This window comes from Macrotis lagotis, chromosome 2 (genome assembly GCF_037893015.1).
Source record: "Macrotis lagotis isolate mMagLag1 chromosome 2, bilby.v1.9.chrom.fasta, whole genome shotgun sequence".
Lineage (NCBI taxonomy): Eukaryota > Metazoa > Chordata > Mammalia > Peramelemorphia > Peramelidae > Macrotis > Macrotis lagotis.
Window position 1 is genome coordinate 273914201 of NC_133659.1, and position 62162 is coordinate 273976362.

Here is a 62162-nt window from a genome sequence, read left to right on the forward strand (position 1 = left end):
AGTAAAAATAATAATGAAATTTTATATACAACTTACTATATACTTTGTAATCATAATAGCTTTTGATTCTCACAAGAATCCTGGGAAGGAGATGCTATTATTATCTCCATTTTAGTTGAGGAAACTGAGGTAAACAATAGGTTAGGGTTAAATGGCTTACCCAAGGTAACACAATTAACAAATGCATGAGGCTGAATTTGAACTCAAGTTTCCTAGGGCTCTCTCCACTGAGCCACAGTAGCTACTGGCATTTATCACTATGACTGGCTACATTTTCTAGATATCAAATGGGTACAAAGATGACCATTCTTCTCATCTAGAAAATGGCAGTCAAATGGAAACATTCTTGGTACAAGGAACTCTCCTATTATTATTTTTTAAATATTTATTGTTCTGTAGACTAAGGCAAGGGTAAATAAAAGAACTACTTTTGAGGATTAAGTATTGAGACATAATCCCATCTTCAGTAGACTCACTGAAAGCATCTTTAGGTTGTGTGTTACATTTATATTATTTGCCTGTAGCTTTCACCCCTTAAATTTATAGACAGAGATGAATGTGTGTGTTAGAGAATGAATTTCCCAAGGGGAGGGACAGAATCTCTGTGTGAGTTCTGCATAACTTTCTGTATTACATTCAACAATATGCCTATTTATAGATTGACTGCATAAAGTAAATATATATGTGGATACAAATGCATATATGTGTATATATGAATATGTGCATATATACTTTGTGCACATAAGCTGTATTACATATTTATATATAGACAAGTACATATTTATATATTTCTACATATTTATTATATATGTATATGCATATGCATATACAGTATATATACATATATATATGTGTATATATATATATATATATATATAAAGAGAGACAAGCTCTAAGTAATAGAGATCCACAATTGCATGGTTATTCCTTTTCTGTCCTATTCTGTATATGGAAATGCCCTTTTTTGTATTTTTTCATTAAGATTTAAAATTTTTTAAAATGCATCCTTGGAACAACTCCCCTATCAGATAAGATGACAGATCTGATATAGACCTGATGTTATTCCTATATTGTTTTTGTTTGTTCTGTTGGTGTCTATATTTTAAAAGATTTTCTGAAATTCTAAATCATTTAGAAATTATAAGTACTTGATCTAGCAAAAGCTATTTAAAATGTTCATAAATGCTAAGGGTCGATGTGTAGGCACCATTTCCTCTGTGGCAACATTCCAATTTCTATACAATTTATTTGTTGAGATCTCAAAGATATTTTGAGTTTAATCGGTCAAACATTTATGATGCTAAGATTTCTATTTGCAATATGGAGATTTATCCTCTGTTAGTTTATGCAAGAGAGTTCTTGTTATATAATTCTAGTCACTAGGTCATTTGGTGGAGGTATTTAGTGGAGGCTAAATTTTTGCAGATACAATAATGATGATGATGATGGTAATGCTTTGCTCTTGAAGAAGACCATGACATCAGTGAGGTGATGCAAGTGAGTTGGATTTGAGTGAGGGGGTGCTGCACAAAGCTGCAGCTTCACTTTCTTCTCAAGAGTCAAATGGGTCTAGTGTCCAGATATGGGTCTGGACAACTGAAGATGGTGCTTTTAAAAACTAGCTCTTGGGGCGGCTAGGTGGCACAGTGGATAGAGCACCCACCCTGGAGTCAGGAGTACCTGGGTTCAAATCCGGTCTCAGACACTTAATAATTACCTAGCCGTGTGGCCTTGGGCAAGCCACTTAACCCCATTGCCTTGCAAAAACCTAAAAAAAAAACCTAGCTCTTTCCCAGGTCCCACAGTTAATATAATTTCTTTGTATCATTTGGATTAACCAAGTCTGTGCTCCAATAAATAATTCTCGTAGCAATGATCCTCAATTGACATAATAATGAGCCCCTCCATTTCTATAACCAAATCCATATGATTCAATAATTTATTTGATGATTTTGGTTGATTTATGATTGACAAAGATCTTTTGAAACTTACCCTCGGTGAGCCATTTGATGCTCCTCTTGTGTCTTAGTCATTTCATATGTTGGAGTTAAAGTACTTTTGATTACATTCAATAAAATTCATTAGGGGGTCAATCAATTATGTTGTATCAGTGTTGTGTGATGTGAGATCAGCTTCTTTCAAAAGGATTTCAATGAGTGTCTAATCTATTTATCACAGGTTCAGAGAATATATGCAAACATCCTCTTCCTTTTTTTTTTTAGGATTTTTTGCAAGGCAATGGGTTTAAGTGGCTTGCCCAAGGCCACACGGCTAGGTAATTATTAAGTTTTTGAGGCCGGATTTGAACTCAGGTATTCCTGAATCCAGGGCCGGTGCTCTAACCACTGTGCCACCTAGCCGCCCTTCTCTTCCTTCTTTTTGATAAAACATTTCATTATTTTTTTAAAACTATCTTAGAGTGATGGATCTTATATTTCCTAAGATTTTTAAGTCCTTATTTTGTTCCTTAGATTTTATTTGGGTATTTTTGGAATAGGTCATGGTTCATCTTCATGTTCTAAAAATATATTGACTGCTATTGAGTAGGTATATATCTATATCTATCTATCTATGTGGGGGGGATGTATGTAAGTGTGTATTCTTCCCACTTAGATCTGATCTCAGGATGCCAGTCATTCTTTTGATATGTGCTGCCACAGTTTTCTCCTTGGTAACTTGATGCTTGATAGCTCCTACCTAAAAAAGACTAACCTCTGGAATCAGACAAAGGCCTTCAGTCTCTATGTTTCCCTTGGAAATTTTACATTTCTTAAATACAAATGATATTTTTATATTCTTGGAGAATAATTCCATGAGATGGAAAAGTTGTTTGATTTAAATAAACATAAATCTATTTTCTCTCTTTCTTATACTCCATCCCCCTAGAGAGAAAAAAAAACCAAATCCTGTGTTTTTTTCAATGGAATCAAAGAATTGAATGTCATCTCTCTCTCTCTCTCTCTCTCTCTCTCTATATATATATATATATATATACATACATATATATATATACATATATATATATATATACATATATATACACATACATACACATACAACAAGTAATCAGCAATATGCTTTCATCAGATTCCCTGTATAATTTGGAATCAACATTTCAGTTCTCCTTAAGAGAGGTGAAATTGTAGAGCACCAGCTCTGGAGTCAGACCTGAGTTCAAATCTGACCTCAGACAATTGAATAATTTCCAAACTGTGTGACCTTAGCAAGTCACTTAACCCCATTACCTTGCAAAAAAAAAAAAATAGAAAGTTGACATTGGCTATGCAGAACTATAAGGGACTTAAATTCATCTCACAGGAAGATGTCATATTTTATATATTTTTTATAATTCTGTTAGTGGTATATTTAAATAAACTTTTTAATGTAGATATCAAATTCTTGATATTTTTACTATATATGGATCTATACTAAATGTTTGCAATACATAACTAAACTGTGAGTGTAGAAATGAGTCAAAAGGTTTGTGAAAATCAATAAAAACAGTATAATTGTTAAGATTACTTTAGATGACCTTCTTAATAATTATTGAGTAATAATAATAAGTACCTCTGAAGTGCTTAAGATTTCAAAATGATTATCCTCACCTTTTATTCCCACTACAATCCCAGGAGGTAGGGTATTATTAATACTTCCAGTTTAAAATATCAATCCAATAGAAAAAAATGCTCCCATTTTACAGTTGAGGAAACTAAGGTCAAGAGAGGTGACTTGTGACTTGTGACTTGTCTAGGGTCACACAACTAGTTAAATATCTGAGGCTAGATTTGAATTCAAATCTCACTGATCCAGATCCATAACTCTATTAATTACTTAACTAAATTGTTCTTTACAATCAAGAGACTTGTGGATAAACTCAGGGTGTATTGGAACTGGCTCAAACCAATCCAGGAGAGTGAATTCACTGTGAGCGTTTACACCCAGAAAACTTGTATTTGGTGAATACTACAAAACTAAGGAGTTTATACATGAGTCAACAGACCATGAGGAGTCACTGAAGTTTGATTTGGTTTGCTTTTATCAAGACAGAATAATGATGAAACAGGTTTCCTTAAGAACCAAAGCCAAGACTTTATAAGGAATTATTTCTTTGCCAAAAATTGTTACAGGTTGGGATCCTTCTCATATTATTAGTCACCAGCTGGAATGACTTTACGCTAGACATGAGTCACCCTGTTCCTGTGTTTACTTGGGAAAGCATGAATCTTGCCTTAGAATTTACTATCCAAAGTTCAGATTATTTAGAGTAGGCAGGCTTGAATTCTTTACTTGAGGTGGGGTTTGGGGGTTGGGCTTTGGGCTTTGGGATACAAAGAAAAGTCCAATGTGCCCATTTCCTGCCAGTAGCTGTTCTAATAGTGAAGGATCCCTCAATTCTGCAATGATTGTGGGGCAGTTAGGTGGCACAGCACCAGCCCTGGAGTCAGGAGGACCTGAGTTCAAATTTGACCTCAGACACTTAATGATTACCTAGCTGTGTGACCTTGAGCAAGTCACTTAACTCCATTGCCTTAAATAAATAAAATTTTAAAAAAATAATAAGTTAACTGTGAATGGCTATCATAAATGGCTGTAGCAGGATCAAATTTGATTACTAGAGTCCAACAAGATACTCAAGGTATCTGACTAACAAACCTGCACTATACCCACTCTGCTTTAGAGTTCATTTCAGTTCTAATATGGCATGGGTGTGTATAACCCACCCCCCCCCCGCCCCGGCTGTGACAATCTACCAAGATGAAGGTAATACCAAGAGAATCAGAGAATCCTAGAATTTTGAGTCCCACCTCATTTTAGAAATTAGGAAACCAAGACCCAGAGTAATGAGAAATTTGTCCAAGTTCATCAAGGTAGTAGAAATAATTAAAAGGTTTGCAGAGAACTTCACTGACAATGAGTCTTCACAACAGCTTTGTGAGGAATATAAGTAACATAATAATAAATATAGTTAATAATATAGGATAGAGACTCATCTTCCTGAGTTCAAATCTGACCTCAGACACTCACTAGCTATGTGACCCCAGATAAGTCATTTCACCCTGTTTGCCTCAGTTTCCTCATCTGTAAAATGAGCTGGAGAAAGAAGTGACAAGCTAATCCAGTATCTTTACTAATGAAATCCCAAATGTGGATATGACTGAAAAATGACTGAAGTGGATTTCATGATCTCCATACTGTGAATGAAGGAACTGAAACTTGCCCAAGGTGACACAGCTAATATGTAAGCCTGGAGGTTCCTGATCAAATGTTCTAGTTATTATACCATACTTCTTTGGCTAGTAGATAAAAGGTCTAGAGATCTGAAGCTTGGCTTCCCTGCCAAGCTCAATACTCTTCCCATGGACCCAATGGAAGGGAATAGGAACATGGCCTGTGATCATAGGTAAAGAAAGAATTCTCAGATGAGAACATTCCCACTACCAGTACAGGTTGGCACCTTCCCTCAGAACTGAGAATCTTAGAGAGTTAGGTATACAGAGAATTCAATTGACTCTCCCCAGGTCACATAGTCAGTATGTGACAGTCAAGACTTAAACCTTACTGGCCTTGAGGCCTTTCCATCATGTCCTGCTGCCCACTTAAACAACTAAAAGTGACCTGGAGGTTTGTGACCCCAGATTCAACAAGGATGTCTGAAAACAGATCTACTTAAAAAAAGAAGATCTGAAATCAAGTCAGTGTTCAATGGCCCTCTGGAGTTTTCCCCATATGGGAGTGCCATCTTTGGTAACTAATAGACCTTTGGTTGGCACCCAAGTGCTCTTGGGCACTGACTCCATTGGAGCCTATCTCGATGTATGTTTCCTGTAGGACAAGTTTCCCTAATAAGACCTCATGAGGAAGAAGGGTTTAAGAGTTGTATATGGCCCAATTAGTTTCCTGCCTGGGATTTCCTTTTTCAAACGATTTGACTGATAATGAATCTGTCACCAGTCCTTCCAAAGCAACATAAAACAGAGTTTGGTCAAAAATATGAGCAGCTGACTAAGGCAGTTCTACACAAGCTCAAGGGTTGCCTCATATTGCTTCTGGTTGAGACAACATGCCCCAGTGAAATGGAAAATTGGAATGACCATCATCTAAATCTCACATACCACAATGCCAATGCATCTGGCAATCTCTTTTTTTTAAGTCAAAACATCCTTAACTTCCCATGTTGATTTAACCGAGTCAGTATCTGGAAGTTGAAAGAAGATTTACACTGTGGTTTTCTATGTGTTTACCAATAACAATGGCATCAATACTCACCATGGTAAGTTCTTGAGACTCATAATCTCTTTTATAGCTTGTAATGAAAGGAAAGAGTCAATAAGGTGGAGGGGGGGAAGACTATGAAGGCCTTGAGTTGTTTGCCTTTTTTTGTGGGGGAATGCTGAGGTACTTAGGGGTTCCCAGTATGACCTTGTACAAATCATGGAAATTTAGACTATGAAAGCTGGAAGGTTTCCTAGGGATTCAATTTGAGGTGACAATTTTATAAATGAAGAAATTATAAATAGGATCATAGATCATAGACCTAGACATGGAGGAGAGATAGAACAGTAGACACTGAAATATTTGTTGAATGAAATTAGTATGAATCCAATCCAATTACCTTATTTTTACAATGAAGGAAAGTGAAGCCTAGGTGGCACAGGCCTGGAGTCAGGAAAATCTAAGTTCAAATTTGACCCCAGATATTTGCTAGCTGCATGACCATGGACAAGTCACTGAACCCTGTTTGCCTCAGTTTCCTTATCTGTAAAATGAGATAGAGGAGGAAATTGCAAGCTACACCAATATATATCTTTGTCAAGAAAACTCTAAATGGGGTCATGAAGATTTGAACAACTGAAAATAACAAAATGATAAAAAAAATTACTCAGAGGGGTTAAGTGATTTATCCAAGACCACAGAGGGAGCAAGAGCTAGAGGTAGGATTTGATCCACCGTTATACTTTGCTCCTTTTTCCTCTCACCATTCATTTCTTTTCATTTTGAAAACTTAGATTAGCAGTTATTGGAACACAGTCTTAATGTTTTCACATATTGCTGTCTTTTGATGATGAGTAAGAGGAAAGTCTGATGTGTCAGTAAGACAGGGACTTTACTCTGTTTTCCTTTAAACACAGCACTCCCCTCCCTCAAATCCAATTCACTTGCTTGTTGTGGCATCACCTCCCCTGATCTTCTTCAAGAATGAAGGACAAACATCATCATCATCATCATCACCCCCATCCCCACCATCTTTGGCCCAATCTTCCTCCTTCCTTGGTCATGAAACTCTGGAATGTCTCAAGACAGCCAATTCTCCATTCCCATTCTATGCCTTTTCAAGGCAAACTGAACCCCCAAGGAATCAGTATTATGAAATCTAACTCAAATTCCCATGGGGAATTTCCCATGTTGGAAAATCCCAAGGAATATCAATGATGTGAATAGAAATAAAGAACAAAAAACAAAAGTCTAGTTCTTCAAAAGGAATGTGCTTTTCCCCTCTGTTAAGACAGGTTAAGGACCACCCTTTTTTTTGTGAAGTGCCTAATTATTTTCGAGAGCCCCGGACCCATATGACACATCTCCACCTAGTACCTGTGGCAATATAACACACACATTGGTATAAGAAGTCTTTCCAGAAGCCAACAGGTCATTTCAATAGATAGCTCTTTATTGGAAATGGAATGTATTTTGAAAAAATATGAAAAATAAATCATATCTCTCAAAAATCTCTCAGAAATGTCTTATTTACACTAAATTATGATACTAGTCAGTTCACAAGAATGATAAGCTAGAAAACTTCTGGAACATTCTGCTTTTCAGAAACCGGCAGTTACATGTTATGAACCTTAAAGAAAAGGGACTTGCTGAAGAATGCAACAGGCAAAGAATTTGTAGACCATCTTGCCTCTGGAAAATAAGTAGTAAGAAACTCAGGAGGCCTCTGCGCTTCTTTTCCTACATTGCTTCATCACAGCTTTCAGTTTGACACTCTTCTCCATCTTTTATCAACTGCTATAAAGATGCAAATGGAGATACTCAGCAACCTTTTTTGTTCTTTTCCAGGAAAAACTATTGACTTCTGGGTTATGTATTCTTTCCCAACAAATGAGTAGATCATTTCACTACATTCTATAGGTTTGAATCAGTTGCTACCACTAAGGAAAAATTAACTCTGAACATTATTGTTCAAAGGAAACTATCTGATGGGGAAACAAAAAAATCCCTCTCAAAAAAATATTAGTCATTTTCAGCCATTGTGACATCATGGTACACTGTTTGGAATTAGCAGAATGGATTTATTCCCCCTAGAAAATACCTTAAAATCAAGTCACAAAATTCTCAAGATTGGAAAGTCATGCAACTAATTGATATTACACTTCAGATTATTTTTATTGGTTAAGAGACTAAAGTTTTAGTGTGACCACAATAACACTACAACAACAAATGGAATGCTCCTGAAATAAGTTTAAGTGATAACAGAGCAGAGGCCAGTTTCTGATACTAGCTGCATGAGCAGACCTCTTCTAAAGGGCTGGGTCACACTCCAGATTGATTTAAGTCTTTACCTCTCTTCCACATTGCTTATAAAAAAAATAGAAATTATGTGCACAGCTAAATCATCAGGAGGGAAAGGAGAAGCCAAATAATGCTTTTGATCAGAGTGAACTCACAGCAATCTATTGAGTTGCCCAAGTATAAAGTCTGAACCTTGCAAATCTTTTAAGTAAAATGAGGGGTGTTTGGTATAAGCTATGAATTCCAAGTGTGGAATCAACCAGTAGTTTTTAAGAGAATATTATATGGGCCATGCATCATGCTAAGGGCTTGGAACAGTATTTCAAATGGCAATCAATTCTGTTCTGAATTTATTAGTCTATCAAGTTGGAGTCCAGGCAAATGGAGAGGCTAAATTAGGCAGCACTCTGATTTGTTTCATAGTCTTCCTGGAATTTTTTTAAGAGCTGTTTGTCATTAAAAAATAAGAATAATTTTTTAAAAAAGAATATTTATACGAAAGCCAAGCATCAGGCCCAGCTAGGAATAATAGGATGACAGCAAGCATGGCCTGTCAAGCAATCACATATTTTGCTAAGGTTCCTTATGACTATAGGCAGGATGATACCAGATCTGTGATGCAAGTGTCTCTGTTAGGAGAGCAACATTTAGGGGTGACATGTTGTTTGTCCATTATTGCCTTCGACATTAGCTTGGCCAAAAGGGTTGGGGAGTGAAGGATAGTGACAAAGTCAGGCAGGACAACATGTTCAAATATTTCTGGGGGTGCAGCATAGCAGCTTGTGTTTGTTTAACAAATATTTGAACACCTACCACTCAGCATATAAAAGTCAAGATCCTTCACTTTCCAAATGGGCACATTTCTCATTGGTCTGAGTAGATTTTTTCAAGTCACATTCTCCTTCCTTTATTACCCTAGATTATAAGAAAAATTTTATTTTTCTTCTTAAGACTATTTTTTTGGTCCTCAAAAGACCTTGAGAGACTACTAAGGGAGTAGCAATATTATCTTCATTTTATAAATAAGAATATGGAGCTAGAGAAAAATGATTTTTGGAAGAAAACTGTTGCATTGTGCTTTAGCAGATTCTTCACTTTGCCCATCTGACAAATATATTAAAGTAAGACAATGAAAATAATTTTTAAAGCAATCCATCTCCTTATAAAAATAAAAGGAAACTTTTCTCTTAAATAAGATTTCTAGTCAAAAGATAGATTTGGAAGGAACAATGAGAGGTCACTTAGTTTACCCTCATCTTATAGATGCAGAAACTGCCCTCAGTGGCACCTGGTAGAGTCAAAATGAAATTCATATCTCCTGGCTCCAAACCCAGGTGACATGATACACCTGGATAGTCACTAGCTTAAGAAGCAATTCATTTTAAGTCAAGGGATTCTCCTGGGCTAGAAACACTTTGGCAAATGACCACCTCTCAAAAATCAGAATCTGTTTCCTTGGCTGTAAAATGGGAAAAACAAAAGACTATTTATGGGGGCTCAAATGAGATAATGAATATGAAATATTTTGTCAAGTTGAAAAGACCTATGCCAATATAGTCTATTATCTCATTTTCCATGGACTAGAGTAGATGATCTCTAAAAGCTCAACTCTAAAACTATGAATCTTTGAATTTTAACCAGGGAATCAGACCTGGATGACCCTCAAAACTTATCACTCACTGCCAATGTCAAAATAGATAGCCAGGCTTACAAAAAGGGTTGATGGGCTAAGTACTAATCAAATCCTCTGGACTCCTATGTTCCATCAAAGAGCAACCCAGATATAGGAATTTGATAGGAATAAATTAGCATAGTGGATAAGTGTTAGGTTAGTAGTCCAGAAGATATGGGGTTCAAATCCTGCCTGACACTAGCTCTATGACTTGGACAGGTTTCTCAAGTGTGAACTGAAAGGGCTGAACACAATGACCTCTCTAAGGTCCATTCTGATTCTAAATCTAGGATCAGAAGTGGTGTTTCTCTCCCTCCATTCCCCCCCCCCCCCCCCCCCCCCGCTTTTGTAAGGGATTTGTGTGCATTTTTAAAAAAAAGTACATTCATCTTAGATACCTGGAGTACACATCTTACCGATAAACATGAATTAGCCCTACAAGATTTAAGTGGGCTGCTTGGCTAACTAAGGACTTCTCCCATCATTGTGAGTGTTCAAGTAGTAGAGAGGAAATCTCCTTTCAAGAACACTATTGAGTAGGGAAGGAGGCTAGACTAAACCACCTTAATGATCCCTTCCAAAGTCATATAATTCTGAAAAGACAAATCAATTTACTTGAAAAAAGGTGGTTTTAACAGAGATGTTATGATATGATGATTCTAGGGAAGTTGCTTATCTTTCTCCTTCCACAAGGATTAACAGTGGACTGATTCTAAAGCAGTTTTTAAAATTGACTTGGCTAAATCTGGAATAAGGCATAAATCTTTCAGCTATGAGTCAAGCAACAATCTAGCTAAGAACAGCAAGGCCTTTTTTTTTTTGACAGATCAGCAATCTATGGCCATAATCTGAGAGAAGCAGGTTAATTAGTCCTGATAATAGTTTTAAGATTGATTTTAGGGTTATTGGTATTTTCTTTTTTTTCAATTGAAGAAGAGATTTCCAAACTTCAGGACTTTTTAACAGTTTAAGTTTTATCCCTCAAAAGTGATAGGGCCTTGAAATTACCACAAGGGTTAGAGAAAATGGAATTAGTTTTCTTCTTCACAAATTAGGCAAAGTCCTACCAGTCTTCATAGAGTCAGGAAAAGAACTGAAAGTTCTGTAGGTAAGGAAGTGTTTAACATTGAGTTTTTAAAAAAAAAGTCTCTGCCCTTTAAGTAAATTCTAACCATCCTTTTCTTCTAACAGAGTATTTCTTCTATCTTTTAAGAAAGGTCTGTAAAATTTCAGAACTGTCTTTGTCTGTCTTTCTCATTCATCCCTCCCCACATCTTTTTTTCTAATTTCGGAGTTTTGTTAATAGAATACTATGGAAACCCTATCCTAAAACCTTTTGGCAAATGGTAGATCTATAAGACAAAGCAATACATTTTCGCTACAAAAATTAAATTGATGAATGTTCAAATCCTTTCAAAAATTTACAATCTGGACTTTAGACAGAGGAATTCTTGAAACATCAATTTAAAAAGGTCAAAAATTAAATGTAAGTCCAACAAAAGACAGCTGGAGAAAGCTTAAAATCAGAGAGGGTCAAAAACTGGACCAAAGTGTAAAAGTTCTCTTAACTGCTTCCTTTTTTGAAATAATTTAACTAAGTATATATTTTTAAGTTAAAATACAAACAAACCACAATTTATAAGGCATCTCCTTCTTAGATCTGTCATCCAAAGCTTTTCACCTATGGACAGTTTGTTTCTGGTCCACTCTCAGCCCCACAGGGTTAAAAGGGAAATCTGTTCATTCTTTGAAACAGCTGGGTATTTTTTTTATAAATATTTTGAAACCAAGTTTCAGTATCCTTTTGTTCTCTTTTCAGAGAAGCTGTATCCAGAATATCAGATTCTCATAACACAGTTCTTAACATTTAATTGCTTTTAATGAATTTCTACCGAAAATATAGCTCTAGGGGAAAATCAAATAAAAAATTTAAACATCATAGTATTTTATCCATTCAGTTTGCTCTGTCAAACCATGGGTCACAAAACAGCATCCTTATTATAGTCTCCTTGAAATAAATAAATGAATTCTCAATGTCTCTTCCTGTCCCTTTTCCCTCTCCCTCCCTCTCCTTTCCCACATCTCCAAGGATCAGGACTTATTATTTTTAGCGAAGGTTGACAAATTGTTTCATTTCTGGAAAAACGGCCTACATTCAGAAATGTCTGAGAACAAGCATTAAAAAAAACTAATAAATAATTGCAAATTAAAATACATTAAAATAAAATTACAGTACATCTTCTCTCCTAGAAGTCGTAACATTCTAGAAAAGCCTTTCCAAGGTTCATAAATAACAAAGTCTTCATGACTCGAAATTCTTCCCTGCATCATGAGGAGGCCTGTGCAGAAAATTAATTTGGGGGGGGGGGCGGCGGGCGGGCGGGCGGGGGGTGGCGAGTCACAGGTTACCGCAAAGGTGAGGTCCGAGATACTTAAGTCTGGTTGGGGTCCCGGGGGTTGTTTCTTTAGTTTTCTGAACAACTGAAGACAACAGCCAGTGTGCTCTTCCCAACTTTGCCGACAGTTCTTTAGTTCGACCTGGAAAGTAATGAAGGAGACCGGATGATGCGGATGCGCTGCCGTCCTCCGACGGCTCCAGTCCGGCCCCGGCGGCTCCCCCCACCCACCCGCGCGACTCTCCGCAACAAAGTAGCCACCTAGAGTCCTCCGTCGGCCCGGCCCGGGCAGATCTTCGCCCTCCCCCCGTCCGACTCTGCAACAAAGTAGCCACAAAGTAGCCACAAAGTAGCGGTCCTGGGCCGGCCGGGCCCGAGCGGCTCTTCCCCCTCCCCCCCCAGCCTCTAGTGCCGCAGACGCTCTGCTCTCCGGTCCCATCCCACCTGGGAGTGACTCGGGCACCCCATTATCTCCAGCTGTCCCCCTTACCTGGTGTGGCTTGGGTGCGGGGTGGGGGGACCTCTACCCTTTCAGGCGGAGTTGGAGGTGCTGCGGAGCAAGCGGTGGTGGCCCTGCTGCGGCTGCGGTAGCTGCTGCGGGTGCGGGTGCGGGTGCGGATGCGGGTGCGGGTCCCGGGGAAGTAGCAGCGGCTGCTGTTGCGGCGGCGGCGGCGGCTGCTGCTGCTGCTGCGGCGGCGGAGGCGGCGGCTGCTGCTGCACGAGGTGCTGCTGCTTCTGCCGGGTGGACTTGACGGCCAGGATGGCCTGGCGGTTCTTGTACTGCACCATCTGCAGCGTGATCTCCGCGTTCCAGCCCTGGTCCTGGGGGCACCGAAAGTCGATCTCCTTGCCCTCGGCCATGACCACGGTGAAGTACATGTACTTGCCCTTGCGCTCCACGCAGTCCACCGTCTTCATGTTGGAGAAATGCAGCTCCTTGAGCTTGGCGGGCGGCTCCAGGCCGGCGGCGGCGGCGACGGCGGCGGGGGCCGGGGGGCTGGGCTGGGGCTGCTCGGCCGCGGCCGCCTGCTGCTGCTGCTGCTGCTGCTGCTGCTGCTGCTGCTGCTGCAGCTGCTTGGGCGGGATGAGCAGCAGCCCCTCCTCGGTGAGGATGCAGCATTTCTTCTTCCACAGCTGCAGCAGCCCGTCGCTGCGCTTCTCCAGCACGCCCTCCTTCAGCGCCTTGCAGCCGCCGCTCTCCAGCATCCTCTCGGCATAGGGGTGGCCGCCGCCTCCGCCGCCCCTGCTCCTGCGGGCCGCCGCCTCCGCCGCTCCTCGCCGTCCTCGCCTCGTAGGCGCCGGCGCCGGGGGCAGCAGCAGCAGGCGGCCGCCGTCCTCCCCCCAGCGGCTCTCGCGGCCGCCCAAGCGGAGAGAGTAGAGGAGGCTGAGCAGGAGCACGCAGGGCAGGGCGGCGCGGGCGGCGCGGAGCCGCGGGCAGGGGGCCCGGGGCCCGGGTCCTGGGGTCCTGCTTCCTCCTCCTCCTCCTCCTCCGCCGCCGATCGGGCTGCCCTGGCTGCCTCCCGCGCCGGCCGCTCACTGGAGACGAGCGCCGCTGCCCCCTCCGCCGGCTTTTGAATGAGCCGTCCCTCCCGCCCCAGAGTGACACCCAGCGGAAAAGGCGGCTCCGCGCGCACCCCCGCCCCCGGCCTGCCAGCCCGCCCGGCCCGCGGCCCCGCCGGCTCTCCGGAGCGCGGGGCTCGCGCCCTGAACTTGGCTCCGTGTCCGCCCCGCCCCCGCCCTCCCTCGCCTCCCCGCTCGCTCACCCACTCACTGTCTCCTTCCCTGGGCGGGGGGCCGGAGCCTGGGAGGCGGTCCCGGCCGGAGCGCCCCTGGACTGGAGGGTGGGACGAGCAAGACTAGCTCCTCCCTGACCGCCCCCAGACCCCTGCCCGGCTACCCCACCCTGCCAAAAAGCGTGACAAAGGAAAACGTGAGGATCTTGTCATTAAGGTCGCACTCCATAACTTCGGTCCTTCTCCCCCAAAAAGAAAAGGAAGAAAAATACTCATTCCCCCAAAAGAAAAGGGAAAAAAGTTCTCCCACTCACCTCTCCAAAAGGAAGGGGGGGGGGGAGTTCCCTCATTCATCCCCAAAATGGAAAGCAGAGTTAGTATAAAGTTTCCTCATTCACTCCCAAAATGTAAAGAAAGGGAAAAGGGCATCTTCCCCAAAAGGAAAGGAGGGGGGGGGGGGACTCGGGCTAGGGTCGTGGGGGATTCTGTCACTGAGGTCGCTTTCTGTCGCACCTCCACTTTCTGAAACAGGTCCTCCTCCTACAATCTCCCCCCCCCCCAAAAAAAAGCTAGGGGGAAAAAAGTGTGCGTGGGGAACTTGTTTCGGAGACTGACCTCTTCAAGCCTCGGGAAAGTAGCCCTTCTTCTAGCAAGCTCTCCCCCCAAAAAAAGTCTGGAGGTGGGGGATTCCACCCCCTGTTATCTAAATTGAGATAAAAAAGAGAAAGCGAAAAGATGGGCGAGAAGAGAGGGAGAGAAGAAAAGGAGGAGGAAGGGAGAATGAAAGAGACAGATTGCAGAAGGCTGGGAATTCCCCACCAGCCTGAACTTTTGGGGGGTTCAGGCTCCTGGACGGCTGAGAACAAAGCGAGGCTACGGTCATGCTTACACACACATACACACACACACACACACACACAGACGAGGGTTGTACCGCCATTGCACACAACACCAACACGATATGTTAACGTCTAGCCACACACGCTTCGCGTATGAAGTCTCTAAGCCCATTTGAATGGTGGAGAATCGGTTATTTGCGGCACAAAATGCAGTTTCCAGATTAGCTCGGGTCTGCAAATTTGGGGAGAAGGGGGTGGATTGGGGGCGGGATTTCCTTACACTCCTTCAACTTCATTAATGCTGAGGCGCTCCCTGCTAGGCTCGGAGAGCGAGAGAAAGATATATAGATGGAGTGTAAAGATTGATATAAAGAAAACATTACCAATTTTGTACCTTGACCAAATAGACCAAAACTCCATTACTTGTTTTAAGAAATCCCAGAGATGACTTTTTTCTTTTTTCATCTGAATTTGGATATTAAGGGTAGAAACGTTATGTTGTTTGGAAATACCAGTTTTTTCCAGTACTGTTAGACGGCCTTTCTGGGGCTAGGCCATCAACTCCGGCTTTTCATTTCTTCCCTGGACAATGGTTCTCCCTTCTCCAATCTCCTAATAGCAACTTCTACAGAAACTATTCTAGAGAAAAGATCAGGAGTATCAACCACCACTTTTCCCCTGAGATGTCAGACCACTTGAGGAAAGGGGCACTTAGGTCTTCTACTAGCCCTGACCTTGGGCCAAGTCTCTGAGGTTCAGTTTCTTCCTCTCTAACAAGGAGATACCACTTCAATCATCTACCCTAGGCCTTTGCAGTTAGGAGAGCCAATTCCAACTCTGACATGGGTATACAAACACTATGTTCTAAATATGGATCTCACCCAGTTAGTGTGTACCCTAGATGCAAAGTGAACTCCAAGTTGGGGTTTTGAATGCAGCTGTCTTCTTGAAATGCTATGACATGAGCGGAACTATACCCAAAGAGGGAATTTCTCCTTGTTTAAAAAACAAACCCAAGGATGTCAATTAGTCAACATAATATGGCAAATGATTCATGTCTCAAGACAAGAAGTTTGTTTTAAAGAAATCAACTAATGGTTCCACCATCCTTTTGATAGTTTTTCTAAGCTAATTGGTTAGAGTCAATAAGCATTTATTGTACCTACTATGTCCCAGACCCTGAGAAGCAATTTGATTTATTCTGATATGCACATTAGCCTTTACTTTTTACAAAGTCTTCTCTCAGATCTTACATTACACTGACTCATAATTCTAACGCAATTATCTAGGATATCATGTGTTAGAACCACTCTGTATTATGGCCAAGGAATATGACTGTACTGTTGTTCAGTCATTAAGTCATGTCCTACTCTTCATGACCCCAGGGTCCATAGCTTCTGCCTTCCACCAAAGTGCTATCTTTCCATTTCATCCTCTGCCATCTGCTTTTCCTTTTTGCCTTCTTTCCCAACATCAGATTCTTTCCCAAATGAGACAAATATGACTATAATACAAGTTCTACAATAGGATCACATTGAAATTAGGATTGGGGCTTTGACTACCCTATTCTTTCCATTTCTCTATTTACAGAATACTGAGCCCACATAAATCCCAGTTTCAAATGCTCTTTAAACATTTATTTTTTTATAAAGATTTTATTTGAGTTTTACAATTTTTCCCCTGCTCTTACTTCCCTCCCCCCACCCCCCCCCACAGAAGGCAATTTGCCAGCCTTTACATTATTTCCATGGTATACATTGATGCAAATTGAATGCGATGAGAAATCATGTCATTAAGGAAGAAACAAAGTATAAGAGATATCAAGATCAGACAATATCAGTTTTTCCCCCCACTAAATTAAATAGCCCTTGGTCTTTTTTCAAACTCCATTTCTTTCTCTGAATACAGATGGTATTCTGCATCACAGACAGCCCCAAATTGTGCCTGATTGTTGCACTGATGGAATGAGTGAGTCCATCAAGGTTGATCATTGCCCCCATGTTGCTATTAGGGTGTACAGTGTTTTTCTGGTTCTGCTCATCTCACTCAGCATCAGTTCATGCAAATCCCTCCAGGCTTCCCCGAATTCCCATCCCACCTGGTTTCTAATAGAACAATGGTTTTCCATGACATACATATACCACAGTTTGCTAAGCCATTTCCCAATTGAAGGACATTTACTTGATTTCCAATTCTTTGCCACCACAGACAGGGCTGCTATGAATATTTTTGTACAAGTGATGTTTTTACCCTTTTTCATCATCTCTTCAGGGTATAGACCCAGTAGTGGTATTGCTGGATCAAAGGATATGCACATCTTTGTTGCTCTTTGGGCATAGTTTCAAATTTCTCTCCAGAAAGGTTGGAGTAGTTCACAGCTCCACCAATAAACATTAATTTTTATAGTAAAGTATTAAGTTAGATGTAATGTTAGGCCATCTAAAGAGTTTTTATCCACATTTTGTTAAGAAATAGCACTTTTCATTTATTAAATAATCTAGTTCTAGGAGTGCAGGGTTTTTACTTTTGTTACTCTCTCCGTTTCCTTTCTCTCCATTTTGATGTTTCATGTTTTTACTCAACACTTATGAAAAAATTCAGGATTTCAGTTAGTAATTGGTGGATAACTCAGTACTTTTCTTCTCAGTAGTGTTTGTCAAATAAGAGGCACTCAGGAAATACTTATTTAAAAAAGTACAGCTTTAGGAGTTTAGTATTCTTGTGGATAAGTCAGCTCTTTACTTCAAATTGAGAAGAGTCCCTTCATTACCATATTAATTACTTTAAATAAAGCTTCAGTTGCATTTTCAAAATATATAGATAAAAGGTGAAATTACAAGTACATAAAGAAGCAATACTGCTTACAGTCAGTTCTCACAGCTTTAAAAGACTTAATGAAAATGCTTTGTCACTTCAATCCATTAATTTCTACTATATCTGCAATCTTTCTTTAAATGGCACCAAAAATCACTTATTCAGACAGTTGCATTACACAATGGTAGACATTCTAATTTCCAACCCTACATTAAATTCCAAATAACCCAACTAGAGAAGTAAACTATCCTGTCAGGAGTGAAGGCTTTATTAATGCAAGTGGAAAGAAAATTCAATTAATTTGTGAAATGTCATTTATATTTCCAATAATTCCTACAGTCTAAGTTAATAAAAGTTTAAAAACTATACTCAAAATTTTAGGAAGCCTTCATTTGATTATTACAAAAATCTTGTCCTTAGTTAAGAAATCTATCTTAATGCTATGTTTGAAGCATAATCAATTTTAAAACATCTTTTGAGGCTAATTGACCCCAAAATGAATTTTATTATCTTCTATATTCCATATTCCCTTTAAAGTAAATCTGTTTTCCTTCTGAGTAATGTATAACTTAAAATTGTGAGAAGTACTCAATTTTATAAATAAGTTGGCTATTTTTATTAAAGATTAGTCTGATAAATAATACATTCCTATTAAAATGAAATGGAAAAAGATTTACAGAGAATGCAGGTTTAAAAAAATGCAAAAGAACCCACCTCAATCTTGCTTAAATTCCTGGTTTAAAAGATTGTGAAAGACAATAGAGGAATAAAAAATATTGCCTATTTTCTCCCACTCATCCCATTTTTTGTAGTTGCCCAATTATATCCTACTCTTTTGTGACCCTATTTGAGGTTTTTCTTGGCAAAGATACTGGAATAGTTTACAATCCCTTCTGCAGTACATTTTACAGATTTCAAAACTGAGTCACACAAGGTTAAGTGACTTGCCCAGGGTCACACAACAAGTATCTGAGGCTGGATTTAAACTCGAGATGAACCTTTCTGACACCAGGTCCAGAGCACTATCCACTGCGCCACCTGACTGCCTACTTTAATGTCATTTAAATCAAGTTTGATTGACAAATTGGTCAGAAAAATATTCTAGAATGTCATTATAACATTCACTGGTATTGAAGTAGATATACAAGAAGTTGGATCATAACTTTTAAAATGACCATATTATGTAGCTCTATTTCCAACATCATGGAAAAGGATTGACTACATAATGCAATATTTACAGTAGGACTCTCCTGTTCTTTCCAGGTTTCCATTTACAAAATGCTGAGGCTTCAGATTCCAATTTCAAAACAGCCTAATGAGAGTAAGGTATTAAGTTAGGATGCACTAAAATGATCTAAAAAAATTTCAAGGATTAGCTCATAGCAGATTTAGTTTCTAATATAACTAAAGTAATGGTGCCTCCTAGTGGCCAACTTGAATGACACAGTGAAGTATGAAAAAGACTTCAACAATTATTTTTCTTCTACTGTCATTGAACACTTCTGTGTTCTAGAGAGAAAACTGAAATGACCACATAATTTATTCATGGTTTTGGAGAGAAAGTATCTTTAAAAAGGGCAGTCAGGTGTAGAGTAGAAAAAGGGTCATCCAGGAGTCAGGAAGACATCTCCCAGAGTTAAAATCCAGCCTCAGAACTTCCTAGCTGAGCAAGTCCTTCACCTTGTTTGCCTCAGTTGCTTCAAATGCAAAATAAGCCGGGAAAGGAAATGGCAAACCACCCCAGTATCTTTGTCAAGAAAACCCCAAATGAGGTCATGAAGAGTTAAATACAACAGCCATGGAGTGGAATATTAAATGTTTTACTAAAGAATTTATGTAAGTCAGTATTTCTTTGGCTATTTTAGGTAGATAACTGATGGGACTATATGCTTAATATCATGGCTTTGAGGGAAGATATCCTTAAAGCATAATTAGAATGGAATATTAAGTGTTGTTACTTAAGAGATTTAGAACAGACCATATCCCAACAAACTATAATAGATCACTGGCTTTAGTGAGGCAATTTGAGTATGAATTCCTGACTTGCCAATTAACTATCTGTGTGACTTTTAAAGTCACTTTTTGTTCTTGCTCTCTGGACCTTAATTTCTCCTATTTTAAAATACAGAGATTGGACTATATGACTTTTTAACTTCAATTTGTGAAGCTAGGGTTTCAGAACTTCAGTGTTCAAAGGAATGTAATCTTTTCAAGTCTGAAATAGCTTTAAACTCACAAAAATGCTTCCAGTACTCTAGATGACAAAAAGCTGATACCATATTTTAAAATTTGCTTTCAGTTTGTTCATGAACTATGGGGAGAATCAATCACCTTAGTTTAATATTTTTCCCCCTTTAAACAGGCAGTATGACAGTGGCTAAGGAGCTGCCAGAATTAAAAAAAAAAAAAAAAAAGAGCAAGGAAGAGTTTGTTTCAAGTCCTAAATCTTGTCCTGGCTGTGTGATCCTAGGCAAACCACTTAAAAAGTGCTCTAGACAAGTCTCAAATTCTAACCTGCACTACTGGAGGGAGATCCCTATTTCAATGAAATCACTTCCAGTCCATATCCATACATTTCTCTCATTTCTTTTCCTTCCTTTTTTTTTGTCAATTAACTTTTTCCTCCTACCTCAATCCTCAATACCGACTGGGGGGGGGGGGGGAGAAGAAAAACAAATATAAATATTTTTATGTAAGTAAACACATCCCCATATTGGTCACCTTATTCCTAAGATTTTGACCAATGATTATGATTATCTGGTCCAAATTCTATCTTTCTTTTTTAGGAAAAGGAATACAGATTAAGTAATGCAGAGCCATCCATAAATGAGCTTATGGGAAAAGAAACTTAGCGATGTTGTGTGGTTCTACCTCATTTTCCTAGGGGGCAGCTAGGAGTCAGAACAGGAGTTTGAATCTGGTCTCACATGCTTGCTGCCTTTAGATCTGTGACCTCGGCCAAGTCACTTAACCCTGACTGCCTCACATCCAGGACCATCTCCCAGTCTTCCTGATTCCTATCTGACCACTGGACTCAGATGATTCTGAAGGAGAAAGTGAGGCTGGTGACTTAGCACAACTACCCCTTCACTCAAATCCAATTCATGTGCTCGCCATGGCATCACCTCCTTGATGTCATTGGTCTTTATGATTTGCTCAGAATCACATACCTAAAGATTTAGGATTAGAACCTGCAATTAATTAGTATAGTGTAAAGACCCTTAGGCAGTCAGGTTCTAGTATCAGTTTTGCTGTTAATTTAATCATTACACTAGATGGGAGTCTAAAGACCTAATTCCACTAATACCAGAATCAAAATGGAAGAAATTTGGGGGGGTTATTTAATCCAATTCTTATCGAAATTGAAGTATTCACCTAGACCTACATAAGGGCCTCTAGCTTTGGGAAGCTAGGTGGTGCAGTGGAGAGCACAGATGGTTCTGGAAGAGAAAGCAAGGCTACTGACTGAGCAAAGCATCCCCACCCCAATTCATGTGCATGTCATAGCATCATCTCCCTGATGTCATTTTCTTCTTTTGAGAAAAGACAAACATCAACAGCTTTGCAAACCCACCATTTCCTGAGGCAGGACTTTAAACTGATGGAAAGGTTTTAGACTTTTTTTCTGAAACCTGAATTTGCCTCTATACAGCTTCCCCTCAATTGATTTATGCTGCCCTTCAAGGACATAACTAATCATTATCACTTTTTTTTGGTCTTTGCAAGGCAATGGGATTAAATGACTTGCCCAAAGTCACACAGCTAGTCTTGAGGTCGTATTTGAGCTCATGTCCTTCTGACTTTAGGGCTAGTGCTCTATTCACTGCACAACCCAGTTGCCCCTATTATAATTTTTTAAAATACATGTAACTACCCTTTAAATACTTGGGAAAACTCAACTCTATCTATACAAATGAGTCTACTCAGAAGCAAAAGAAACATAATTTGCCTTCTCTTAAACCTTGGATGGAAATTATCAGTAAACAGCACAAGTCTGAAGTTCAATATTCATTAGTATTAAATCAAGAAGCAAGGGCTATCTATATAAACTACATAACCAAACCAAATAAGGGAGATTAACTAATGACTATTAGCCATTATACAAAAGTAGAAAGAATCCCTCTGATGTAATTGGCATGACAAGAGTCATCTTCCTAAAATATAACTTTTTTCCTTTCTGATTTTTAAATTAAGTAATGGACAGTACATTGGACTTTCACTAGGAAAACTTGGGTTAGGCTTATGCATTTAATATGGGATCATGAGTGAGTCACTCAACAATCCCCAAATGTTTGCTTATTTGGAAAAGGGAAATGATCTATCATTTACTGGGTTGTCATGAGGCTCAAAAATGACAAATCTTACAATAATTCACAATCCACAAGGCTCCCAAATTAGTAGCTCCATATTCCTCTAACAATGTTGGCACTCCATGCTCAAAATTATAGACAATTTCTATCTCCTTACTGAATTTCCTTATCCTTTTGTGACTTTCTCTGCTTTCCCCTAAGGACAAAAGGTTCTTTTGTCAATTACATTAATTTGGTTATTTCCATTTAATAAACATACATCTAATACTGGCTAGGCGAGAGGAAATGGTTTGGGTAAATGGTTCCTTGCCTCCAGGACCTTACAGTCCAACTACTAGCAGACTGGTAGCACTATGTGTATTCACTCTCCTGGGAAAACCCTATGTTCAGTTGTCTCAACTCCTAGAAAACTATATTCACTGCACTAATTTTTTTTTTTTTTTTTTTTTAGGTTTTTGCAAGGCAAATGGGGTTGTGTCTGAGACCACATTTGAAACCAGGTACTCCTGACTCCAGGGCTTTATCCACTACGCCACCTAGCTGCCCCTCACTGCACTAATTTTTACAAATGAACTGTCCAAAAAACATTTTCTAAACCTACACATTTCCCAATGTATCATTTGATGAGTCATATTCATTAGTTTAATCTCATTACAAAACAGTACCCCTTTGCCTTTTTTTGACACATGCATGCCCTTTTGCTTATAGTCCAGATTGTCTACTCCACTAAAAAAATGTATAAATTTACAACACTACTCCACAATTCATAAATTGCTTTATTAGCAGAATTGCTGTTGTTCAGCCAATATCTGTGACCCAATTTGAGATTTTCTTGGGAAAGATTTTAGTGCTGTGCTATTTCCTTCTCCATTTCATTTTACAGATGAGGAAAACGAGACAAAACAGGGTTATGACTTGACCAGGACCATTCAGCCTCTAAGTGCCCCAGACCAGATTAGAAGTCAGATCTGACTCCAGAGCTAGTGCTCCAATTCATCATCCAAATGCCCTAATTACAACTGCAGTCATAATCTTATAACTCAAAATATATTTAGCAATTGAAATACCTTCAAATGAAGCTCTCAACTGATGAATTCAACGCTGACTGAAGTATACCTTTTTCATTTTTTTTAAAATGACTAATAAGCAAATGCTTTGTATGACTTCACATATATAATTTATTGTTTGTCTTTTCAATGGGTGAATGAAAGGCTGGAGGAAAAAATTTGGAACTCAATTTTCAAGAATTTGTTAAAAATAAAGGGGCAGCTAGGTGGCACAGTGGAAAAAGCACCAGCCCTGGAGTCAGGAGTACCTGGGTTCAAATCCTGTCTCAAACACTTAATAATTACCTAGCTGTGCGGCCTTGAGCAAGCCACTTAACCCCATTGCCTTGCAAAAAAACCTAAAAACAAAAAACACAAAAAAAAATTAACATATAGGAAAAAAGTTGTTTAGGATAAATTGATCATTGGTGTGGTTAAAAGGCAATTCAGGTATTTCAGGTGCTTTATTTATTTGGGGTTGAAATAACAAATTAGTTTCACCTTGTAAATGTAAAACAGCTACAAGTCATGTCATTTTTCTTAGCTCCATTACTCTTGAAGACCATGGCTTAGGAAAGATGTAGCAAAATTGTACCTAGCCCAAATTAAAATGTAATTGGGCAATGCTTAACAAATAAAAACATAGCAAAGTTAATTGTTAGTGTGTGGTTTTCTAATAAGTTGGCTAGGTAACATAATGGGCTGGAGGAAGACTCATCCTGCCAAGTTTAAATCTACTCTCAGACCTTGACTAGCTGTATGATTCTGAGCAAGTTATGCAAATCCTATTTGCCTCAGTTTTCTCCACTATAAAATGAACTGAAAAAGGAAATAACCATTCCAGTCTCTTTGCCAAGAAAAGCTCAAAATAGGATCAGATACAACTGAAATAGGTTAATTAATATATTGCCAGCAGAGAATTGTTTCTTTTTTGAATTTGTCAAACTTAAGAGGCATGGATCTATGACACTTTTGTCATGGATTACCTCGGGTAGTGTGGTGAAACACATTTTACTTATATTTGGCATGGATGTGATTTTAGTCAAGTCGGGTTACCACAAAGGATGAGGCAAGATGCTTCTAGGATTAGTGTAAATTTTCTTAGAATGTTTTTATATGCATAAAATATATAGGAAAACAGGAAAAATATTTTTAAATAAAGATGCAATTTTTTCCCTTAAGTTCTCATGGAGTCCTTACTTCGAAGTTTAGCCCCTAGTACATGGGGGGATTTTACACAAGATTGCATAAATGTAGTTGTAACTGAAGCAATCATTGAATAAAAAAGATCTCAGGATCATAAACATAGAAGCCAGAAGGGACAGTCATTTTTGTCAGATCCAATTCTTCGTGACCCCCACATTTGAAGTTTTGACAGATTCTAGCATGTTTTGCCATTTCCTTCTTCAGCACACTTTACAGACAAGGAACTGAGGCACAGTTGAAGTGACATGCCCAGGGTTACACCAGGAGTGTCTGAGAGCAGGACTGCTATTTAGAAGTCGAAGCTTCCCATTTTCAGACCCAGAACTCTATCTACTCTATCCACTTGGCCTAACTGCCTCATCTTAAAAGGTTGGCCTTGTTCAAGGTCATAGACACTGAGGCTTAGCAGGGTAGTGATTTGCCTAAGGTCACATAGAATAGTCTGAGGATTCAGATCCTTCTGATTTCAGGGTTGGTGCTCTATCCACTGTACCACATAGCAACCCTGATATAATACCCTGCATTAGAATTCTTGTAAGCATCCTTCCTTTCTCCCCTCCCAATTTCAAATAACAAATTACAAGTTTTGTTCAAATTTAATTCAAGACTATTTTCCTTAGCAATGGAAAGTCAACCTCTTCAGGGCACATTTTTTAATTTCAATTTTCTGCCTTGACTCCTAAACTGCCAGGGCATAAAGGAAGTCATTCTTTGTAGTGCCCTAGTTCCTGTGGCTCATAAGTTCTCCATTCCATAACAGATCAGACATGCACACCTGAAACTTTGACATCCCAATTCAGTTATCAGAAAACTGACCCATCAAGATATAGCAGAGTTTTTCTATAAACAAAAGGAAAAAAAATCTGTGGGCTTTTTTTGGTGCCAATGCTACATCTGGAGTATACCACTCTTCCCAAGAACTGGTGAACCATCAAATACATAACTATCTGTGTAATGTCATCCCCACCCCAACCTCTTTTGCCCTCAAGTCAATCTGAAACAGTAGATCAACAGTTCAACCCAGGTTAAGACACATGATAAAAACCCAACTATTGAAGAGGAATACCTGCCTAAGACACATCTTCTGTCTCATTTCCTGGTGAGGTCTCCACTAGTCACAAGAAATTTTATTTGGAAAGGATCAAGATTTGTGTACGGTATTTTTTAATTTCTCCTGAATATGGTGGAGAGTTTAATCACAAAATCACTCATTTAGAAAGCAACTTCTATTAACTATTATTAACACCAAATGCATGCATTTAGATATATCTTAACAGCCTATATTATAGTCAAAAAGAAACATTGAACAGGAACGAAGATTACTAGTATGGACTATTCTCAATTTATGACTGACTTTTCCCTAGAGAAGAAATTAACTTTTTTGGCCATGGATCCTTGTGGAAATCTCATGAAGTGTCTGGTCTTCTGAAAATTTTTTCTAAATGCACAAAATACATAACATAAAGGAAATCAATTACACTGAAATAATTATCAACTATCAAAATAAGTTCATACAGACTCCTTGTTAATTTAAGAATACCTACCCTATAAAAAAAGTGGATAGGGGTTGAACCAAGGTTTCGTCTACATCCATTTTCCATTAATTTTATCTTAAAAAAATAATACAAACAATACAATCCAAAGCAAAAAAAAAAAAAAAATTAAAAGGTATTATCCCTATCTGCAATAATGCATTTGGAACAGCTTAACAAAAAAAAAATTAGCTGTAAATCAATGGAAAAACTTAACTGTTAGGATCTGCTTCCTTGGAGGGTCCATCTAGCCTTGGGGTTTAGCTATGGGTGTGAAGTACCATCTGATAAAGCAACTACAGAACTGATCTATTATCACCAAAGTTGGCATGCACATGTAACACCAGCATTACACTTAAGATTTATAGCTACATATGCAGGAGAGATGAAAATTTCAAGACTGTCTATCAAGTGAAGTCTGGGAATACAAGCCACAGTAAGAATACTATGGTATAGGAATGTGATTTTAAAGGCTCTAGAAATTTAACTTACAGAATGACTCAAGAAACTTTTCAATAACATTTGGTGCTGCAACTTAGAATTCTAGATTCTTAGATTAATAAGCAAAGTTGGCAATATATCACTCAAAGTTTTTTCCTTTCATTAATTCTACATTTCATGCAAAAAAAAGGTTTACTTGAATGCTTAGTAATATAGTACTAAGGAAAATTTCAACAAAACTGAGTTTATAATTATTTCAGCTTTATCAGTAGAGATGAAGATCAAAAAAATTCTGGTTTATTTCTTCTGAAATTAATGGGTAGTTTTTTCCTAAAATTATTGCAAGAGTGCCATGCTATTCTATAATCAGCCTGTTCTACTCCTACAGAATAACATTTAAGTCTGAGCAAAGAACTAATGTAACTTCAAAACAAAGAATGCTAAATTTTATAATACAAACCAAATTGTATAACAAAAACCAAATCCTGATTCCAAAGAATTAAAAAAGGCATCATATCAAATACTTGCATATTAAACGGTTTAATATATCTGTATATATTAAAGGGAAAGAAATAGAAATGTTTCAGCCAACCACAGTTCCAGTTTTACTTACAAGAATGGGAGTAGTATCTAATTTAAAATCAAGAGCACCAAATTTACTCTCCTATTAAGTAGTATGTAAACACTGAAAGTTCAGTTATCTTTAGTGCCGGGTATTGTAATCAACCACTTTGCTTTTTATACTATTCATAGTGCAATGAAAATATTTCTACAAAATAGAAACCCTTTACGAGGAAATAGTCACTTTTTTTTAGGACTTAAAAGTAAACAAGAGACAGGTAGAATCCCATTTAGGAAATATAGTGAGGTACAACTCTACTAAATACCAAAGTTATTGAAATGCATAGAATACTGCTTTGTTGACCTGGATACTAATTTTGTTCAAAGAGAATCCACATAGCAAACATTTCACAAGTCTATGAAGTTGGCAGTCAATTAGAAAGTGTTATTTATATTAAAAAAATTATAAATACCAGTATATAACAATAAGCATGCAAAATGTTATGTTGGTTGTTTAAAGTTCTTAAAAGAATAAAAGTGAATTGTTTCCTGGCTCCCAGTGGCTCGGCTGGTGGGGACTATAAAATGAGACATCACACACTAGGAGAATTCTCAGGACAACAATCTTTCTTAAATACCCCTGAAGTGCTGTGAATTACCTTTTGAACCATAGCAGTTCACAAAGCAATTTGGAAGACCTAATAGCATTTTGTAGGCCCTCCCAGCCCAAAGTAGGTTAACAAGAAGTCAGGAAACAGTATTTCTCCCACATTCCTCTCCCTTAACATGGAAAAGCCCAAATCATTACCAACACAACATTCTGAAAAACACGTCAAAATTTATTAATATTCTTTGAATACATTCAAATATAATTTCAGCAGAATGGAATACTATTATTTGCCCTCTCAGGGTTCCAGTGAGCTTAGGAATGTTTCTTTCAGTACATCTACCCCTGCATTATTTGGTCAATAAACAAACGTGGCATATGCTTCATGTAACTAAACTGCTGACAACTGCATCATGTAACTAAAAGTAAATAATCATTTACTACTCCATTTTTTAGCAATTTTTTTTTCTCAAAAAGGATTGTATAAAACAGCAATTTTGATATTCCCTTAAGTTCACTCAAATGGGATTCTACCTGTTGGAAGAAAAATAGAAAGGCAGGAAAAAAGTGATCAAAAGATAGGGTACAGAGGGAAAAAAAGCAAGATTAAATTTAGGTTACTAAAATTAACCTGACAATAAAAATAACAAGGGACAAATAAGAGATTTAATGCAAAGATCTTTCCATAGCAAATTTTTCAAACAGTAATTCAATGTGTTCAGTTAAGGATTTCCAGAAGTTATAATTAAATGTTCTAAACTGAAAAATGGATGGCACAATTGTTTTCTGCATATTACCCCAAACTATGCTGGAGGCAGGGGGAAGCAAAAGAAGTTATATCCCAAGAATGAAACAAATTATCTTAAATTCTTGGCCTTTCCTTTTTTTTGGAATTCACTAATGGACAAGATAAGCTTTCCCCATCAAATCAAGGCTTGATTCCCCCAAATAACAGTAATTAGCCTGAGGTATTTTAGTATGGCTCTTACTTTCCCAACTTTCCTGAAGCTTTCTTGGAAAAGGAATGCATTACTGCCATTAAATCCAGAATCCCCAGATACTTTCACATAGCCCAGAGTCCTAATTCTAGCAGGAGCCAGCCACAAAGATCTGCCACAAGAATGTTTCTTGTACAAATCTAGAGGTACTAGCCATTGGTTTCCAGTCTGAAGGTGCTAAATATATAACACATACACAATAAAGGTTAAAATTTCTGACCTTTTAATGACCAAGAACAATTTTATATAATGTAACTTAATAAGCCTCAACACTCTCGTGAGGTAGGTTAAGTAAACAATGCTACCCATTTAAATATATGGATAGATTATAGAGGTATGAGTAAATAATATACTCACATATTAAGCAATGAGGATTGGAATAGAACTCTCTCCCTAGCTTCAACCCCAAGACCATAAAAAATTCAACTTTAACAACAATGATCTTTAAAGGGTTATTATGATTTAAAAAATTTTGTCCACTGGTTCTTTGTTTACACTTGCATATTGGTAGATGCAGGACTGTTTTTTAAAGTCAAGTCTTTTCTCCCAAATTATGTCCATTAATTACAATTATCAGAGGTCGACTTCCAAATGTGTCAAATTCAGGCATTTTCCTGTGAGGATTAACATTCTGCTTGGTAATTTATTCTTAAATTGCAACAAAAGAACTTGCAATGGGTTTCTAAGCAGGTGGTATAAGGGATCATTTTCAGTGACGGTACACAATACCACTAAGAAAAGGAAAGATGTTTTCAGTTTGAATGGACACAGTTACACAAGTAGAAGATGACGCTAACTTCTGAAAATACTAGGTTTTATTCACACCCCAGTGGTAAACAATAACCTTAATAGGATGACTAAGTTTTTGTAGATAGATCACTATATCACATTAAAATACAAAAATCCATAAACAAGCAGTTAACGAACATTAGATGTGGTCTTACTGGAAATTCTTAACCGTATACTAGTCTCTTCTCAAATTTCAAAATGCTTTGTCTCCTAGTTAGTACAAGTCACTGCATTTCTCTAACAAAGTAATGAAGGCACAGCTAGTGCAAGCAGACTTAAACCCATTCAACTACTGGGCTGAAAAAATACTTTGGTTGGTTCTTCAGAAGGATTTCTTTTTTTCTAAACCAAAATTGGTCTCAAATAAGAGTTTGGATAATGTTTGCAGCTGCAGTCTAATAGCTACATGACAAAAGACTTCACAAGAACCAAACTATGTAGCAATGGACATGCGTTAGGGGATTCACTGCATTCTACATATCCGGCAGAAATTATAACTACTAAAATGCTAGGTAGAATGAACCTATAGTTTGAACTGGTTCTTAAACGTTCATTTTTTCTTTTTTTCCTTTTTTAACAAAAATTGTTTACTTGATTCTACCAAGAAAATACAAAACATAAGGCTGTAAGTAACTACTAGTTGTGTTTAGGCTGGGACAGTGCAGTAATCCTCAAGGCCACAGCACACACTGCTCACTGCTGCTTGCACTCAGCTGGGTTTGGATCTTTCTGTTGAAAAGAAGACAAAAAAACAGCAATCAAGGCCACTTTTAGCACAAACTCTCAGATAATTTCTCTAGTTTTGGTCAAATACAACTTCTAAGATACTAAAATCCATGAAATCATTCAGTTGTATGCTCAATAAAAACACAGACATGGAGGATGGAGGTGATGGGAATCAGGAGCATAATAATCAGAAGCCCTTATATAAAGCTCTGGTATGTATTTGCTCACTCGATATTTAGTTGACTTATTAGGACAGTAGAGAGGGAAGGGTTTTTTTTACTCACAGTAACAGACCAAAAAATCAAAGTAGTAAGAATAGAAAGATGATAAAGATTTTAAATAATAACAAAACTTTAAAAACATTTTTATACAGATATTAACTTTAGATCTTAGATCTCAAATCATAAAGAATTGAGGGAGTCAAATAATTCAAATTAATTTGTAGAAAGTACTTTTCAAAGGAAATATCATAGAAAATTCTAGAATTTATTATCTAGAAATCAGTGCCATAAATGTCTACCTTTAAAAATCTCATCTCATAGCTAAATTCAACCTTTAATGACAGAAAAGTATTCAAAATGAATCAAAAATATCCAAAAACCACATGATTAGCTACATAAGCATTTTTAAAATAAAATTTTCTCTCACCTTCGGATCATATTCTGGATCATTTTCCTCATCAGCTTCTTCTTCCCCTTCCTATATTAAAGTTCAAAATGCATCCATGAAGTAGGTACAGTAGAAGAAATTTCAGGCAGGTTAATCTAAATTATAGTATAGGTCAACAAGTTTCATCATTACAAGACTTTGATGAAAAATGCAATTTAATCTGAAAGCTTCTAATATGAAAATTTCCCAACACAACGAGACACATCCAGTCTGCTTTTATTGAAAAGATTTACTGCAGCCAACGTTGAAAAAATTTACTGCAGCTTTTGACTTCTTCAAAGAGCTGATAACCCTGCAGCAGAACAAAATTTTTATATAAAACATTGTTGCTGATAAGTTTTGCAACTTATCTACTACTATATACATATATACGTATACTTTTACCTGTAGAATTATAATATATATTTTGATTTAACTATTCCTTTTTTGTTACAGTAAATGCTATTGCCAAAACCTTAATTCTAATTTGATATATATTCAACAAAGCAAATCATGAATCAATTAGCTGTCTCATCTTGTAAATATTACCTCATCATCTGCTTCTTCACCTTCTTCATCATACTAAAAAATAAAAATAAATTTTTTTTTAATTTGAATATGGTGGAGTTTAAAACTACCAGAAACCAAGTATTAGAAGGAACCTCCCAGGTCACCTAACACCATAGCTATGTCAGATTACTCACATACAGCACACCATTTTTACTTCTAACACTCATATGAAACCAAACCATTCCCCCTCTCCAACCCATCTCCCATTCATTGGATGTAGGTATAATAAATTGCTTGAGTCATCAAAAACGATGATAGGATCCTATTAGTATAATTTTCCTTCATTAAAAAAAACTGTAGATTAGAAAAAGGAAAACAACCCAAGGTTAACCAAATTCAGAGCTGCCAGTGAGTCAATTAATTTTAGAAGCACTCAAGTTTTTAAGAGCATGAGCACAAAAAATTTCTCTGATAATTATCAGCCATCAAGTAGCCAAAAAGATTACTGCCAATTAAAAAAAATTATAATATATTTATATAAATACAATTCTAAAGAGTGTAATGTCACTGGTCATTGATGTCAAGATGATTATCATCTAAGGGACCCAATAAGTATCATCATGTGCCCTCTAGAATGGTCAACAGCTCAAGCACTAACTACAATTTTAAAATTCACAAGAGCTTTGCTAACCCAAAGGGTTGGTAAGCAAATTTCATAAATATATCCAAGTCACCTTAGGCATGACATGCAATTCACTGGATCATTCAGACTTCAAAAAAGATCTAAAAGAGGTTGCTACTGTGCTTTTGATATCCATCTTCACTTACATCATCATCATCATCTTCAATAGCTTCTCCTGTGAAGTATAATACTGATCTTGGGACTATACGCTCACGTAAAAAGTGACCAATTTCAAAGTCTGCTGCAAGGATAGCTTCTGCATCATCATCCTGTACAAGATAACAGTACTTTATAAGTAATATTAGACACAAACATAAAAATATAATTTCATTATTAAGCTGATTACATAAGTAATCTTTCTACAACTGGGATGGTAGTCATGCTACTGTATGAGAAACTACACATTCTACACCATTTTCTAGTTTTCTTTCCCCAGTCAAACTATATAGAAAAATCAAAAACAAGTAAAAAATGGTGAATTAAATGACATCTTTAATTCAAATAATTTAAATCAATGTTTTTAGCCAATATAAAAGGGCGCTTTTTATATTGTGTTGTTTAAAGATCCAATCTAGATACAGTTTTGTTCTTTAGAGACCTCTTGCACTGAAGAAAACCTTGCCCTTGCCTTCCAGGAATTTTAAAATTAGTTTACTTGCATGGCTATGTAGAAAACAGCATGATCTAGGCATATAATTCTTTAATGAAATAAGTACTGGAGGTAGGGTAGGAAGAGGGGGGAGAAGTTAAATTCGCATAGCATTTAAAATATATGGGGGTAAGGAGCAGAAATAGGACACTCTAACAAGGTAGTAACTAGGCTCCATCTTAAACTTCACCCCCAAAATATAACAAAAGAGAACAAGAGCTACTGATCTTTCCCTATTTCACCTACCATTCATCTAAATCATGAATTTTCTTTTTAAAGACTATATATTTTAGAATAGGAAAACAATGAGTATTAGACCTGTGAAAAATGCATAATCTTTTTTTTATCTGCTAGGGCATTAAGTTCTATATAACCAAGAAGCTGAAGAATACAAACGACTATTACACATCATTTAATAGGAAGATAAGATGATTACAGCAAAGTATCCTAAAAAAAAAAAAGTTCAGGTAGATAGACACAGTTGAGCAGTATGCAAATGTGGTTTTAAAAACAGTGAAGTTCAATTAACAAGTTAAAGATTTTATCTTTAATTAGGAAAAAACTTACCATAGGAAATGGCAAAAGCAGGTGCATAATCAAATTTAGAATGATTTTCATACAATCTCACCCCTTACTAAGCAAAAACATTTTCTAAATAATGCTAAAGCATTATTAAAGTATAAAGTAAATAAGTATAAAGTAAATAAAGCATAAAGAAATGCAATTACCACATAAAGAAAATAATTGTATTTCACCATAGAAGAGAAAACCTAATCAACTAATGCCTGTCACTAAACTTTGAACATGGTGGTAACTTATTTATTTTTTGCAATCTTTTTTTTTTAAAGATTTTTGCAAGGCAATGGGGTTAAGTGGCTTGCCCAAGGCCACACAGCTACGTAATTATTAAGTGTCTGAGGCCAGATTTGAACTCAGGTACTCCTGAATCCAGGGCTGGTGCTCTATCACTGCACCACCTCGCCACCCCAGTAACTTATTTTAAATGGTCAAATTAACGAACACATGCCATTTTGTAACGCTGTCATGTAAGCAAATTATTTTAGGACTGCATTCTGCCTAAAAATATCAAAGATGATGACTACAACAAAGAGGCATTTTTGTCACTAAAAATTTAACACTTCATAATCTTTCTATCAAGCTCATCCATTCCATATTACAAGTTACACACCCATGCTAACAAAACTCAGTACAACTTTCTCTGGAGCCAGCAGGGGTCACCAGAACATTCAACAATAACAACAGCTCAGGACTGAAACAGTCCAGTGGAAGCACACTGAAAAGCAACATCCAATCCTTCACATTCAGGACATAAGCAACTTTTGCTAGACTAAGTCCCAATTAGTAATGAAGCACAAACTCATTCTGTTTCAATGAAGAAACAAACTTCATTTCAGTAAACTCGAGTATAGAAGTTGAGGGCACAAAATTGGCACTAACAATTCTTCAGAAGTCTCTCGATTGATGGTTTTTCATTATTTTACTAATGAAAATAATCGGACTCACCAGGTCTCCACTCTCAGGAACTACAGATAAATGGCAAAAGGAGAGAAAGAAACAAAGAGAAAGGTAAGATTATCACTGTAATAATAACAAATATCTGAGCAGTCACCCAATCCCAAATGAATATACTGTTTACCATCAGGAGGAGAGAAGAAATTGAAGAAAGAATCATTGGAAACTGTTTTTGTCACAGTTCGAACAGTCCCACGACCCTTGTGTTTCTGTTTCTTCTTAATAGTTTTCAAAGTGACATTTTTCCCTTTTTTCCAATCTACCTGACACCTTTGAAAAACAGGAAAAGTTGATGACAATTATAACACTAGTTGAAAAAAAATCTCTCAAAGAAAACTATAAACTAGAGGATAAATATGTTTCTTCTAAGAGCAGGTACTTTAGTAAAAACAAATTTTGTTTTAAGATTTGATCAATTCATTTAATAATTCTAATTCATCTGTTTGGAAGGACTATACCATGTTAGGTGAAATACAAATCAACCAACCAGTAAACATTGTTAAGCACCTACTGGGAACACAAAGACAAAAAAATTCAAAAGCCCCCACATTTGCCCTCAAGGAGCTTACATGTCCTATTTAGGAAAAAAAAATATATACAGTCATATATACAAAATAATCCATGTCAAGGAGTTAGGGGGATAAAATAAGGTTTCATGTAGAAAAGTATGGGCAAAAGTATGGAGACTACATGCAGAGTATTAAGGAGGATGTTACAATTTACGTTCTAGCAGTTTCAAATCTGCAAGTCACGATTAAAAAATAGGTCCTGCTCTGAAAACCTATGATTCAATTACGGAATAATAATTTCCTTATAAATACATGAAAAACAATTATGTTTTGAAATATCAAAATCTCACCCTGTGCAACTCATAATTTCTGGTCCATCAAAGGAGAAGGGATCAGAATCATCTGGCTCTGATCGCATGCGATATGTCTTCATCAATACCTCATTTGTGAAATATTCATTAGGTTCAAAGTGGAACTCTAATGTAAAACTCTAAAGACAGTTGCAGAGATTAAAATATTATTGGTTAGAACTTTTGTTTCCATCCCACTAAATAAAAGCCTGCTTGACAAAACATTAAATAATATAAACTCAAAGCCCTGTTTTTTTTTGGGGGGGGGGGATGGGGAGACAATTAAGAGTTAAGTGACTTGCTCAGAATTACACAACTACTAAGTATCTGAGAGGTCATCTTTGAACTTTGAAAGTTCTCCTAAATCCAGACCTGGCCCTCTATCTACTGTACTATCTATCATTATTTGAGTTCTATAGTAAAGTTAGTTCTATTTTAATTCCTTTTCTTATTTATAACTATATGAAAAAAATTATTTCAGTTCAGCAGTGTACCATAAATGATAAAAGACCACTCCTATCCTTTCTAGGTGAACATTTTTATTTTGCTTGAAACTTCAAAACCAGTCAAATATTAGGAAAATACAGGTGATATACTAGATTTATTAAAGTTCACAAGAAATTTTCATACATTCTGATTGTGACTTCAAAAATAAGTGCACCTCCTACCCTCCAAAATCCTATATAGAAGTCATACTCTAAATTAAGAGCAGTAATAGTATTAAATTGTTTACCATAGGTTGGCCAACATCTGAAAACTTCACTTTAATATCTTTCAAGTGCTTCAGAATAGGTTCATCATGTTCCTGCAAATAAAAAAACAAAAAAAAAATTTCAAAATGGGTTATTTGATCATAAGAGCTACCTTTTTTTCAGGGCAACAATTTTGACAACAAATTCAATCAATACACAATTAGTCTTATTCTTTTACTATTTTCTTCATGCTTCACTAGTCATATAGGTATGCGATCCTCAGGTCAAAACAGACTTTTGCTAAAGAAGACCGTAATATAGGCAATTCTAAGAGACCCATTATGGAAGATGTTAACCACATTTAAAGGAAAAACTATGGAGTCTAAATGTAGAAAAAAGCATACTATGTTCCCTTTTAAAAAACTTGGTTTTTTTCTTTCTTTCTCGTAGCCCCCCCCCTTCTAATTCCTCTTTCACAACATGACTAATATGGAAATATGTTAAACACAATTGCACATGTACAGCCTTTACCAGATTGTTTGCTGCTGTGGGAGGGAGGAAAGAAGGGGATGGTGGTGGAAAAAATGTCAATAATAAACTTGCAAATGGATGAATGTTGAAAACTACCTTTGTATACAATTGGGGGAAAAAAACAAAATATTTATCACTGGCAGAGCAGAAATAATTTGGGCATGAGAAAACTCTTAACTAGCCATTCAACCTAAACAGAGGCTACATGTTATGATACTCAGAAGATTAGTTGTTGGTCACTGAGAACACTGAGTTACATGAAAACAAAATCTACAACAACTGTTATACAGAGTTAAATCTATGGGCTTTTTTAAAACTAAGCATCAAATTATGTATAAAAAACACAATTTTGCCTTTAGTCAAAAACAGAACACTATTGTCTATATCAATGTGACAAATGAATGATGCTATGCTAAGCAAAGATACTAAATTTCAGTGACATGAGCTGAAATTCCATGGAATTTTCATTACAGACTTAAGTTACCTGAACCATATCACTGAGCAAGTCGACATTTTTAAAAACAGTCAGCCAAAATTCAGGAATTCCCTTAGGGTCTTCTTTTTCTTCATCTTTTTTCTCCTCTTCAAGCTTAGCCTTCTCTTTCATTTCCTCCTTGAAAAAAATATAATTGTTACTTAGTAAGCTTGGGAGGTAGAGACTTACTCTTTCTGGTTTATTTTTATTTTCAGTTTAATTTCTTTTCAATCACCAAAAAATAAGTGCAATAATATAGTTCTGCTACAGAATTTTTGTCCCACTACCAATTATGTGAAATCATTTGTCATATTAATTCCGCTAACCAATTCAACATGTGGCAGGTAACTTTGGTACAATTAGTCAGGATGGAGTAAAACTTAACAGGATCAAAAATAAACCCTTCATCAAAAATAAACCCTTCATAATTCCTATTTAACTTTGTTTAAAGTCTGTTTAAATATGCTACTATAACAATTGAAAGTTGTACAATTCTAACAAAAAAAGTACTCACTGAAATTTCTTCATCAGAATCTGGCTTCCATTCACATTCTTCCTCTGTAGGTTCATAAATTGCATTGATGATTTCACTTCTCTGAAATGATTAAACCATTACATCTTTCAATCCATAATTTCCATTCTTAATTAATTAGTAAATCAATAAAAGTAGTTTCCTCACCAAGTCCTATATTTTTGTCATGCAACAATCCCACAAATTTAGAGATTCTTCTTCCCCTCTGAGATCACTACAACCTCAAGATACACTGGAATCTTGTCTCCTTACCAATGATAAATAATTCCCGGCATACTAGGTAATTTCCACTTCTTAAAATGGTATACTTTGGGTGTAAATATAGTAGGGTACTTTACCTTATCAAAAAGTGGCTGGTAAAGAACCGCATACTTTCTTTCAAGAGCATGAACTTCCTCATAGAACTTGGCTTCTATCTGTGCACATTTCACCTGAAGATTTTTGAGGGCATTCACACGCCGCTTAACTACTTTTGGCAAGCTAAAAGATTTAAAGAGAACTCATTATTTGAGTTCCATAGTGAGGTTAGTTCTATTTTAATTCCTTTTCTTATTCATAATATATGAAAAAAAATTCAGTTCAGCAGTCAGTGTACCATGAATAATAAAAGACAACTCCTTCCTATCCCTCCCAAAAGAATTCTTACTCATTAAAAAGCTACATAAGCTTTCTAACTGATTTAAACAATTTAACACCAAACAATTCCTACTAAACTTTGATTTTTTTCCAGAAATGAAGTTATAGACAATTAAAGATAAGAAAACTGTCAATTAACAATAGATCAGTAATGAAAAGGTTACACCAATAATCAACTAAGCCTAAGAATATTTGATTTATGAAATGTTCCAAAATGTCCTAAAGAGATCTTCACACCTTACAAAATAGTTATTTTCATAGACAAATTTTCTCATCGACATAAAACTTGAGACATCTAGCCAATCACACATGAAGTTTTCAAATTAACAAACTGATGATCAGTAAAACTGCTAAGTACCTAAGAACCAAGGTTTCTTTTCTGGTTCTTTCCATAGTCACCCTTAGAAGTTTCCCCCTTTCAATTAATTGGGGGGGGGGGGGTTGTCTTACAGCCTTCTAGGAGATAAAAAGTCCCCCACCATTTCCATCTTCAAGTCAGTCTCCAAACAAATCTCATTAACAAAGGGGACCAAGACAGAGCTATATAAATGGGGGGGGGGGGGGGGGGGGGGGGGGAGATCAGGTCTTGAAACATAATCAAGGTAAGTTTTGTTTCAACTCTGCCACAAAATAGTTAGGAGTCCTTGAAGAAATCACTAACTTCATTAGTCTCAGCTTGTTTGCAAAATGAAGAACTAGATCACTTCAAATCTTTTTACATTCTTACATTTCTTGATCTCAGGCTATGACCATACACTAATACTAAATATAAGCTTCAAAAGATCACTGACAGCTATGCTGTTATTTAAAGTAACAACATTAAAAGTCTTTGACCTCATATTAGGTGTCATAAAAAATTAACCTTTCAAGATTACTCTTATATAGAGAGAACTCTATAAAGCAGGCACATCTGTACTACACTTAAGAGTGAAAGAAACACTTTTTGTGGAGGATCTCTACCTTTCAATGTATCCAGTTGATGTTCCCACCAAACCATCCAATCTTTCTTGAAGAGCTGCAAGAATTTGAGGATTCTGCATCATCTGAACAGTCAATTGACGAGCTAAATTGAACGAGAAGGAAATTTTGAAAAGACTATTATAATGATCAATAAATAAATTAATAATAAGAAATCTCAGTTTAGCTTAAGAATGATTATTAGACTAAAAAAAGTACAATGGAAAAAAGTTGACCTAAAGTCTGACAATTACCCAAGCCATAGTTCTGAAGAGCAAATAAAACTCAATGTCAATTTAATGCTTGAATTTTATTGGTAACTGTCTACATGAATTTAAAAACTAAAGCATCAAACTGACTTTATGAGTATGCATTCTTATCTTTTATGTAAAATAAATCAAGACAGCAGGCTGGCTAAAACAAATTTCAGTTTTTTTAAAACTCATCTTTTTGGAGTATTTGCTTTCAAAGGGAAGGGGATTCCCTTGAAAAAGTGGTGATGTCTTCTCTTAGTTCCCCATCTAACCTTCTCAGTCTCTCACTACAAAGCTGCAGAGTCAAGTTGCACTGGTAGGTACAATTCAAAACAGGAAAAAAGAACACACACACACACACACACACACACACACATATCCTTGGTTTAATATTATGATCAGGAACATGAAATTGAATCCTTACACTTTACCCCAACCCTTAAAAATGAGGTCAATAAATCCAAATGGGGTTGAGGGCAAAGAGAAAATGTTGAGCTAAATCAGAGGCATCTCTAACTCACTGATGACACAGGTCTCAAAAATGATGGATTCCATCAAGGCATTACCTTTGCTGTTTGCATCTTCACCAGTTTCTTCTTCTTCTACTTCTTCTACATCTTCCATATCTTGTTGGTCAAGTTCAGCTTCTTTGCTATAATTCACAATTTGTTGATTAGAATTTACATGTAATCAGAAAGAAAACTCAAAAATTCAATTCCCTACACTAAAAATCATTCTTTTTAAAAAGGATATACAATAAGATGATGCAAGTTCCTCCTGGTCTTTTGTGCTAAAGACAAAATCAATTTGCTACTTCCTGGCTTAGACTATGATAGATAAGGAGAAATTGGTCTTTAAGCAGAAGAGTCCTGCCTCCTCCTTAGTGGGCAAATGCTACAAGGGGAATCTGTTACATGGAAAGGCTGACAAGAGGCTTCCCTGATATCCTCTAGAGCAGGGTTCCTTAACCTGGGATTCATGGATAGATTCATGTGAACTTGGACAGTAAAGAAATTTATAAAATTAATTTCCTTTATATTCCTATAGATTTTGTGCAATTAAAAAAAAACCTCTGCCCTATTATTAAAACTTAAATACTGAAGTTGTAAGGTATGATAAAATCAATAGATATAAGGTCCTTGAGAGTTGAGATTTTCATTTTTTTAATTTAAATTTCACACTTCTGATTTAACACTAGCAAAACTTATAGTATAGGCATTATTTAATGAATGCCTAATTAATTTAAGCCAATCTTCAATGTTTAGACTTCACTTTCATAAACAATCAACTTTGCTGTCAAGCAACACGTAGAAAACTAGCTAGTGCTGAAGATAATAGACATGTAAATGGGGAATCTTTCCAACTTTGTCTTGGGGAATACTAATAACACACCAATCAAAACCCTAAGAAATGGGAAAATAAAGCAATCTATTATTACAGATTGGCATTTTAAATATCAGGCTTTATTCAGAAAGCACTCTAGAAAATAACTAATTTGACAAATATTCACTAAGTTCCTACTAGATAACCCAGCACTATGCTAATTATAAGCATTAGTCAATAACTTAGTACTAAAATAATCAGTTAACTTTATCCACAATATATGTGAACAGATACTAAAAATGGTATCCACACACTACTAAAATTTTAAAGAGCAAGGTAGAAGATCAATTGTTTGATAGCACAAAAAAACCAAATTACTTACTTGTCAATGTCTGCCATGTTGTAAGACCTCTGAATGGTTGAGATCTATAGAAACAAATGACTGTTAAAAAAAAGTTCACCAGTAAGTTGAAAAATCAAAAAATACAATGGACCTAACTTTATATTTATCTTAGGAAGCCAGGAGTCAACATATTTTAGCTATATCTCAGACCCATTATCAACAACCATTGTAGCAATCCCATGTCGTCCAGGAAGCCACTGTAAAATCATTATTACTGACACTTTTGGGGGGGACCCTAAACTGGCAAGAAAAATTTCTTTCCTACTTTATCCAACAAGAGTAAAAGACAATTATGGGAAATTCCAGAAAACAAGAGTAATAAATTGTTGCTCCATCATCCTAGCCTAAATTACTAAATGTACTCTCTATGAAAATCAATAGTCCAATCTCTTCAGGTGTACAGATATCCATAAGAAAGTAAAACCACAAAAGGGGCATCCCAGGGTTTAGTTTTGTACAAGAACTTTTTCTGAAGCACTTCTTTAGGACTGTTCTACTCTGAGAAAAATTAAGTCTCCAAAAGAGAATGCAAGATTTTAATTAATAGGTTCAAGGATCTTTATAAAGGAATTTAAAGTACTGATGAAAAATAAAAGATTGGACAAGGGTTCCTATGAATCTAAACAAAGCATAGAGAAATACTATCATATCAAATTGCTTTTGTCCCACAGAATTTTGAAGAACTGGGATGATTATGATGAAAATGATAAAGTGATATAAACCAGTTCCTAATGCTAGCAGAAAAAGGAGAAAAGATTAACAGTTAAAGCTGATAGATAACATAGGTGACAGAGAGCCTTAAGTCATCATTAAGCTCACTTAGTTACTGGTTCAGATTCTTCAGAGAATGTTTGGCTAGAAACCCTGAGGGGGTCTTCCCTGCCCAGATTTTTATACTAGCCACTGGATCCAGACAGCTCCTTAAAAGTGACTGAAGCTGGTGATTTAGCACAGCTATCCCTCACTCAAATTCAATTTACCTGTATGTCATGGCATCACCTCTCTGATGTCAGTCTTCTTTGAGAACGAAGGACAAACATCAATCAAGCCCCCATTAGAATTTAACTTACAAATTATTACCTTTGTCTTTTTCATCTCATTTATAAATTACTCATTTTAGAAAGCATTGCTTATACATGCTATGGATAGATGTGTAATTGTTCAGTTGTTTTTCAGTCACATCCAACTCTGTGACCCCATTTAGGATTTTGCCATTTCTTTAGTTTATTTTACAGATGAGGAAACCAAGGCAAACAAAATTAAATTACCAGCCCCGGATATCACACAGCTAGTAAATGTCTGAGGTCAGATTTCAAACTCAGGAACTTGAAGCAAAATTCAAAAGGGTATACAGGTGCTCAATCAAGTGTCCCATTTTAGCCATTTAAACAAAGGAAAACAAGCAACTTTGTGAGACACTGGTACTAGGTCTGCCAAAAAACAACACAAATATACACTGAGAGCCCCTTGGGCCAGAGTGAACACAAAGACACCCCCACCCCCGCTATCAGATAAATTGAGGCAATATTACAGTATTAGTATCTTCTCTTATAAAACCAACTAAACAGCTGTGTTATAGATGGAGAAAGCAGGTTAAAAGAATGGTTGGACATTCTCCATGCACTGGCCCTGCCAAGCAAGATTACATTAAACCCCTGAAGTGCTTTGTTGTAGGCCACAGTTCAATAATACTTACAAGTACTAAAAAAATTACTGTGGAGAAACTAATGCACACTCGTGGTCAAACAATGGTTGGGACTGAGGGTTCTGCTTGTTTTATATTACGGAAAAAGTTGGGGAAAAGTGGGGGAAAAGTGGGGAAGAGGAGGGGAAGAGATTCACAAAACAACTACTCTATGACAACAAAAAGTTATCACAGTAACTTTGTGTTTGAATGTCTAAGGGCTTTGAAAGAATTTAAAAGCACTCAAGAGTAGGTTTGGCCATCTTATCTTTCTTAAGAGATTTGAATATAAGACACTAAAACTAGCATGAAGACAATAAGGAAAAATTACCAAAACATTTTCGTAAAAACAGTACAATATTAAAAATGGCAACAAGGGCACTTTAGAAAGAAAACATAATGCCGATTTTTTTAGCTTTTTTTTTTTTATAAATACAAATTTCAAAGGGTAGCTCTAGCGGGTCAGAAGGTATAGATTAAAAGGAGTTGACCTGTATTTAATGAAGTCACTCTAACATTGCAAACAGATGGGGGCAGTAAGAAGAGAAGCAAAGACAAAGTGATGCTCCTACATAAAATCTATAGGATCTAGTAATTTGTCTGGATGAGGAGAGGGTCATATACAAACCAAGATTTCAAAGGGAGTCTAGATAACAAAAATAGAAAGAATCTCAACTTGTAAAGAACTGGTAGAAGCCATGTGGAGTTTTAAGTTATGAGAACTCCAGGGTGTGAAGTCATGTCTCAACAAGAATCATTCTTAATACAAAATTTGAGATTTGTTTTAGTTAAGAACCCACCACTCAAATCTTTTATAGGCCGCTGTTATTTTTGTTTTTTTTTTTTAATAATGCTATAAGCTTCTTGAAGGTTTCCCCAAAGCACAACAGATTACTCCAAGTAGGTTAGATACTTGCTATCTTGCTGTGTATTAGAGGTTAGCACTATGACCTCAGCAAATTACTTCTATACTGTAAGAGGCTTGGTCATGATAAAGCCATATTCAATTCTGAAATTCGGTTGCAAATATTTACTAACATATTTCCTCTGAGCGAAAAATCAGGAATTTCAGAACCTAGGAACAAAGATACTGTATATTCCTAGAACACTACCCCCACTCCAGTTTCCAAACTAAACCTAGTTTTGCTTCCCACATCTCCTCATATTAATGAAGAATGGAAGGGAATGCTTAGAAAACAAAAAACCAATATGGCCATTTTGTACTTACTCAGAAACTGAAAAATGTTGTACTTCCAAGACACTCATTTAAACCAGGCTTGTCTATCTAAATACATAAATACTCCCAATATTTTGCATATCTCTTATTATTCCTGAGGACAAATTATCCCTGTCTACCAGCTCAATCCCCTGAGACACTAAGGTATAAAATACAAAAATTTTCAAAAATTCCAATTATAACAAGTATTTCATAAATGTCTGTATCTACACAAAAGTTTTGCTGTTCCAGACCACCTTCTACAAAATATATAAGCTTTTTGAGAATTTTCTTTTCTGGCCATCATGTTCCCAGGACCATGAAAATAACATCAACCCACCAGCACTCAAGTTAGGGCTTATTGCAAAAAGGCAAATAGTTTATGTAAGGGGAGAGAGCACACATAAGAAAATACATGTTAGTTATGGAAGACAGCAAAGGTTCATATAGAAAGTTGAAGGCAATTAGAGGTTCAGAATAGGTAGTGGGGATTAAGACAGATAAACATTGGGCTTCATGCTTTAACCAGAGCCCAGTAGTAAAACAAATTTGATTCTATAGAATCACACCTGTAACTTCAGCTACCTTCCTTCAGTAGCATGAAGCCCCAGGAGGGGAATCATAGTAGGAATGAACCTTAGCTGGGGTTAGGTAAGGGATTAAGAAGCAACAGGACAAGAGGATTAACTGACCTGAAGGCCCCATAGAGTTGAATCAATTAGAGCTGAGACTAGGAAAAGACAGAAAAAGAGGCTAAAAAAAGTAAAGTGAAGGGATTAGATTATTATGGATGCAAAACCAAGATTTAGAATGGGTGAGACACAGGAAACCAAAGTAAGTTAGGATCAAATAGAGAAATGCTAATTTTAAAATAAGCATTTTGAATGTACTGAAGTTTGAAAGGATGCGAAAGACCCCAAATATGAGGGCAAGAATTGAGGAAAAAGAAGAATAATTTGGGAGCTGACTCCCTAGAGAAAGAAAGACTGGAGAATGACCTATGGTTTGAATAGGGTGGAAATTCTCAACTGAAATGCTAACAGGGAGCAAAGAGTATTCTAACCTGTCCTCCAGGACCTGTGTGTGACAGTTGGAATGAGCAAAAAGTACATCCAAGGAAAAGCGCTGGAATCAAGAATCCTATCTGTCTAGTTCCAGACTCCCCATAACTTAACCTATTTCTCTTTTTGTAGCTGCATTAGTCATCTAATGAATGATCATGTTTGCCATGTCTTTTATACTGCAAAATTCTTAACAGTAGTGGTTCACAATGTACTTGTGACAATGTACTTTAAAAATATGGTACACATTACAACTAACATTTCATAAACACTCATCTGTGATTTAATAGGGACTAAGCTTTCTTTTGTCTTCCCCTCACCCCCATCAGACCTATCAAATTTGTTAAGACTTGTCTCAATGGGTGACATTGGTTTAACTAAGAGCCTCCTATATTTTATCCAACAGATTGCCAGAGATAATTTGTGATTCCCTCACCCAAACTGGTATCTCTTCTCTGCAATCAATTAGTAAGCCAAAATTAGTGCACAAGAGTGTACAAAAATACACAAGTGTGCCACTCACTAAAATTTAAAGATTTTTTCCCCCTATTGTTTTATGACTGGTGATGCTTAGAATTTATCATGTTACGTTTACTTAAAACTATTTAATATTTAATTTATACTGTAGCAGCAAACCATGACAAATAAAATTTGCTTTATGGTTTGCAAAGTACTTCACATGCTATCTTAGTTGATTTTCTTATCAACCCTGAATGCTTAAGTACCATTATTCCTATTTTATGGTTGAGGAAACTGAGGTTGAGAGAAATTAAGTTACTTTGTTCAGGATCATGCCCAGCTAAGTGTCTTGAGGGACTAGCTGAATAAATCTTCCTAATTTCAACTTTAGTGCTCTATCCACTATACATCTCGTGGCATTACAATCTACATAAAGAGTCCAAGTGTTAGAGGCTGAGAGGGCAAATTTTATGTTTGATGTCTTTGGTCTGTATTGAACCTACCAGATATCCTTAATAAATCATGGCTTTTAAAAATGCCTAGTAAAGAAAAAATTGGATATTTTCTAAGCTAGGAGCTACTCTTGACTAATATTTAATAATCCAGATAGGCTTTCCAATATTGATCTACCAGGATTTTTATGGTGTTTACTGAGACACTCCTCCTATGCCCTTTCCATTATCAAATTTGGGATTGGAGTCACTGGGGGTAGAAAGGAGGAAAAATGCATTTCCCTGCTTTTACTGACACAACACCACTTCCACATTATATCTCTCCCTTTATAAATCATTCCCTACAAGAAATACCTGAAGTATAATGTCGCTTCCTTCTGGTTCAACTACTTCCAGGACTCAAACCTCCTTCCTAGGCAGTATGATCATAGAACCTAGTTTTCTAGGCTAGAAAGAAGTTGTTTTTTTTTTTTTAACAGTACCAGCACTGGTTAGTGCAGGAAGTCCAAAAACTGGGCCCTGGGGCTTCCAGAAGGAGAATCCTACACCTGGATCTTCTGCAGCTGGAGAAACAGCAAAAGAAGCAAAACTATGACATCCAGGATAGGCGGAGGGGAAGTTTGCTGGGGTAAGGGAAGAGTTTAGTCTAAACCATAAAATGACAAGTCTGAGAAATAACAACATGGGAACTTTGAGGGTAAGGTCTAGAAGTTTGCCCCCCAAACCACCTCAAATTGAGTTCCCTTCCATGGAGGGCCCACACTTTAGTTTTTTAATCTTTTTTTTTAAGTTCCTCTGAGTCCTGGGCACATCTCTGAACTTTCTATTTGAGTGCAATAAAAGTTTCCTCTACTCTATATGCAACCAGCCTTGAGCACTTACATATTAGACCTGGGTTCAGGTCCTACTGATTAGCTGTGTGACCTCCTCTAAGTCTCAGACTCCTTAGCTATATAAAATAAGGGCCTCTAATGTTCCTTCCAGCTCTATTTCTCTCCACTTACCCAGCTGCCAAACTTAGTTGAGGCATTCAGCACCTTTCTCCTGGGACTACTGTATACAGCAATCTAATTGGGATCCCTGCTTCCAATTAATTCTTTACTAAGCTGCCAAATTCGCCAATCTTTAGACATCAGTCCCTTGCACTCAAAAGATTACCAAGAGGACAAAAGACAACTTATCTGCTACAGAAGGCACCTCACTATCTGGCTCTAACCTAATTTAGTTCAGCTATACTCCTGTGTGTATGTATTGGACACAGTACATCAGTTCTTTGGACTTTTGAGGGTCTACCTAGAGCAGTGCAGGAGGTAGAGTTTTTTAAATTTCCAGTTTTATAAGCACTTTCTGGTCAAACTGCACTACTGGCTAGTCTCCAATCTCAGGGGAGCACTGTTGCTAGCTGCCTGTGGGTGAGAAGCAGCCCATTCCTGGAAAGCATTCCCTCTTACAAGTCTTCTTTTCCTTCCCAGAACAACTAAAGGAACTCCTTTCTTCTGTGACCCCTCTCCCGACCCCTAACCCCCAGCTCAAAGACCTCTTTCCCTCTTCCAATTTTCAGAGAACACTTGTCTAGAGTTTACATAATCTTGCTCTTTGTGTTCAAGTTTTATTCTTCATCCTTCCCACTAGAAGTTTTTCCCTTGGTGGGAATGACTGCAGAAAGTGAATTTTAGCCTCAATTCTTCAAAACATTTTACTGACAATGTTAACTGGTATGTATTGCTTCTATGCTTGTTTCCTACATGCAAATTTGAAGGAAATGCTACATTTTAATTAGAGGTTAATGAAAACGGGATATATCTCCCTACCCACCCACCTCCAATCCAAGTTCAGTATCTCCCTCTCCTCTAAAATCTACGCTAGATAATGGGCTCTAAACTTTGAGTCTAAAATATCTTTAAAATATTTGGTACCCAATATCTCAGATATTTTATTTTATAGGCTTACTACATCTCTATCAAAATGTCACCCAATCTTGAAGACCCAGATTAAATGCCATCTAGTACTTTTTATCTGCCATTCTTGCATGAGGAACAGCCTATGCACAGAGAAGCAGAAGAGGATTGAGTATCAGGAAATCAGTGGTACTCTTTGTTAAGAGTAGGAGAGAAATGTGAATTAAAACTTAAAAAGATAGGTTGGGGGCAGCCAGGTGGCACAGTGGATAAGAGTACTGGCTCTGGAGTCAGGAGGACCCAAGTTCAAATCTGATCTGACATGTAGCACCTAACAGGTAAGTTATTTCACTGTGCCAAGCACTTACAAATATTATCTCATCTGATCTCACCACAACCTGGTAAGGTTTTTATCACTGGGTCAGGTCACCAAAAACACATGAGGCAGAATCTGAACTCGAGTCCTCTTGGCACCAAGCCCAACACTAATTCACCACCTAAGCTGGCTGGAATCAAATGGGGAGAACTAGGACAGAGGGGATTCAATTCAGCATTATTAGCCATCATACTTTTGATATTAAATCAAATTTGCTAAATTAACCACTAATAGGACAGAGGCCTTCTCAATTTTGTATTTATCTCCAGTACCTAGCACAATGTCTGATACCTACTAGGTTATTTAATAAATATGGGGGGGGGGGGTGGGTGTACCTAACAAAAGGTGAAATAATCAACTCTGGGTTGAAGTAATGATATTCAGGTGATTGGCTAACAATAAATTCAATAAACCTTTCAACATGAATTCTACAGTCTAAAAAGTGTGTTGGTGACATAAGACTAATACCCCTTTAACTGATTCCCACTACTATAAAAATTCCTTGTACAGGCTGCTCCAGCCTGATTTTGGTCAGGCATACTCTGAAGTTTCCCACCGTGTGATGCTCTGCTCTGCAGTCACAACTTGACAATAAACTGATGAAATTTCCAGAGTTAGGCAAAGTGATAATCCAAATGCACTAAAGGGCAAAAAAGTGGAATCAATTAAAAGGTAGTTAAATTGCAAACCCTGCCCTCCAAGTGTGGCACATAAGGAATCAAAGTATTAAGCAATAAAGTATTTGAAAGTGCACTACAAACAATATTCTGTTTAAAGAAAGTACACCAAGACTTCTGCATCTCCCCAGCTATCAGACTTTTTCTAGGTAGCTACCTTAGAAGGCATATACTCATTCCAGCAATTTCCACTGCTCTCTATATTAATTCCTTGGAAATCCTTCAGAGTCCTTCTTTTGAAGGTTGCCTAAACTATTAAAAAAATGAAAATCAAAAGTCATCCAGAGACAAGTGGGTCCGGGTTCCCAGGTTTAGTTCTGCAAAGAATATTGGTGGATATTTAGTGCCACTCTCTCTTTTACAATGAGGAATCTAAGGTGACTTGCCTAAAGTTACCCAAGAAAATACTATTGCTGATCCAAAAAAGTTCAAAAACTGGTTCTCAAAGCCATTACAGAATGGGAGTTTCAGAAATATTGATCAATAAGCCTCCTACATACTTCCTATTTGCCTCTGAAGTTTTACAATTATTTAGGTGTTCATCATCTATATTAAAGATGTCTAGTTCTCATTTGTCACACAACAGTGATCTCTGTTAATTCATTTAGCTCTAGCTGTCTCCATATATGCTTAAACCAAATGTTCTACACTGGCATTTTCTAAGTTACTTTTAGCACAGGTTAAATGGGACCATAGAACCATCTCCAATCCCTTCATTTTATATATGAGGAAAAGATTTCTTGGTTAACTTGGGACAAGGGTTACCAGCAAGGGTCTGAAAGATTAAAAACTGTTCCTCCTCACTCCAAGCAAGAGTGGCCTGGCCTCCTATCCACTTAGCTGCCAAGAAAAAAAAAAAATCAAACCATCAGAAAAAAAACCCCAACAACAACTGCTGGTTTGAGGAAAGTTTAACCAGCAGGTCCAGCAGCAAAGTTATATATTTGTAATGACAAAAAACACCCCTAAACCTTTCCGGGTAACATTTAGCTTTACTCAGATTCCAGTCATACTAGTCTTCTGTAGTACATATCTATTATAGTCTGGGTTCTAGATATGTATGTTTGTGTGTACACACACACACACCCATATGCAAGAGGTATCTTCTCTGATGGATGAAATAAACATTGGGTTTGTTTTCTGACCCCAAACTGAACTTCTGCTACGTATTCTTTTGTATTAAGATTTGCTCTGTCAAATTCAACTGCCGAGAAATCACCCCTTCTCCAATTACATGAGTTTTAGTCGAGTCAAAGAGGCAACCAAGACTGGGTTAAAAAAGGTCTGCATTGACATCTGCTAACAAATTTTTCAGGACTATCAAGTGAATACGACCTAGTAGAGTTGCTTTAGGATTGAGGGAAAAAAACCTAGTTTCAAATTCGAAGTCGAATAAACCATTTAACTTGCCTCAGACAAATCTCTGACCTTTTAAAGTTACTGAAAAGGTATAGAGCTGTACACTGAAGGAAGAAAAAAAAAGGTAACAGGTCATGGTTTCACCCTGTCCTCCCCATAAGGAGCTAGTCGTTCTTATTAAATGTATCGAGAGACTCAACTAAAAAAACAAAATTAAATAAAAACAATTTGAAAAGGAAAAAAAAAGGATTTGAAGTGCCTGCGTGGTCAGTTCCTAACCTGAAAGGGCAAAAAGAGCTATTTAATGAATGAGAGGAAGCCTTAGGGTACCAGCTATCTAAAATCCACAAGTCACAGAACCTGTGGGTGCTCTTAAGGACCCAAACAGGTGCTGACCTTTAGGGGACCCGCCCCCTCCACTGCGTCCCACGTTTGGGAGTGGGCAGGGTTCCGGGACTTATCCAGGGTCTCGCGGCTTGGCAATCAAGGCCCGGGAGCCCCCAGCCTTCCTTCTCGGGGCGCTCTGACTTGGTCCACTCGGACCTCAAATTTCTATTGCAAGTTGCTTTTTTTCCTGCAGTTTTCAGACCCCCCCCCCGGGACCTAAAATCGCGCATCAGCCCGGCTGGGGCTTTTGGGGCCCATTTTTAATCCAAAGGCCCGCGAGGAGGAGGGGGGGGGGTCTCGGGGCCCAGGCCGGCTGCCTCTAGGGTTCCGGGGGGCTGGGGAGGGGGAGGGGCGGGCGCCATGCAGCGGCCACCACGTGTTGCAGGCGCCTCAGCCCCGGCCCCAACTTTGCCGCCGCCCGGACGGGCCCCCCCCCCGGGGGTCGCGCGCACGAGGACGGGCCGGGGCCCCCCCCCAGGCGCGCGCGGAATGCGCCCCCGCGGCCCCCGCCCGCCCTCCGGGGCCACGCCGGCCTAGCGGCGGCGCCTCGGCCCGGGCCCCTCCCCGGCGCCCCCCCACGCTTGCTCAGCCCCCCGGGCCGGGCGGCGCCGGCCAGGCCCCGGCCCCCGGCGGCCGTTGGGCGGCCCGCGCGCTGCCTCCCTCCCGGCCCCGTCCGTTACCGGCTGCAGCAGGGACCGAGCGGCCGGAGCTGCGCAGGCTGAGTCAGGGCGGCGGCGCGGCGGCGGCGGAGGAGGCGGAGGCGGCGGCGGAGGAGGCGGCGCCGGGGCAGATGGCGCTAAAAGAGACCCGCGATCCCGCCGCTCGCGCTCATATACAATTAGCGTCAGCACGTACGGGCCCGTCACCCCTCCCCCCGGCCGTCGCCCGGGGAACGCGAGGGGGCGGGCCCGGCCGGGCGCCTAGCAACGGGGCCTCCCGCCGGAGCGCTGCGAGAGCGCGGGAACGAGAGCGGGGCTCGGGCTCTCCCCGCGGGCACGCGCCCGGCCGGCTCGGGGGGACGCGGGGGGCTCTCTAGCCGCCACCGGCCTCCCTTCTTGTCTCTGTCTCCTTCATGAGCTCCTCCCCCGCCGGCCTGTGTTCAAGCATCCTTTAAAGCTTCCTCTTCTCTCACCCGCCATGAGAGCCAATAGAGACCCGAATCCTGGCCGGAGTCCACCCCGGGCCCTGCCTCTCCAATAGGATGTTGCATCGTGCTGCTTATGCCTTTTGACATCATAAATTTGGCGGATAAGCTCCAAAGCCGGACCAAAACACTCTTTTTTTTTTTTCCCCCCTTTAATTTTATTTATTTATTTTACAGCGATGGAGTTAAGAATGACTCGCCCAAGGTCACCCAGCCACAGGCTGTCTGAGGCCGGATTTGAACTCCAGGGCCCCCCTCAAAACAACAAGTCAAAAAATAAATAAATAAAAGCTTTAACATATCCAGTGGGGCAAAGGATTGCAGACATTCTTAGAGATTTTCTGGAGAAAGAATGACCGCCTAATTAATAGCTTTTCTGCTTTAGCTAGTCATTCTCGCTAACTGTGTGAAGGCGAAAGCCTGCAAACGTTGTCAGCCCCCCCCCAAGGTCAAGGCCCTGGCTGTAGCCCTGGTCATTTCACCAGTCTGAACCTCTCTTTCCTCCCCTGTACCACGGAATGATAAAGCTGGCCCTACCTCACTGAGTTGTGAGGAGAGCGCTTAGGAAACCTTAGCCCTCTAGAGAATGTAAGCCTGCAGTTATCCAAAGTGTGGACTGAGATCCCTTTCAGGAGATCCAAGCTTTAAAATAATTGTAAAACATTTTAATATCTAATCCAGTAAAAATGAATACATAAAATCTACATAAAAGCCCTTTTGGGAGTCTTCAGTAATTTTTAAGTGTAAGTTTGAAAACCACTAACATAAGTTTCCACATATGTATAACTAGATACATGTATCTGACTTAATCCCACACATATATAAATGCATATATTATATAATGCACCTTTTTTTACTTTAACTATTACTACAATAGTCATATTGTAAAAGTAAACATAACCCCTCACACACACACATAAGTAAAAAGAGATACCTCAAGAAAAATAAAAGTGGGGGAGAGGAAAAAAAAGCAAGCTTCAGTCTGTATTCAGATACCTTCAGCTCTGTCTTGGTCCCTGCTGCAGTCTTTCAGAGTTCTCTAGGGATTCCAGCATTGCTGAGAAAAGGGAGGATTTTCACAGCTGATCATCCTTACAAAGTTGCTGTTAATTTGTGTAAACACACCTTAACAAATAAATACTAACTTACAAACATTGATGTCTCAGTATTATGAATTATATTTTACAGAATGAGGAAACTGAGGTTTAAGAAGCTTATATAATTGGTCAAAAACAGCTCTTTACTAAGAAGCAGAAGTAGGACCTGATTCCATAGTGTTCTATATTGGTTCAGCTGGAAGGAAAGTTTGAAATCCTCTCATTCACTCCCTCATTAGGAACTCTTGAGTGTAATGCTTTTTCCACTGTACTTCCCAGACTGCTTTACATATGACAAGGCCCTCAAGGATTTTACAATAATCCAAGCTACCTGCAAAATAAGTTCTCATAAATTCTTGGGACAGAGGAAGAATTTAATCAATGATTCCTGAATGGATTTTAATTGAATCCTTCTCCCCTGCTGCCCCAGTTGATCTTCCCTTGATTCCCTCCTCCCATTTTCTAATCTATACCTCATCATGTCAGCACCAGGCTTCTTTTTTGCTAAGATGATAATTAGAGAACATGATAAACATATTAAGAAGACTGATTGAAAAAAATCTAGAGTGCTCTTTTGGGTTCTCCTTTTAATGCCTAGACCCCAGGTATGGCCTTCTGGAGAAAATATTAATGCTTATTTTCCCTTTTAATCGTCTTTGTTATATTGTAGTATCGTGTACTAAGAGGAAGTTTGAGGTAGAAGATAAGAGTTGACTTTGGAGACAGGATAACCAGGGCCCAAAAGCCATGCTCCCACTGGCTACATAATCTGGGGCAAGGCTCAGTTTCCCTTAGTATTCTTGTGTTGTTTGTCCAGGATATTATGGAAATGATGCCATGACAAGCACACAAACTGGATTTGAGTGGGGGGGGGGGGAGCTGTGCTAAGTCATCAGCTTCACTTTCTCCTCCAGAGCCATCTAGGTCCAGTGGCCAGATATGGATGAGGATGACTAGAGATGGCCCTGCATGAAGAAGGAGACTCTGATCTTGTGAACTTGAGATCTTGAACAGACTCATTTTGGTGTTCTAAGCAGAATTGGCAGAAAAGGGGCTGCCCTCTCCCTTATCTGGGAATTCCCTAAATCAGCAAAAGCCCAGCTCAGACCCCTATCCTATTATATTTTGTTAACTTGTAAAAAAAATAATAGTTAAAGGAATACAAGTGAGATAGGCATAAAAATCCCATATGGGTTACTTGATTTCCTAGTAACCCCATGTTCTTTCTGCATGTTAGAGGGCTTCAAACCCTCCGTGGTGCCATAAATTTGGAAAATTGTATTCATGTTCTTGGGGGAGGTAGAACTTCAGAGGACATAAAATCCAGCTCTACTCTCCTAAGGATTTCTTCCATGGCATGACCCCTCCAACTTCCCTTTTATAACATCTCTAGTGAGAAGAAAATCAACACTTCTTGAATCAACCTATTCCCTTACAAGCATTTTTACTATGTTTCTGACACCAAGCTAATCCATTCCACTTTTGCACAGTTCTAATTGTTGATAAGTATTTCCATTGGCCTCTGAATCTGGAAGGGCTTTTCTTTTGAGTTTCTAGTTTTATAAATTTTGCTTTCCCAGATTTGATGTGTTGGTTTTGTTTGTATTTTGGTATAATCCCAATTTCACATGGTCTAGCCATTTAGAAAAATCAGGAGAATTATAATTGGCAAAGTATCATAAATAAATTTGCATGATACAAAATTTTGCACCCCCTTTGTACCAAAGAAGTTTGAATTATTATATAGTAAAAGACAAAAGATGTTGCTATTATACAATATTATGTATATATTTTATACATGTGAGTTTCTAAACTCTTTCTATGTCATCTACTGGCCTTTGCATGTCATCTGCAGCTTCCATAAAAGCTCCAAAGTAAATCATGATATTCTGTAGAAATAATTTCCTCATTTTCACTTTGTCATTTCAGATGGGTTATCATATGATAGAATGCATGAAGTATATAAATCTCCATCAAGGGGACATTTCAAAACTTTGTTTTGAATTTGCTTCCTTTCTCCACAAAACACGAGCAAATTTCTCCTAAGGAGACACATTTTTATTTGATGATAAGAAAAGGCAAAGAAATTCATGAAACCTTAGAAATATTATGGTGGAAGACAAAAGAAAATTACATGTTATGGAAAAAGGAAATCCCGGAATGTGATCAGACACCTTTTGACACAAATAGACCTTTTTCACAAATAGACTTTCGGCATCTTCCATTTCTCAATTTTTAAAAAAAAAACTGTCTGAGGGATAAGTCGTGACTCTTAACATTCTGAAAAGGCTGATCATAGAAATAGAAGGTAGAAACTCAATGCAATCAAAGAAGAATTGGCACTGGTTACAGTGCTAAGTAAATTTCAGGAATTGAAGGGAATAAGAATAAAATATAGAGATAAAGAAAAAACCCAAATGGCATTGAATAGCCTTAGGGAGGACACGTGGCTCTGGCTTCTCTGTAAATACAGTTATGAAATAGCACATTCAGAGAGACCAAGGTCACTGTGTAGCATTCTTCTGTTCAAAGTAAGCTTTCTTTTGCTAGTTCTCAGTTTTAAATGATTAGTTTCACTTTTCTTGATTCTCAGTTGCTTTAAGCAAACATATTCACATTTCTAAAAATAAGATGTTATTATAATCAAGTAATATAGTACATAATAAATATACCAGTGAAATCAGTTTGAGTCCGTATCCCTCTTTATGTAATATGAAACATGATTGGTTCAATATAGCACTTTTTTTTTAATTATTGCTGTTTTAACATGATTTTTATCCATGTAAGATGTGTCCAGTGTAGAAATTCCCCATAACTGATGGCAGGTAAGCAACTCATCAGCACTACAGATTCTTAACAGAACTGTCTGGGTTTCATGGTTACACAGTTATAGCTATCCTTTCCACATCATGGGCATTAGGGGTACAGTACCTCCTCTCCTAATGTGGAAAATCCATGTGAAATTATTTTGACCCTCTTTGTACCAGAGAAGTAGTCTAAATTATTATATTGAAAAATAAAAGATGTTGATATTATATAATACCATGCATGTATTTCCTGATTTCTGAGTTTCAAATCTTTTTCTGTGTCATCTACTGGCCTTTGCAAGTCATCTGCAGCTTCCACAAAAGTCCCAAAAAATTCCCATGTAATTTCTTCTGTCTACCTGCAATTATATTGAAACTATGATGGGGGGAAAAGTCATAATGTGGAACAGATAACTGTAGTATGTTTCAGAGACAGAACTTGAAGTGATCTTCTTCTGTGTCTAAGACTGCTCCTACATTTACTATGTATCTCACCTTTTGAAGGTCATAATTTTTCAGGGCCTCAATTTCCACATCTATAAAATGAGAGGGTTGGATCAGATAACCTCTAAAGTCCATCTCAACTCTCTGATATTGTGATACTATTTGTGTTTTATTTAAATTGAAGTAATAAAGTGTGGCTTGTTTTTTACATTTCTGTCCCCAAAATCAGTTTTAACCTAGCTTCAAATTTTAGACTATTAGCTTCTCTGGATTAAGGATTTTTTATTCTTTGAATTTGGGTCCTCAGAACCTATCACAATTCCTAGAACATAGTGAGCATTTAATAAATGTTTTGTTTATCGGTTGGTCCAAAAATCTGATTTACATTTTGTTCAGGATGCTACACTATATGCAATAGATAGATGCTCTTTCCAAAACCAATCTCCAAATGACTCTTTAACTGAGACCCTACCAGTTGATTAATTAAGCCTTGTTTTAAAATTAATTCAGATAGCCCCACCACAAGGAAAAAGAAAGGTGGCATGTTTTTCTTTCTGTGCCAACAGCAGAAAGGAAGAAAAGAAAAAAAGATGTTTAAAAACCTATTGTAGTAGAGGAAATATTGGACAGAGAAAAATATTAAGCCAAATATTTGACCTTGCATATCCTGTGGGTGTCTGATTCCTATTCCATTGTTATCTAGATAAATAGCTCTCCTTGTGGGCTACCTGGAGCCCATAACTGAAGGAATGCTATCTTACAAGAAGGGGAGATCGACACTCCCAATTATATTAGTTTGATATTCAGATAAAGATACCTGAACATTGAAAAGGAGGTACTGTGATGTCAAACCCAGCTCCTTCCCCAAACTCACCCCAAAGGCTACTCCACTGAAAGGGGTTGGGGGGCTGAGACAATAGCAATTACCTCAAGGCCTTCTAGTAACTCCTCCCTCATACACCATAGCTGCCTCTCTGTACAAACCCTGCCCCTGCTGGGGCTGCTATTATCAGCCCAGTTGCAATGCCCTTGTCTTATTTTCTTTCTGCTCTTCTTTCCCTATGAAGCTTTCCCCTTGGCTCTGTTGATCAGACTGCAACACTCTTGTAACTGTCCTTACTTTTCTTCTTTACTAATGTCCCCAGCCACTGCTTATAACCTTGCAGAGGGGATCAACCTAGATGCAATAACCTTGCACCTCGTCTTGTATTGGCAGAGGACCCCTTTTGGGCAAGAAAGATTGGTTTGTGGGAACCCAGCTTTTATATCACATTGGTTAAGGGCTCAGGTTCCTCAGGTTCGCTCCCTTAGCCTTTACTGGATTTCCTTAAGAGATCTAGCTCTTTTTACTGTTTAATTTACTAACTTCTTTACTTGTTACTTTTAAGCCACAGTAATATGTAATAACCTTTCATGTCCCTATAAATCTACGTGCTTTTAAGTGTGGAATTCATTCCCGACTTTCCAAAGAACCCAATAGTCTTTCTTGTCTTCGTCGTTTGGTTTCCTGACTACTATTACACTGTGTTTGGAGAGAAACCTGGGGAAGGGGTGATTATTCTCTCAACCAAAATGCTCTTCTTAGTAATAATGCCCAGTAATAATAAATACTTATGCAGCACCTTGAAGTTTGCAAAGTGCTTGACAGTAATATTTTCTCATTTGATTCTTAGAATGACCTATGAGACAGTTGATATCATTATGACTATTTTATAGATGAGGAAATTAAGACTGAGAGAAATTAAATGACTAACCCAGGGTCATATAACTAGGAAATAAGTAACTTTCTCTCACACTATCTTTTCCATCTCATAAAAGTGAGGAAAGAGGAGCTTTGATCTAAAGGGTTCAGATCCCTCGGGAAGTCACTCCAGAAACAGGCCACTAATGAGGAAAGTCACAGAAATGATTTGCACATCTAAAGTCCTGAAGAGCTGGGAGCTGAGGCATTAACTACATAGGTCTGGACCCCAAACTGGCCGAAAATCTCTGAGCTGCAGAGGAGCCCAGGAAAGATTTGACACTAAGAGAATTAAAAGGGGAAGATTTAATTCCTCCCTCCCTGAAAGATGGTATCCAAGAGGAGTCAAACTAAGTTTAAAAGGATCTAGATCATAGAACTGAGAACTAGAAATGACCTTAGAAATCAAGTTCAGCTCACTTATTTTACAGTTGAAGAAAGGCCAGAAAAGTGGAATGATTTGTCCATGGTCACACAAGTTAAATTGCAGAGCCAGCTTTCTAATATATGTCCTCTGACCCCAGAGGTAACACTCTTTCCATTATATCTGACTGTTTTTCAAAATAAAGAGGTAATAAATAGTCTCAGATACTGCAAGGGTCAAGGCTAAGACTTGAGAAAAGACCATTGAATTTGGCATTTGACAGGCTCCTGGTGATTTTTTTTTAGAAAAAAGGAAACTGTGATGTCAAGAGATTTAGGTACAAATTGTTGGTAAGAAGGTGGAGTCACTGAGCATCAATAACTGCTGTGGCCCCAAGTATCATTGTTGTAAATTTGTATTGCTAATCTGTAATTTGTACATTACATAAATATGAATTTGGATTCAAAAAGATTTTTAGAAAATTGAAGAGCTGAATCAAAAGACTTTGGGGGTCTGCATGCCCTCCAGCCTGTAGTATTATTTTCACAATTGCTAACATTTATATAGTATCTATTATGTCCCAGGCACTATGGTCATTGATGTAAAAATATTATCTCATTTGATCCTCCCAAGAACTTTGGGAGGCAGGGGCTCTTATTATCCTTACTTGACAGCTGAGGAAACTGGGGCAAACAGTAGCTAAGTGACTTACACAATAATTATCACATTTGAACTTGGGGCTTCTAATTTCAAACCCAGGACTCTGTCTCCTGGACCACTTAGCTACCTATTCTCCAACCAAAATCATCCTATCCAAAGACCTCATAAAGGTTGAATGGCTTCCATCCAGTTTCAATCATCTGAGTAACTCTTTGTGGATCAAACCATAACTGGTTATCAGAACTCCAATCCCTTATCACTCTTGATATTTAAGAGAAGTCAGAACAATTGGGGGCTGCTACTTGTCTGCCTTAACTGAGCAGCTACAAACGTGGCCAGAATTCAAGGTCTTGTATTGGCAGAGGGTCCATTTTAGTCAAGAAAGATTGGTTTGTGATGGCCTTCAGCTCTGAATCCAGCTGTTATATATATCACATTGGTTAGGGGCTCAGGTTCCTCAGGTTCCTTGGAATTAGACTTCAGAGTAAATCTCAAAATGTAAACCTATTCAAATTTTCATCTTTCAGTGCCACTGACTGGGAATTCTTTCAACTGGAGCAGCTCAAGGTGATTATGTATAAAAGTACAGAGAAGTCACAGTCTTCATGGGTGAATAACCACACAAATAAAAATACCACATTTAAGTATTAGCATTAAAATGTACTAAATTTTAAGCTACTATAATTTATTTTAAAAAAATGAATGTTTGAACGGGCCCACCAAAAACAAGAATCCACAAAATCTGGCCATTAAAAACTCAGATCAAGCTTTATCCATGTCTCTTCCCTGGACCATTCTATCAATCTAAAAAAGGGACTGCTCATAGCATACTTGCTTTTCTTTGCAAAAAAGTATTCACTTTCTTCATTCCCTAGTCATTCTGTTCCTTATACAGTTTGTCTAAGCTGCCTCCTCCTTTCCTTGATTGGGGTCAGGAAGTAAGGAGAAGGAAAAATACCTTTATTGAATTGATCAGATTTTTTTTAAGGTTAACATAGACTGTATTATTTACCAGCTAATAATATTAATATATTGTAAACCTATGTTGTTAATAGATCCTAGTAAACTTTCCTCTACCACATACCCCAGGTTCTATATTGGGAGAGGGGAGTGTTTCTGATTAATGATAATCTATGGCTCAGGCCCTTCAAAAGTCTCTCCTGTGGTCATCAGAATCAGGTTTATGCCTCTCTAAGGCTTCCCTAATCCCATGAAGGCATGAGGTTTCCAAAGCAATAAACACAGAACAGTTTTATTTTCATCCTATAAAAACAGAGGAGAGGTTCTCATCTAAGCTCTTTTAGCAAATCACTAGTTACCCCCCCATCCTCTGAGCTCAGTTTTTATCCACCATCAAAAGTTTAGTCTCAATACCCAAAGCGTCAACAGCAGTACTCTTAGAGAAAACCCAACAACCTGCAAGTAGTTTCCATGCAAATACAGAGTTTTGGATTCCCCACCAACTCCTTCCTGAGAATCAGTTTTCTGTGTACTTTCTCTAGGCTATGTTCAACCTCCTGATATCTATCTGTCCACCAGCATCTCCATCAGTTGTTGTATATATTACATGACTACCATATGCTAGGTCCAGGATTAGGCTCTGTGGATATACATGCAAAATATGGAAAGGTAGCAACTATATAATATGTATAAAATAAATATAAAGAGAATATGTATATATGTGTATATATGCACACACACATGTATGTATACAAACACAAGACTTTTCTCTCTGGTGTTCCAACTTGGAAGATTTTTTTCTACCTTTGACTCTGCTATGCCTCAACCCCATTCTCTAATGCTTGCTTGGAACTTTCCACGTTCCTATGTGCATTGACCCTATCCTAGCCAGTATATTCAGGTGAAAAGAGACAGGTTTAATTATGTTTGCAACTGTCTACATCCTTTTGGCAGGAATCTCCATGCCTGCACATCTAAAATGGAGTTCTGTGTTAGAGCCATCTGGACTCAACTGACTTGTGGATTGTGACCAATTTTAGACTAGTTTTTTCAATGAGGCAGGCGAGTCCTTTCCCTGGATCAACTTCTTGATTGAATAAATCAATAAAATCTAAGAGTTGTATTGATGTTATGCTTTCTGAGATTGTTATTGCCCATGGGAAAGAAATAAACAAATGTTCTTATTTCCACCTAGTGATAATATTAATCTATCCACCATGTTTTACTTTTATCTTCTCATATCTAATATACTCCCAAAAGGTCTCTCCAATGTCCAGTGACAGGAGAGAGTTAAAATGAAAAGAAGACCTGAGAGAAGCAAAAAAGTTAGCTAAAATATTTTAGGTTTTCATAACATTCCTGAGTGGTTCCTGTACCTAGGATGCATTTTGGCTTTGTCATTAAGCCAGGAAATTAGATATGAAACACAAGCATCAGAAATATGACTGAACTTTCCTTGGGCTGATTATCAAGACTTCAGGCCCATAATAGGAGTTCAGAAAATGCTTGAAGACTGATTGATCTGGAAAAGTGCTTGGTAACTTGTCAATCTGACCTTTGTTTGAAAAAAAATGCATTTTCAGGAGTACTAGAGACAAAACTATTTGATAAATAGATGGATTAATTTGAAAGTAGAAACAATAATAATAATAACTGGAAAATGATGACAATTACTAAGTATTTGTTAAGAACAGCATCACTTCCCTGCTGTCATGATCTTGGAGAAGAAGGACAAACATCGACTTTGTTCAAGTTGCCATGCTAATTTTTGAGTAAACAAAGAAAGGCAACCCCTCACCTGGCCAACCCCCCCCCCCAACAAAAACAACAATATCTATACAAGATTAAATAGTGAAAGTAGAAAGTAATCTAGAAAGAAAGGAATTAGGAACTGGTAGGAAAAGCCTCTAAGAAGCTGGGAGGATGAACTGAGTGGGAGCCTGAAAGCCAATGCTTAAGACATGACAAGGATTTATAGACATAATCTCTTTTGTTCCTTTCAACAAGCAGGTCAAGTAAACACCACAGATATTTTCTCCATTTAACAGATGAAGGAAATGAGGCTTCAAGATGTTGCCCAGGGTCCCACAGCTAGTTATTAGAGGTGAGTCTTCTGACTATAATCCCAGCACTCTATTCATTTATTTAATTAAAGAGCTAACTAACCAGATATCTAAGCTAGATGCTAAGGTGATTCCAGAGTTTCAAAAACAGAAGAATTCAAATTCCAATGATCATTCCAAAAGTATACTTATTGTAGATCATATGAAACTTTTCCCTAGCATTAACTCATCAACTGTTGGCAAATTCTCTCTGTCTCTGTCTCTCTCTCTCTCTGTCATTCTTCCTCTCTCCCAACTCTCTTATTCCTTTCTTCTCTCCCTGTTCTCTTTTTCTCTTGCTTTCTTTCCTTATCATTTCAAATTGTTGGCCTGAAAGACTTCCCAAAATACTTCAACTTGGCCTTCTCAAAGAGATGAATTTCTTTAATCATAGTCACCAAACTAG

The 62162-nt window shown here is 37.8% G+C and overlaps 2 protein-coding genes across 7 annotated transcripts; both read right to left on the reverse strand.

The window, feature by feature from the left end:
• Nucleotides 1–10530: 10530 nt before the first annotated feature.
• Nucleotides 10531–15255, reverse strand: PHLDA1 (pleckstrin homology like domain family A member 1). Its single transcript, XM_074221052.1, has 4 exons — nucleotides 15250–15255; nucleotides 14350–14485; nucleotides 13073–14114; nucleotides 10531–12724 (listed from the first exon to the last, which is right to left on the reverse strand). The coding sequence occupies exons 1-3, from the start codon at nucleotides 15253–15255 to the stop codon at nucleotides 13114–13116; spliced, it is 1143 nt and encodes a 380-aa protein (XP_074077153.1). The 3' UTR covers nucleotides 10531–12724; nucleotides 13073–13113.
• Nucleotides 15256–27882: 12627 nt separating this feature from the next.
• Nucleotides 27883–51339, reverse strand: NAP1L1 (nucleosome assembly protein 1 like 1). Of its 6 annotated transcripts, none has more exons than XM_074226184.1 (15): nucleotides 51118–51339; nucleotides 40848–40891; nucleotides 39709–39794; nucleotides 38892–38994; nucleotides 37634–37775; nucleotides 37278–37358; nucleotides 36773–36901; nucleotides 35799–35870; nucleotides 35066–35205; nucleotides 34331–34476; nucleotides 34198–34217; nucleotides 32171–32293; nucleotides 31382–31414; nucleotides 30833–30883; nucleotides 27883–30187 (listed from the first exon to the last, which is right to left on the reverse strand). In XM_074226184.1, exons 2-15 carry the CDS (start codon nucleotides 40862–40864, stop codon nucleotides 30152–30154), a joined length of 1179 nt encoding a protein of 392 aa, XP_074082285.1. In that variant the 5' UTR covers nucleotides 40865–40891; nucleotides 51118–51339; the 3' UTR covers nucleotides 27883–30151. The 6 variants fall into 6 exon arrangements, 4 of the variants coding, with proteins under 4 accessions (XP_074082285.1, XP_074082283.1, XP_074082284.1 ...); XM_074226182.1 differs by having other exon boundaries at nucleotides 40848–40907; nucleotides 51118–51178; XM_074226183.1 differs by lacking the exon at nucleotides 51118–51339 and adding an exon at nucleotides 50447–50822.
• Between the last annotated feature and the right edge of the window lie 10823 nt (nucleotides 51340–62162).

What these genes read in the sequence shown, in the direction of transcription:
- PHLDA1 (XM_074221052.1), bottom strand. An exon ending in CCCAGGGAAGGAGACAGTGA is followed by an intron (nt 14,115 to 14,349) that starts GTGGGTGAGCGA and finishes GTCTCCAGTGAG; the next exon opens with CGGCCGGCGCGGGAGGCAGC.
- NAP1L1 (XM_074226184.1), bottom strand. An exon ending in TGAAGATGCAAACAGCAAAG is followed by an intron (nt 38,995 to 39,708) that starts GTAATGCCTTGA and finishes CGTTCAATTTAG; the next exon opens with CTCGTCAATTGACTGTTCAG. An exon ending in GTGAAGAAGCAGATGATGAG is followed by an intron (nt 30,884 to 31,381) that starts GTAATATTTACA and finishes ACTTTAATATAG; the next exon opens with GAAGGGGAAGAAGAAGCTGA.